Source organism: Arachis stenosperma, chromosome 3 (assembly GCF_014773155.1).
Source record: "Arachis stenosperma cultivar V10309 chromosome 3, arast.V10309.gnm1.PFL2, whole genome shotgun sequence".
NCBI classification, from domain to species: domain Eukaryota; kingdom Viridiplantae; phylum Streptophyta; class Magnoliopsida; order Fabales; family Fabaceae; genus Arachis; species Arachis stenosperma.
Genome location: NC_080379.1, coordinates 157,055,907 through 157,127,995, shown reverse-complemented (window position 1 = coordinate 157,127,995; position 72,089 = coordinate 157,055,907). Strand labels below are relative to the sequence as shown.

Here is a 72,089-nt window from a genome sequence, read left to right as displayed (position 1 = left end):
AAATCCTTGCAAGTAACTTGCTAAGACAGATAATCAAAGAGTTTTCACACCACCAGCTTGACCACCTGTCCTGAAGGTAAGAAAATTTAACAACTATTAAGTCTCTTAATATTTCAATCGCTAAGTTACACCAACAAAGTGAATGAGTATTGTGAGTTTTTTTATTTTTAATTTTTGTTCTATATATTGTTTTAATTCATTAGTGTTAATTTTCTATGATCTCTTTAAACTTCTACTGAACCATCTAAGTCTAGTTTGCTTATACTTTATTACTTCTAATATGTACAATCTTTACATTTTAATAAGAAAATTTTACTTCCCACTCCCTTGAGCATATTATTTACTTTTAGAGGAGTTATATTTTCTAAACAATTATTATTATTATTAGTGAAATTAAAGTTGGTTGAGTAGGTTGATTGTCCCTTTTTGTCCTTAAGTGAGTACTAGTGTACTCCAGCATAAGAAAATAATTCAATTTTATATTTCATAAATGGTATACACACACTAAAAACATTGATAGAGCTGTATGTATAGCCTGCAGCATCTATAGGGATAAAAGGCCGCCAGATAGTTTTCAACTGCTAAATGCCTCAAATTGGCATCAACAATCGGAAACAAAAATTAAAAAAACATTGTATGCTTACAATTCTATTATTATTAGCTTCTCCACTTTGGCAAGGCAACTTTTCTAAATATAGAAGTTTGTATGTGTGGTAATGACAAGTGAAAACAAAGGAGAAAAGACAAACATATAAGGCATTACATTATATTACATTAAATATTTTAAATTAAATGACGATTTTCTTTTAAAATAAGTGGCAAAAAAAGAAATTACAGCACATGTGAAGTAGTGAATGGAAGCCATGCGGTGGAACTTCATTGATAGTCATCAATGTCGTGCTCTAGCAACAAACACACTTATTGAAACTATTTTATATGATTAAAGCATAATGCTAAGTTTTTACGAAGAAAGGAGCTTTGTTGTTGCGGTGGACTTAGCAACCGGAACACACACAAGGTTGTGGGCCCGTGGGACAGTAAGTCCGGGCCTCTCCTCCATGCTGGCCCTGTTATCTTTACCCTCGAGGGGCTTTCCGGTAGGACCCACAACCTGCAAGTCGAAGTTTTGAATGAGCGAAGCAAGCAGCGTTGCCATTCCAGCAGTGGCCAAGTTGACACCCGGGCACATTCTCCTCCCTGATCCAAACGGCAACAGCGTAAAGTGTTGGCCCCTGAGGTCAACGGCCCCGGCCTCCCCTGCTTCTGCGGGGTTCTCCAAGAACCTCTCGGGCTTGAACTCCAGCGGGCTTTCCCAGTACTTAGGATCTCTTTGCACGGCCCAGACATTGAAGAGTATGAGAGCTCCCTCTGGGATGACGTAACCGTCCACCTCGCACTCCGCTACGCACTTCCTCTTCACGACGGGGAGTGGCGGGTGCATGCGGAACGTCTCTTTCACGATGGCTCTGATGTATGGAAGGTTCTGTAGGTCTGTTTCTTCTACAAGCCTTTCTTTTCCAACCACGTTGTACACTTCTTCACGGGCCTTTGCAAGAACCCTTGGGTTATTTATCAGCTCTGCCAGCGCCCAGTCTGTTGCAACTGCGGTCGAATCTGTTCCTGCAGAGAAGAAATCCTGCACACGCAAATTAAATTAAAGTCAATAACATTATTGTTCATTGAAATTAAAGGAGCATGCATGATACTTACGACGACGAGAGCCTTGATTTGTTCCTTGGTGATCTTAATCTCCATGGTTTCATCCTCTGCGAAATCGAGCAAGGTGTCGAGGAAGACCACGCTCTGTTCGCCTTCCTCGAGCTCGCCATTCCTCTCCTTCCTCCTCCTTCTTATCTCCTGACGTTTCTCGATGACTCTCTCAACTACGGGGTCATACATGCCCAAGATGTTGTCGATCCTCTTTTCGTACTGGCCAACTTTGAGTTTTTTCAAGGGCCAGATGAAGTCGGAGAGGCTGTACTCGCCGAAAATCTTGAGAAGTTCCCGGGCAATGTGTCTGATCTCCTCTGCCTCCCCAAGCATCATCTTGGAGATGGTGCTGTTGGTCCATTTCAGAAGCTCCTCGGTGACGTCGATGGGTGTTTGAGCCTCCGCATTCTGTGCAAGAACCTTGAGAACTTTTTTGATCTCTTGGCTCCTGAGAGGTCTGAGCTTGGCAACTGTGGTGGCGTTGAGGAGGTCGTTCATGATGAGTTTTCTTATGAACTTCCAGTAAGGACCGAAAGGTACCATGGCGACGGAGTTGTCGTAGGTTAGACGGCGGATGGCAGAAGTTTGGAACCTGGTGTTGAAAGAGGTGGCCTCGTGCGTTTGAAGGAAGAGCTTGAAGAGTTCAGGAGAAGAGGCCACTACGGTGGGCATAGAACCAAAGTACAGTGAGAAAATAGGACCATAACGCTTGGAGAGATAGATGAGGGAGTGGTGGATGAGAGGGTCCAAGAGATGGAGGTGTCCCACTAAAGGGAGGCGGGGCTTTGGGCTCGGAGGATTTGGGAGGTGGCGGAGGGCTTTGGATTTTGCTGTTGGAGTAGGACGAAAATATATAAAGAGTGTTATCACTAAGAAAGTAATTGCAAGTTGAAAAAACATGGTTGCTTTTTTCTCTCTATTACACTCAAGAAGTTGGATGAGTCTGAGGGTAAATTAAAGGAGGATTTGCTTTCCTTTTATAAGCATATAGCTGGGTCATGTTGGTAAATGAAATTATTGAGTTGATTTAGATTAATACTTATAAACTGATGTTTGTATAAAATTAATTTTGATAAAAAATAAGTTGGTATGAATGTGATTTATGTTTGATAACTTTTATTTAAAATGAATTATAATAAATTAAATATTGCTTAGATTATATTATTTAAAATTATTTTTAGATAAAAAATTGTAAAAAATATATAAATTTAAATAATTATTTTATTTTATTTTATAATTTTATTTTAAATATTTAAATAAATTTTAATATTTTTTTAGTATTATCAGTATTCTTTAGTACTCTAATAAAATTAATAATATCATAATACAAAGCAAAAAAATTGTTCCATATAAAAAAAATAACAATAACAGCAAAAAAATTCATATAAATAAAAAATAATAAAAATTTTATAAAAAATAATAATATACATGAGAGAGTATTTAAAAAAATATTATAAAAAAATTAAATTTATTATATAAATAACAAAAGATACAATTGATATATAAAAAATGAATTTCAGTATAACGTGAAAAAATAAATGCACAAACTAAAATTTGTAGCTTTTGATAAATGTGGAGAAAAGACAGAATCAGGTTTGTGCTTAAAAAAAGAAAAAATAGCCAAACAAAAGAAATGATGAAAACTGTATAATTGTTTAATACTTCAAACGATAAATCAAACACATCCTAAATATTTAGATTAGTATCTTAAAATCATCTATCTCTAAGTATTTTAAAAAATATTTTTAATTAAATTTATTCTTCAAAAATTTAAAGTTATGATGTCATTTTTTTTTTACTTTTATTACTAATAAAATTAGAATTTGTTAATGTAACATATTAAATGATATCAAAATTAAATTAAATTAATTTTAAATTGAAAAATCAGAATATCTCAAAAATTTTTTATTTAAATTTTAATTTGATCTAATTTTATAAATTTATTATATTAGCAATTAGTTAAAATTTTTAAGTATATGCTGTGACTTAACATATAATATCAATAAATTTTGATGATATAAATAAAAAATAACAAAAAGATCAATATAATTAATTTAAAAATAAATAATATTTTAAAAATAAATTTAATTATTTATTCAATAATAATAATAATAATTTTAGTTTATTATTTATTATTCATTAGTATTATGTGTTACGTTTGATAGTTTGTCTTTTCTCATTAGTCAATACTCAATAGGTTGGCCTTGCAAAATCCGTTCGGAACATAACAGTAAGATGCAAAGATGACTATTATTCTAGTCCAACACCTCGTGCTTAGACTTTAGTCCTTTCCATTTTAAAGTTTGGCTCATTGTATTTTTTTATTTTTATTATAAAATTGCTTTTTCAATTTTCATTTTGAAGAGATTTTAGAATTTAGGATAATAATTTAAAATTTAATATTTAAAATTATAATTTAAAAATTAATATAAAAAACTTGATTATTTTAAATAAAAAATAATTAATTTTTTCTTAAATTTTTATATTATTCATACATGCTCTAGTATATATTAAGAAGGCCATGACCCATGACTTAAATGAAGTCGTCTTTTCAGTAGGAGCGGTGAAAGAGGTAAACTCACCATGCCCACCACCAAAAGAGGTGCTAGCTTGAATTCCTGAGCTTGCTAAACCTTAAAAAAAAAAAAAAAAATCTAAACTCATACCCGCAAAGTAATTCTTATATGAAGAATTAGTGTCTGAATTTTTATTTAAATTATTTAAAAATAAAAATAAAAAAAGATAGAATCTATTTTTTTATTTTTAAATTTTATGTCTAAAATTTAAGTATCATAAAAGAGAACTTTTTATATTGGCCAAACTTGAATGTAATACATACACATAAAGATAAGAAGGTATAATATTTTATTTCGTATTGGTAATTGGAAGAGAGAAACAAATTAGACGCAACCATTTTTAAAGTTGAAACAAATAGGATGTATCGAACTTTGAATTTAATCAAATCGGACTAACTGATTATTTATTTTTAAAAAATAAAAAAATTAAAAACACGTAATTAGACCCAACAATTTTTCTTTCAAAAGACTAAAAAATATCGTAAACGAAAATCGGACTCAGGAATTTCTTGGCTTGTTAAACCGTCTCTATGTTTTAGTCTTTTAGATAAAAAAGTAAAAAACAGAAAAATGCCAACATACATGAAATTCACACCTAGCTTCTAGTTCCATATTAAAATTTTTGGGGGCATCTAGTGTACAGATGTAATTGTAAAGATTTTTGTCTTTTATGGTTATTTGTTGATTTTGAAAGCGTATCACTAAAAGTGTTACTTAAAGAGAAAGTGTTACCCTTAATCGTTAATTTGGCTCTGATACCAATTTTTAGTTGTAATTTCTTTTTCAAAATTTCCATTAACTCTTCATATTTTGCTTCGAATAAGTTTATAATTTGTATAGATTTGGTTGGTGGTACTTTATAATTTACAATTTCATAATCAAAAGTATTGACCATTTCTACTATTACTAATTCTGATTTCATTTTTATAGTTTTTCAATCTTGTTTTAGTTTATAATATTCTTTTTTGCATGGATTATTGTATATAAAATCTTTTATCTGTTTATCTTTTTCTTTAATATAATTTTTCAAATCCTCAAAAACTTTTTTTATTTCTACACTTTCTGTTGTTTCTAAATATCTTTTTAATTTTTCAATTTCATTCTCCATTTTTTCTTTCAACAGCTTTAATTCTTTTAAGTCATAATATGGTTTTTCAGGCATTTATAAATTTTTTAAGTTTAGCTCCAACTTGTTTATATTTGTTCTTATTTCTATCCTTTTTATTATAAGGTCATTAATTTCGAACTGAAGATTATTTAATTCCCTTTTATACTCCTTTATTTTACTTTTTAATTTTTTCGCCATTTTTCTTTTTATTTTGTTTTCTAGTCTTTCAATCTTTGTATACTTCATTATTTATCTTAGAATTTCTGTAAATTCTATCATCGATTCATCACTATTTTCTAGAGATTCTATTAATTTTTCTAACTCTTCAACTTCTCCTTTCAATTTGTCATAGATTATTTTTAGAGCTTTAAATGCTCTTTGATTTATTTTAGAAAACTGTAAATAATTCAACCGAGTTTCTCTTTCAAAGAGCTCTTGTTTCTTATCTTGATAGGTTACATATATTTTTTCTTTATTTATTGTCATAACTTAGTGTTTAGGGTTTCATTTAATTTTTCGACCTTTTTTGTTAATTCTTTTATTTCAGAATTTTTTTCTTTAATCTTTAACTTAGATAAACTTAACGGGCTATTAATTTTGGATTCTCTTATTTGAAAATTCGATGAAACTAATTTTCCTGATGGTTCTTTTAGTAAAAGAATTGGATTTTCAATAGCTTTATATTTTGGTATTTCTGTCTTTACAATTTTCTGAAATAATTCATCGACATAAATTCTTTCTCTGTTTTTAAATATTATACTATGATGGCTATTTGTTAAAGCATAATTTATTGCATATGTAATTGAAAAGGGTTCATCGTCTTATTCCATTAGATTCTTTCTGTGAAATTTATAAGCCAAACTTATAGATCTTCCAAGATTTTCAGTTGATAAAGGTATAGCATATCCAAGATGGGCATTGAATTTAACATTTACGTTTGCCAAGTTTCCATGAACAATTCCAATTATTTGATCTATTGGGTCATCAGTAATTCTTTTGTCACAGATTGCTAAGCTTATTGGTGAATTAATTCCTTTCATATATGTAGATTTGATTAAGACTTGTATAGTACTAATATGAATCCATCCAATTTTAGATCTTTTTTGTTGATCCTTAATTTTCTCAATCTGTTTACTCAATTCTTCATCATTTATCAAAGCTATTTCAAGTTCTCCATTGGCGGATTTTATCTTTATAGGGGCTTCAAGTTGAATTTTTCCATAGTATATTATATTTTTTCTATTAAAAACTTCTTTCAAAAGATTTTGTTTATTAAAATTTTCATTTGATTTGAGATTTAATTCTGTTTTTAGAACAACCTGTTTTTCATTATCTAATAAGGCATATAATCTATAATAATCAGATTCTTCCGTTAATTCTAAACTTTCTAAATAATTCATAACTATGAGATTAGGATAAAGGCGTACCTTTCTGGAGAAAAACTTCCTTTATTTAGAATATTTACATAAGATGTTTTTATCTCCAGAGGGGAGATTGTAGATACTAACTCCAGAGGGGAGTTTAGAATTGGTTTTTCCTAAGGGAATTCTTCTTCAGACTATAGAATCGCCTCGGCAGCTTCCTCCTTACTCTCCTAGCATATGAGTACTCTTAGCCTCCTACTTTCTATTGTCTGATGCTTCTGCAATTGCCTAAGCAACCTATTTATAATAGTTGGGTTTGATGGACAATTCCCATCCTTACCCTTCTTATGACGTCATTGCTTACGTCATTGTTTGCTATCTTGCACCAGCTACATTGTTGGTGCTCTATGACCTAAGTGCTTATGTCACTATGCAATAATGTTGAGAGATGCTTCAGATGTGCTGTCCTTCTCTTTCATCATGTGACCTTCAGATGCGTTGTCTTCTTCCTTTATCATGTGGGTTGATTCCGTTTCATTATTGCTTTCCTCAGATAACTCTGAGACACATAGCTGGCACTTGTGGTCTTTTCTGTCTTTTATCAAATAGCAGAGATTCCTTTTTATCCCTTCGGAGAGCTTTTCTAAGAGTCCAGATAAGTTGTAGAATGCTGATTCAAATTCCACTAAGAGTCTCATCTCTCTTTCTTCAATTTCATTCCTTTTACTGGACACAAGCAGAGTATTTCTACTTTTATAATTAATCCTTGTGTGAGATTCCTTTGTTATTTTTTGAGTTCTTTCAAAAACCCTTGCTAATGTACTGGCTAGCCTTCCTTCATGACTGTAAATTGTTAAATCTTGTATCTGATCAATTGGTTGAAAATTTCCTGGGAAGACGGACATGAATATTACTTGGTGTGCTGGAACCAAGCATTCTTCTTCTTCATTAAAAATAGGTTGACTGTTTGTAAATTTTAGGGATATATCCCTTGGATTTACGTTGTCAATCATATTTTTAAATCTCTTTACTGCATCAACGAATCCTACAGGAAACTCACTAATAATTTTTAAATCATTAAAAATTAAAATTGTATCAATTAATCCATATTGGAAAAACTAATAGGTGTCAGATGGGGAAGCATCTGGAAATATAACCAACTTTGTTAGCTGTTCTTTGGCAATAGGATAATATCCCAAGATTGCTCTTTTTTCTTCAGTCCAATTAAGGACTATGTTAAGGGTTTCTCTGAGATTTGATCTACAGACCATTTTCTTTTCCTTGATTTCAGCCCTTGTAGGAATGTTTCTTATTATCCCTGTTCTCTGGGTTTGAATTGGAGCTTTATCTGCTCTTTTTAGGGTTTGCTCTGGATGAAGAGCTTCATATTCCCTGAAGGATTCTTTTGCTTCTTTCAGTGTTAAAAACCCTCCTTTATGAATTATCCTTGATTGATGTGTAAATGGTGCTGGCCATTATAAATTACATAATATTTTTTATCTTGGGTGAATTTTTTGATAATTTCAGCAATTGTTTTATTTTCTGGAATTTTTTCTTCACCTGATTTGTCCACCACGCTTAGCTGGCTGAACTCTGATGGTTTTGGTTGTTGTGTTGATTTCATTGCTTCGATGGCCTTCTTGAGGGATTGGATCTGTGTCCTTATTTGCTGACAATGCTTGCATTTTTCGAGTTCTTGTTCGTATTTTTGAATTTCTTGATCTAATGCGTTGTAGACAAACTCCATTCTCTTGTTAATGTATCTGCAATAACATTTTTGTCACCCTTAATATATTCAATTTTTATTGGATATTGTAACAAAAATAATTGCCATCTTACCAATTGTCCATGATTATAATCAACTTTTAAGTTATATCGTATGAAACCTGTTAGGTAACTTGAATCTGTCCTTAATGTAAATTCTCTGGGTAGTAAATCAATTTTCCATTTCTTAAGAGATTTAATTGCTACTAGAGTTTCCTTTTCATGAGTGGTATATCTCTGTTCTGTTGGAGTAAAAGTCCCTGAAATATACTTGCAAAGTAATTCCTTTGGGGGATATTTAGAATCTAGTGATTCTTTTTCTTGTTCCAAACTTTTTATAGCTTTTTTAGCTTTTAGACATCCTAACCAGGTTATGTCTGAAGCATCTGTTTCTACTATTAAGTAATCATTTTTTTCTGGAATATAAAGTTCTGGAAGTTTTTCACATAATTCTTTAATTCTTTGAATTTGTATACTATCTTTTTCATCCCATTTTCATTCTTTTTTAGTACTTATTTTTGGAAATAAGCTTTTAGTGTATTCTGTTATATTCTTTAAAAATCCTTGATCCGAAATATAATTTATACACCCTAAAAATCTTTGTAATTGTTTTCTATCTTATATTCTGTTAGGAAATAAATTTACCTTTTCTAGAACAATTGGTTGAAGTTTTAGCTTTCCTTGAGTGGATAGAATTAATCCAAGAAACTCTATTTCTTGTTTTGCTATTCTTGCTTTCTTTTTGCTAAGAACTAATCCTTTCTGTTTACATATTTCTAAAACTATTAATAATTTTTGAAGATGATCTTCTTTATCCTGTTTTGTAAAAATTAGTATATCATCAGTGTATACTAAAACAAATTCATTTAACTCTTTTAGATTTTCTTCCATAAATCTTTGATAAATACCTGGGGCTTGCTTTAATCCGAATGGTAATACATTCCATTCATAAAGCAACACACTTGTTGATTCTTTTGTTGGGCAAGTAAAAGCGGTTAATTTCTTTGTTTCTTCGTCTAAACGAAGTTGCCAATATCCTGATTTTGCATCAAGAGATGAAAACCAAGTTGCTCCTTTGATTTTTTCTAAAATAAAATCTTTTCTTGGAAGTTTATGAGCATCACCAATAGTTGCTTCATTCATTTTCTTATAGTTTATTACCATTCTTCGTTTTCCCCTTTTAATTTCATTATTGTTTTCAACGTAAAAAGCTGGAGCCGCATGAGGACTTTTACTTAATCTTATAATTCCTTTTTCCAAAAGATCTTTACATTCTAATGAGAACTCTTCTCTATCTCTTGCGGAATAAGGAATTTTATTTGGAACATTTATCTCTTTTGTGGGATCTTTTAATTTAATGCTTACTAATTCGTTATTTGTATTTTTAATATCTAAAGGATTTTCAGCACAAATTTCATCCAAGAGTTCTTCTATCTTTATTTCAAGATTATTTTTTGGAATATTTATCTGAAAGTATAGATTTAAATAACATGTTTCTAATATAGAGAATATTTTAAATTTTAAGATCTTATCTATAGTAGTAGTTGGTATTTTTATACGTTTTGATTTTTGATTTATTGAAGAATCGTGTGGAGCTTTTTAAACTATATATGTTAATTCTTGAATGAATGGATGATATAGCTTTAAAAAGTTATTTCCTATGATAAAATCCATTCCAGAATCTAACATATATATAGATGGAACAATGAACCTATAATTTTGAATAAAAATTTCAACCATCTCTGCTTTTTGGTCAATTTTATGTATTGATTTGTCAGCTATTCTAACTCTTAATGGTTTCTTTAATTTTTTCCAATCAAGTTTTATATTTGAACTAGCAAAACATTGTGTTGCCCCAGAATCTATGAAAGTATTTATAAACTTTTCTGTTATTTTTATAGTAATAAATGTAGCATTATTACTCAGTATCTGAGTCTGTTTTCGAGACATATTCAAAAATATAGTCTAAGTTATCATCAGATTCTTCTAATGGTTCTATGAAACAAGACTTAGCAATTTCTATTTGTTTAATAAGATCCTGTTTATCCTTCTTTTTCGGGCATTCGTTTGCGTAGTGTCTTTCTTCTTAGCAATACCAACATTTACAATTTTCTTTTTTATTCGGGCAATAGTTATTTCTTTGTCTTTTGTTTTTATTGTTATTTTCTTTTCTAAAATATCTCTTTTTTCTCCAGTTTGGATAGTATTTTCTTTTTCTAAATTGATATTTTCTTTTTCTTTGAAAATTTTTATTAAGACCATATTTTTGAGGTATCTCCTCATTATCCTAACAGCAAATTCTTATTATATTTGCAAATCTTTTTTGAGTTGCTTCTTGCATACAACGTTCTTTTATTTCCTCTCTTATTGCAGAGGTTGCTCCACCAAAATTATTTTCAATTGTTCCTCTATTTATTTCTCTTATAAATCTTCCCATTATAAATTCATTAGCAGGATATGGAAGTTTTGTTATGTACATACTAAGATAATGATTTTTATCTTCTTCTTTTAATTTGTAATAATGTATTCTATATTCACATATATAAGACTCCACATTACATAAATCATATATCTGAATATTAGCTAAATGGTTTTTTGCTTCTTGATATTCTTTATTATAGACTTCTTGTCTATGATCTATAATATTTTTTCCAAAAAATTCTTTATATAGAATCATCATTATATATAATATCTTATCATAAGCTGTTGTTTTTGTTTCTAATTCTTCTATTATTTGGTTTTCTATTGATGTCATATAATCTCTTATAGTTCCTTTAGTATGAAACCCTATGTAATTCCAAATGTCCCTTCCAGACAATTCACTAAGTTTTGGATTAGTAAAGGCTTATAATAAGAAGGAATTCAACCAGTTTTCAAAAATTTCTTTTTCGTTCTTTTTGCAGTCTAAATCGAGCATTCTTTCTCCTTCCATTTAGGAACGTATTTTGATGGTATTTTTGTATATTTTGAATCTTTATTTATAAACCCTTTTTTAAAAGCATAATTATCAAAACCTGTTTCCCATTTAAATTGAGATTGATTATCCTTAGATGTTCCAGCTTCATTTTTTACTTGTATTGGAATAGCTGGTTCTTCGTCACTTGAATAATCTAGAATGTGTTCTTCATTTTCTATATTTTCAGAATTTACTAATTCTTCTTCTATTTGAAAACCATGTTCCATAATATTATTTTCTTGAGCCATTTTTAATTGTTTAAAAAGCATTGTAACTTCTTCTAATTTTTCTTCAATATTCATAATTTCAATGGTGGTTTTACTTTTAAGTCTGTTATGTTGATTATATTTTGAAATTTTTTTTTCTTTGGGATTCTCTTTTTCCTTATTTCTTTGAAATTTTATAGATACTAATATTTCTTCAAGCATATCTACTATAGAATTTAATTGTGGGTTAAAAGTATGATAAAGATGTGGGGAATCATTTCCATGGTAGCATTTTTTAGAAATTCCGTGTGAAAAATAAGTTTTTTCAGGTTTTTGAAGTCCTTCAATAAAACTTATAGTAAAATAAAGATTTTGAGAAAAATCATTTTGTATTGATTTTAAGAATTCAGTGTCATTACAATTAACATTGGTTAAAATCATTAATTTTTGATCTATTAATTTTGATAACTTAATTATTTCTTCTCTTAAATCTTCTAATTTACTTTTTTCCATTAGGTGACGCTTTTCTTTGTAAAGAATTACGGTTTTAAGTGAAAAGTATGATTTTAGAATCTGTGGTTTGGGTTTTGCCACGTAAGCACATCTTTAAAACAACATCTGTACCCTATATTTCACTAAAATTTTTTAGCCAACTCATACTATGCACTAAATTTGCAAAATTTGGCGAAATGATACGGAGCAGGCCAGGCCAACTCTTTCTTTTTTTAAAAAAAAAAAAAGTCGTGAAAACTATAAAAATATATATACAAAAAATTAAAAATAAATATTTTTAAATATTTTCTTTAAATATATGTTTTTATTTTATCTTGTCCTTTCATATATATTTTAAATTTGTGACTTCACTTTTTTTTTCTTTTATAAAATTCTATTTCTATTTTTTATTATACAAGATATTGATTTAATTTATAAATTTCATATTTTATGATTATTTTTAATGATAACAAAGAAAATGATCTCCTGTTATTTGAAGAAATAAAGAAATTTTTATTTAATATAAATTTTTTCCATATATAAATAATTAAAAATATTTGTACAAATATTTATGAAGACAACACTTTATTAAAATTTGCATGCAATACAAATGAAACCAAACTAAGTCCATTTATGAAGTCAAATATGTAAATTTTGATTAACCACAAAATTAATATAGATAATTTAAAAAATTTTAATGTAAAACTTTTAATAATTTGTAATACTTTAAAAAAAATATCTTAATAAATCTAAACGTTGTGTTCATATTTCTTAAAAAATATTGGAATTCAATTGTTATAATATTGGGTGGAATCAGGATAAAATTTAGGAAGAAGCTAAAGTTTTATTTTTTAATATGAAGAGACTAAAATTAAAATTTTAAAGAGAATTAAATTAAAATTTACACATAATTTATATGAAAAGTTAAAATTTAGGAGAGCTACTGTCCCGTTTATATATGAGTGGTTCCGTCCCTGTATAATATATTGCATAAAATTATAAAATAGGTTTACAGTTAAAATTTTTTGTGCTACTACAGTTATTAATTATACCAAAAAAGATTTTTTTTCACTTAAACATATTTTTTTAAGTTTATTTGGGTTCAATATTTTAAGAGTTTAAGTATATACATAATAATTTTTATAATTCAATAACCTTTTAGATTTAGTTATTATTATTATAGTTTTCACATTACTTCAATTCGATGATATCATATATTAATAATTAAATAATATTTTAATATTTTAGTATTAATAAATAAAATTATTTTTTAGTATATATTTTGTTATTTTTTATATTTTTTAATAATATTTTATTTTTTTTATTAACAAAAATATTATAAAACGTTGATTTTTAAAAAAATAAAAATATATATGAAGGGACTGTATTAAAATTTTAAAATTTTTGAAAATTGTTTGAGATTTTTAAAATTTTTTAAAGATTATTTTATACTTTATTTTAAAGGTTGATTTGTTCAATTTATATATATATATATATATATATATATATATAGTTAATAACAACTATGTGTATAAATTAATATTTTATATTAATAATTATTATTAATAACTAAAAAAAAGCTATAATGTTTAACAGAAATAAATATTAAAAATCGTTTTGTATATTTTAAAACATAAGAATAAAGTAGTGGGGAGTGGATCCTCTCCAGTAGAAAAAAAACTGGATGGTGTCCAGTGGAGGATCTCACCTTTTATTGTTCTTTCTCTCCTATTTAATTTTGGTCTCACTTATAGAATTAAAGGTGAGAGATCACACTTTATTCTCTCAAGTATTAGAAAAAATGGAGAGGATCCATTTCCATAAAGTAGCTGATTTTAAAATCTTGACGGAGTGATACTCCTAAGATAATCTACATGTACAGTTACTTGTATAATATTCAAATGTTACACTTTACTATTTATATACAAAGCTTTGGACTTTGAAGGAGCAAGATATTATATGGTTAACATTATCTATGTTTAATAATTCATATAATTAACATTCAACGCTCGTGTCGTTGAAATTAAATTCTTTTAACAAGAAAGCGTGATTATATCAGATGTTACCTTAATCCTAATTCTTATACATTTAATGAATGATAATACTAAAAAAATAAAAAATTAAATTTATTTTATTTGATATTTATTAATTTTTATTAAAATTAATAAATATCAAATAAGATAAATTTTAATTATTTTTATTTATTATCAAATATTTTCGTTTAATTAATTAACACAGTTAACAAAAGCCAATTTTCTTAGGGGATTTGGATAATTGATTCAAAGTGATGAGATGACTTGGAACTACACCACAACCAGAAGCAAATATAGTTAAATAGCATCGCTTGTAACATCAAAACGCCGGTCTTCATATTTGGATGCAATAAATTAAAAATTAAGAATATCTATCTACAGGACTACAATGAAAGAGATCAGGTGTAGCTATTCCATGAATCTTGTTTATATCAATAAGCACTTCACACACTTTTATCTATGAAATATATATAAAAAATAGTAAAGATTAAATTAATTGAGATGATAAATAATTTTTAGTTTAATAAAAGATTTTGAGTTCAAATTTAAAAAAAAAATATTTTTGCTGAACTATATATTCTGATGTACGGATACTAATATAAACACGAAATACGCGGATACACGATTTTAAAATTTTTATAAAATACAGGAACACAACATATATATAATATAAAATATTTTTTAGATAAATTATAATGATATTTGATATTTTATTGATATTAAAATATAAATTAATTTTTTATTATTTTTAATATATTTTTTAATTATATAAAATATTTAAAATATTTTTTATTTTAATAATTAATAATATATTATTTCTAAATTCATTTCAAGAATATATGTTAAAAATAAGGCTGAAAATATAGACACATAATGATATTTAGGTGTGTCCAAGTGTGTCAGCAAATTTTTTTTATTTTTTATTAGGACACGGTTGGACACAAAAATGCATGTCGAACGAGTGTCGATAAATGTCATGTCCAAAACGCATCCGACATGCGAACACGGCAAATCGGAGAAGTGTCCATGCTTCATAGATTATATATAACAAAATATATTATTAAACGAAGGGATAATCACGATTTTGGTCCCTAAGATATAGGCCAAAAATTTTTTTGTCCCCAACCTTTTTTTGCATATAAATTAAAATCGTCCATAAAATTTAACTTGGTTTTAAAATTGTCATTCTTCACCAAAATACCTCTCTCCCCTCTTCACCAAAATACTCATTTTCTATTCTTCTTTTTCTTCTCCCCTATCACAACAACATCTATTATTCTTTTTCTTTTTTTTCAACTAGAATCACTACAACAAAAAGTGGTATTTAGCGGCAGTTGCTGGAGCCATTTAGAGGCGGTTTTGAACCGCCGCAAAATATTTCGCAGCGGTTTAATGAAATATCGGAAGATAAGGCGCGGCTAAACGGACAGCGGCGGTTTTAGTTAACCGCTGGAATAACCGCCGCTAAGCGTCTATCAATTTTGCAAACCGCCGCTAAATAGCAAATAAACGAAAACAGCATTTGTTTTGTGGCGGTTCTAAACCGCCACCAAAATTTAGTATTTCCGTTCATAGTTATTAGAATCGGACCGGATCGTCCGGTGGTCCAACTGACTCATTCGTTAAACCCGCGCTTTCACCATTAGACCCGAACCTGGAAGAAGGAAAAGCTTTAACAATGTCATGTTACCACCAAGTAAAATATCTCTTCGATGTATATAGCGCTAATAATTATATATATCATATGAACACATTTGATTGCCACACAGGTTTTTGTTGTATACTTTATATATCTGATCATAGTTATCATAGGCACCTTATATATTGGGTAAAATGCACAATTAAATTAAATAGATGACCAAATTACACAATTCTACCAAATTGAAAAACATTACTATGATCACCCAAAAGCACATTCTTATGTAATTCGAATCAGTCTCATTCGAATTAGAGAAACCAACACTAATTCGAATTTGTCCAATTTGAATTATGCTTGCATGTAGTCTTAGGATAGTTCGAATCATGCTAGGGAGGTCAATGGGGTGGGGCGGGGGATGCCTCCCTGCTCCCCATCCCCGCCCTCAGAATTAATCTCCGTCCCCGCCCCGTTTTCTGCCATGAGAGAATAATTGTTTCCATCCCTGTTCTCCGCATTCCCCGCATTTCCCGCGGGACCCATTCCCAATCTCTCTATGTTTAACATTCATATGGAAATTATAATAAGAAATATAAAAAAACCAAAAAACAAACTACAAAATATTATTACAAAAACACAAACATATCTTATCCAAAATTATAAGTCCAAAAATATAAAATAGCAAATAATAGTCCATAAAATAAAATCTTGAACAATAGGATTAAGGTTTTTCAATGAGTGAAATTACTAAAAAAACCCTATATTAGAAATAAAGTAAGGGTTATTAAGTAAGTTCAAGAATTCGGGGAATTATCGGAGATGGGGCGGGTCCCCGCGCCTGTCTCAGGGGGAATTTCGCTCCCCATTCCCATCCCCACGGAAAAAGTTTTCTACCATTGGGGCCCCATTCGGGGTGGTTCCTGCGGGGATCCCCGCCTCTTGGGAATTTTTGACACCCCCTAGAATCGAATTATGCATGCTAGGACGTCCCTAGTATTTCGAATGGGTCTGCTTCGAATTAATTTTGGACCATAATAGATCGAATTAATTTACGTCTATTTATATATGATTCAAGCGTATATAAAGAGTATATTTAATAATATCCATAATGAATTCAATAAAGAGTATCTTCAATCATAAATAAAAAAATAATTATAAATATTTTTTATAAATTATTAAAAATCAAATATTTTCTAAAAATATTTATTAAGATTTAGAATTTAGTCTTTAATATTTAAAATTAGTGAAATAATTGTCAAAAAAAATTATATTTTGTTGGTCACTTAGCATTATTGAATCTATTAACCACGATAATATGCATATAATTGATTGGTTTTCATATAAAAATATTTTTATTCTATTTTATATTTAATTTTGATAAAATATTAATTAATTTTGAATTTAGTTATTATGCATTCTTATATCTAAGAATACAAGTTAAGATTGTTATTAAAAACAATTTAAATTTTTTATTTGAATAAATGCACAACAAATCATTAAAATAAAAAAATTATAATTTAAAGTTATAATTTTGGTAAAATTATAATGTTTTGAATTTTTAATGACTTGTAGAAAATATTTTTAATTATTATTTTTAATATTTTATAGAAAATATTTATAATTATTATTTTTAGAAAATATTTGATTTTTAATTAGTCTAGAGTATGATTTTATTTTCTTCTTTTACATCCATGCTTGAATACAAATTTAAATGCCAATAAAGTGAACAAGAAAATCTTATTGGTAAATTTGTTTACATGAGTTAACATATATAGCTTATTTAACTTGTGAATTTTTTTTACGTAAAACGAATGTAGAAAAAGTGTTACGAGTTTAAGAAACAATGATTTAAACATATGTAGCTTAAGATAGTAGTGTTTACTTAGCTAGATTATACCCAGATGGTTATTACTAAAGAAAACATTGTAATGTGTGGTAATACGCATTTTGCATAAACCGCCGCAAAATGTAAAACAATAACTCACCTGATAGTACATATAGCGGCAGTTTTCGAAAAGATGCAGCTAAATGTAAGCCTGATTGAAATATAGCGATGGTTCGTGAAAAATCGCCACTAAATGTGGTTCTGATTGCAGCCCCAACCAATAACTGCCGCTATATGTGCTGCAGGTTTCCGTTTTGCGGCGGTTTTATAAAATCGCCGTAAAATTTCTGCCGCTATCTGCCATAATTGTTGTAGTGAATTTTAACAATAACAACAGAAAATTAACTAGCAAATATCAAAAGCAGAAGAATAAAATCAGAAGAACAATAGAATCAGAGTAAAAAACAACAATATGATTAACAAGATTATCATGATCACCATGAGAATCACAATAATAGTCTTTGGCGGTTGTGAACGACTCTGAATCAGCCCAAGCTCAAACGCCCGAGTTCCTCAAACTACAATTGCCGAATCTGCCTCTCTCACGTGATATATCGCGCTTCTGCTTCTTTCTCTTATTCTTACTCCTTTTCCCCTTCTTATCTCTTCCCTCAGACTCGGAAGATTCTAGAATCTTGTAGGAAGAATAAGGAACGACCTTCTCCTGAGCTCGATTTTCGCCAACTTCTTAATTCGTCTTCTTCGTCGTCGTCGGAGCGGTGGTGCTACTGTGACAATAATAGGGTGGTTTCGCTGCAGAGTTGGGAGGCAACGACGTCATTTATGAGAGACACATCGTCACCACTTTCTCTTTTTCCTTCTTCTTCTTCTTCCTTGTGCATGAATTTTCTTTTTGGCTTTTTTCCTGTCATCTGTTTTCTTTTTTTTCCTTTTTTATTTTATAATTTTTTTAGTAGAGATAATTTGATAATAAAATTTAATATTTAAGTAAAAAGAACGATTTTAAAATAAAGTTAAATCTTAGAGATGATTTTATATGTAAAAAAAAATTTGAAAACAAAAAAATTTTCGGTCTATTTCTTAAAAATTAAAATCGTATTTAACCCTTAAATAAATTTAAAACACAAATTTTTCGTATATACTCATTATATATAATATAAATTTATTCTATTGATTTAGAATAATGTTATGTATATTATAATATATATATATATATATATATATATATATATATATATATATCTTATACGCTAAAAAATTAATTAATAAGAACTTAAGAAGTGAGAGATAATAAAAATTTATTTTTTATTTAATAAATTAAGGATTAATTCATTATGAATTTGAACTATATTTAAGGATTTGTTATCGACCAATAAATTACTGTATACACAAAAATAGAATTCAAATTCTCGACACTTATTTAAACACACGAGTGAGCTAATCACTCGATTAACCCAAATTAATTTGGAAGCCTTAGCTTCTAAGTACGCTTTAATACTCGATCAAGTAGAATTCGATACCACTTAAAAATCTTGAAAACATTATATTTTAACTGAAATATATTAATGCAAATAAGACTGCTATAAAATCTTTTATTTATATTATACCTTTTTAATTAATCCATTTTTAATAAATGTGAATATTATTTTTTGGGTGTGTCTAAAATAAGCACAATAATTTTGTATTTATTGAATGTGTTGCACCTTTCCGGCCCCTAAACATTTTAAAGAGGGACATATCGCACCTTTATCATCTAGAAACCTCAACCCGATCCTCAACCAACGACATAAGTGAACGAATCGACCCCTGTGACCGATTGCTAACAGGTTGCCTGGATGACGTATTAGGTGGAGGCTGAGGTGTCAACTGAATGTGCCACGTGTAAGTAGAAGTTGTTACAGGGACTCAAAACCCCTTCCCTGCAACTCAAACGGCGTCGTTGCATTGGGTTAATATTCTCCCATTCTTGAATGATTGAAAAGGTTTAGGGTTTGCATCTTCTGGCTTTGTGAGAGGACCTGCAACGGTGGGCATGGCAACTGCAAATTCTGGTGCTTCATTTAATCACGAGAAAAGATGCGGTGGGAGTGACGAGAGTTGGGGCAGTGGAATGAGTGCCGATGGAAGCATTCTGGAAGGAGCGTCGAGAAGGATGAAGAAGAAATTTGTTTCTTCAGTGTGCAATTGCGGATCATACGCCATTTTGTTCGAATCTGGAACTTCAAAAAACCCTGGGAGGCTTTTCTTTAGTTGTTCCTATTTTAAGGTAAATTTTTTGGAAATCGTTTTTGTTTGGGTTGCTGCGTTATTTTGGTAACTTGTTGGAGCTGAACAGTAGGCATGTTTGATGTAGAACAACACAGGACATTGCAAATACTTTGCCTGGCTAGATGAGTATGTTGCCTCTTTTTGTATTGATGAGGTGGTACAAGATGGAGTATCGGACCCAACAAAAAGGATGGAAGAAAGAATTGCAAAAATAGAGAAGAAGATGGATGAGGTCAAAAGCGACGAGAAGAATAGTGGTGCTCTTAGCAGATGGAAAGTGTTTGGGTTGTTTTTGCTGGGCATTGTAATAGGAAAGGGATGTAGTATAGTAACAGTTGCATAATGTTAATATGCCTTTGACATTGTAAATTCAGTGTTTTGTAATGGAGGCAATGTCTGGATATAGTGAAAGAAAAGAATGTGAAATTGTAATGAACTATGTTTCTGGATTAATAGAGTTTGTTTAGTCAGTTATGAGTATTTTCTACATTTCATTATTTGTGTGTAGTTGATTGACAGAATCATGGTAAACCAAACTGAAAACATAGTAAAAATGCACATTTACACAAGGAGTAAACATTGTCATTTCACAAATCCAAGCCATGTGAGGCAAAGTTTCCATAAGGTAACACAGAAGGTACAGCAGACAAAGTTTACAAAATAAAACTCACACACTATGTGAGTCTAAGTAGTTTTCCAAAAAAACATGTCCTTAAACATATGCAGTTTTCAAAATTCTGGTGCAGCAGCCAAAAAACATAAACAGGAAGACAAACAGATAAGTCTTATAGTCTAAAATTCCTAGTTAACTAAGTCTGTTTTGGTGGCCTGAAATTTGGTGTTGGAATGAACTTCAATAAGTCTGAAGAAGTTCCTCCACTTGATGCAGCAACTGTTTCCATGGTGATGGCCTCAAGATTTTCTGGTGTAGATGCTGGTTGGTGGCCTATTTGTGGAGACAGAGGACCTGGTGGCCTAAAGGTCTTCAGCTTGGGCCTGAGTCTGGCACTTGGCTGGGTTGGTGGTGCAGGAGTTGGTTGGGCTGTTGGTGCAGGCCTTGTCTGGGTTGGTGGTGCAGGACTTGGCTAGGCTGGTTCACCTTGAGATTGCTATGCAACAACATCCAAAATAAGTCAGTTAGTAAGAAAAAAATGAGTAAATAAGTTAGACTGCATAGTATACTATAACATTTACCATTGGAGGGGCAGATTGAGAAATTGGCAATTCCTCTTGTGGAGCATGTGGCCTCTTAGGCATTTTTTTTCTCATGCTTCTTTAGCTTAGCCTATTCCAGGAGTAAAACAATAATATGGCAAACCATTCAGTTCTAAACAGACACACAACCAAAGACACCAGTAAACCTAAAGAACAAAAAGCATAGCAAAGTAAAATTCAGATATCTAACCCTAATTTCCTCTAAAGTAGGGTTCGGCCTCTGATGCATGGGTTTGTTCTGAGCTTGGCCAGAAGTACCACCCTGAACAATGAGTTAAGAGTTCAATTAACTTTGGTAGTATTCCATGGCTGCTGAAAGAAAACCAAATTATGGATAAATTTATTCCATACCTTGTTAGTTCTCCTCCTTTTTGGTTGCCAGTTAGGGTTTTTAGGTGCTCCCTTACATGTTTTGAAGTAGTGGCCAGCCTCTCCGCATTTGATACAGGTAACCTGGAAGGTCCTTCTAACCTTGCTGCCATCAGTTGGAGCTGGAGGGGTAGCTGATTTCTTTCTCCTCTTAATTGGTCTACCAACAGGTCTCACAATTTTTTGTGGATCTGCCTTCAGTTGTTCAGTGGGTTCCCAAAATTTCTCACTGGGTACAGGGTTGATACAGATGTCATATGTCTTCCTTATTGCCTCCATAGTGAGAAATGGAGACACAAAGTCTTCAGCTGCTTTTACTCTCACTCTAGATATAGCTGCAACAGCATGAACACAAGGTACACCTACAGAATAGAATTTAGCAATTATAACATTTGTCATATCTCAACAACATTGCCAAAAAAATTGAAACTGATTTGACATGCATACACCTAACCTGTGAACTGCTATAAGTTACATGTGCAGGTTTGATTTTTCAGGTTAACCTCCAGTTTTTGTGTATTCCTGGATACCTCAAACACAATCCTGTCATTGTCACCACACCTTTGAGCATTCCACTTGTGACTTTCTGGCTTAATCCATTTGTCCAATTTCATTTGTTGTACTGGAGCCAGCTTTCCTTTATATGCCCCTAAGATCCTCTTGTGTCTAGCCATTTTGTTCATAACATGAACCCGTAGCTCCTCACACAGTGTCAGGATTGGTTTCTCCCTAGCCTCCACAATGACTGCATTCCAAGACTCACACATGTTGTTTGTCACAACAACGTTCTTAGGATAGTGACTGAAAAATGCCCTACACCATACCTTAGGATCAAACTTACTCATGTATTCCCAAGCTCCATTACTCACAGTTTTCAACCTATCCATAGCAGCCTTGAACTAAACTGGAGTTGTGCTCCTAGCTGCTTCCCAAACACAACCCTTAACCAGTTTGTCCCTAAACCTCTTTTCACAGCTTTTCCACATATGCAGCACACAGTTCCTATGAAATGCATTTGGCATCACCTCTTGAACTGTCCTTACAAGACCATGCAGTATATGATATCACACATTTAATTTAGAAGAAAACTCAACAATACATGATACTAGCTAGTAATTATGAAACTTACTTTCTGTTAATCAGACATTAAATGCCATCCAAAGAGCATGCTTGCCCCGAAATCCTCCTGAAGGCAGGTCAGAAACTATTTCCAATTATCAGTGTTCTCAACCCTGATTACACCAAATGCGATCACAAAGACATGATTATTTGCATCTTGGGTCACTGCAGAAAGCAGTTGGCCTCTATAGCAACCCTTCAGAAAACACCCATCCAACCCGATGAGTGGCCTGCATCCATTCTTGAAGCCTCTTTTGCAAGCATCAAAACTGATATACAATCTCTGAAACAAGTTTGGCCCTTGTGGCTGGGGTAAGGTGTTCATATGTGCTGTGCTCCTGGGATTGCTTTTGTGTATCTCATTCAGATAGTCCCTAAGCTTCCCAAATTGAGCCCTTTTACTGCCCAACACAGTCTCCCTAGCTTGCTTTATTGCTCGTGTAATCATCTTCCGATTCAGTTGAACATTATAGTCTTCTTTCATATGTTGCATTGCCTCCCTAGGTGTTAACTTTGGTTTCATTTTTAGTCTCAGCCCCAATTTCTCAGCCACCCATTTTTTATCAGCAAGGTTGCTTCCATAATCCCGGCCACATGTGTGCTCACTGTGAAATGTCTTGATCTCAAAAGACTTGGTAACCGAGTTCTTCGACACAAAAATCAGCCAAGGACAATCTTCCTCAGCATAGGCTGCTCTAACTCTCCCCGGCTTATTTTTTAGGTACATGCAATCCCTTCCATATTTCACAAAGACATCCTTAAGTGCCCTTTTAAATTGCTCCATAGTTGCAAACTGCATCCCTAGTCTAAACTGCACCTCTCCAAATTTTTTGCCCTCATTAAAATCTGGACCAGAAGGGCCCCTCTCATCATCAGATGAAACTGGAGTCACAAAACCCTCAGACTCATACTCATAAATAATATCATCACCATCAACGAATTCTTCACCAGCCTGAGTTACAACTCCCTTCTACCCCATATTTTTCTCACTAGCTGGGCCTTCCATATTACCCAGATCCGGCCTAACACAGTCTCCACTACCTGGGCCTTGGCCCAACCATGAATCTCCACTGCTAGGCCCACTTTTCATTTCTGTATTCAGAACATGTTTCATCCTCCTCTTACCAGTATATCTCCTAGAGGCCCTTCTCTTTGCCTTGGTGTTAGGTGAGCAAGACTTCCAATTTTTCTTCTTTTTACTTTGTACATCAACAGCCTCCTCAGAACTATCAGTTTCATACCCAGGAGGAGGGGGCTTGTAAGCTTCATCTTCAGCACTCTCGTATGAATCGTAGGAGGAGGAAGAAGATTTTGAAGAATCTGTCACCGCCAAGACATCCTCATCTTCAGATACCCATTCCTCCTCCACAGGCTCATCGTCAGTTACATCGAGGATATCCACTCCAGGCTCAAAGTAAAGGTGGAACTCCTTCAAATTATGCCTCATAGTGAAGTCGCACATGTTGTTGATCTCCTTATCTCCATAGAGCACATGCAGACCATCTTCGAACTCAATAACAGTTGGGTCGTGCCAGTAGATTTGTTTGTATGTCAAGTATCCCAAACCCTTGAAAAGTTCCTCCAAGTCCTTCTTGTTTACGAAATCAATATCCATTGGAGAAAACTTCTCTACCTTCCCGTCTAAGTAATGTAGCTTACCATTAGCTCTAACAAGCTTTTCGCCATAGTTAAATACAGGGATCACAAACACAGACATCTGCAACATTTAAAAACAGTTTTACCGTAATGCACAACAATGCCACCAACATTATCATCACTAAAACAACTACATACAAATTTCATTACCCGGATTACTAACTACGTTTATCAACCCCTAACATGATCAAACCCTAATTAAAAACAATGTTTTTTCTTAACCACTTTATCCATTAATCATACTAATCATCTCGACCGTAAAGTTTCTCACATCACACCCCGCATAGACATGCATGGAAAATAACTACATTCTTAACTAACACAATGTGAAAATCGAAAAACTGAACTAACCTTTCACTGTTGTCTCACACAGTGAACGTCTATGTCCTGCACACGTTCATCGCAGATTCGATTATACCAGACTTCCGTTCTAGCGTCGTGCAAAGATTCTGGAGGGAAACAATGGTGGAAGATGAAGTGTTAGGGCTTTTTAGTGAATGAATGAAAAGAAGAAGGAGAATACAGTAAATGTACTTCGAAACTGAGGGGGAATATTAACCCAATGCAACGACACCATTTGAGTTGTAGGGAGGGGGTTTTGAGTCCCTGCAACAACTTCTACTTACACGTGGCACATTCAGTTGACACCTCAGCCTCCACCTGACACGTCATCCAGGCAACTTGTTAGCAACCGGTCACAGAGATCGATTCGTTCACTTATGTCGTTGGTTGAGGATCGGGTTGAGGTTTTTGGATGATAAATGTGCGATATGTCCCTCTTTAAAATGTTCAGGGGCCGGAAAAGGTATTTACTCTTTTATTAAATATAAATAAAAAATTAATATAAAAGAAGAATATTTAAAGATAACAATAAATATAGAAGGCACTAAACATCACTAATATATAAATAAATAAGTAATTAAGTATCTTTTAATATATAATATTTTAAACAAAAAATATAATCTTTTATTTTTAAATAATAAATAAAAATATATAATACAAAAATATTTTATTTATTAGGATCAATTGTCATGCAATAAAATTTTTATAATGTTAAAATAATATTTTAAACAGTAAAATAAAAATATTTGTAAATTAAATTTTTTTATTTTTCATGATTAATGGTTCTCCGTGTTAAATTTTTATTACATTTTTATAGCTAAAAATTTCTAATTAAGTTATTATAGTATAAAATTTACTAATCCTTAATTTCATCGCTGGATATAAAAACATCAAAATAAATATAAAAAATAAAAATCGAGAATTAATATTTTTTAATTAATAATTAATTAACATTAGTTTTTAATTTTTTATTAATTCACTATTTTATGGGCTAATTATTGACTAAGAATAAAATTAATTTTCCAACAAAATGGAATAAAATACTCCGCTATTATCTAATATATTGCTAATATTATTCATTTGTTTTTAATCTATTATTTTAATATTTTATTTTTTTTTCTACAATATACACTGGAGGAACTCAGTAGTATTTGTGTTTTATTTATTTTTTAATAACTTAAGAAATAATATTTGTACCTACTTTATGCGGCAATTTTTTTATACATGGGAGACTTTTTTTTGTAAAATACAAAAATATTAAACTTTTTGAAGCTTTTTCAAAATATAAGGGACAAATTATAAAATAAGAATTATTGGGTGAGATTTTTGTTTTTTTTAAATGAAATTAAAATTAAAATTTGTTGGGTATTTGTTTTAAAAAATAAAATATAAATCGGAATGAGATTTCTGTTATTTTAAATTAAAACAATAATTTGTATTAAAATAAAAATTGGTTGGTTATTCATTTTAATAATAATTTGTATTATATAATAATATTTTTAACAAATTCATCAGTTAAAAAATTTTAATATAATAATTTAATTATTTGTCATAATATTTAAATAAAATTTAATTTTTTTACTTTTATGTTGTAGTAGTTTAAAATATTATTTTAATATAATCTTTTTAATATTATAAAAATTTTATTGCATGATAATTGATTCTAATAAATAAAATATTTTTTGTATTTATATATTTATTATTTAAAAATAAAAAATTATGTTTATTATTTAACGTATTATATATTAAAAGATACTTAATTACTTATTTATTTATATATTGATAATATCTAGTGTATTTTATATTTATTATAGTATATCAATATTCTTTTTTTATAATATTTTTTATTTATATTTAATAAAATCCAATAATTTATAAAAATGCGACAAATTCAATAAGCACAAAATGTGCTTATTTTAAACATACATTTACTTCTCACCTTCCATATCTTAACATAAAAAAATTATAAGTTAAATCGAATTAAAAATATTAAATAACTAACATTATTTTTATGTTATATTTAAACTAATACTAATCAACTCTTCACATTTTTGACTAAAAATATTAGCCCTAATATTTCTCAATTAAATTTTCCAACCCATACCACATACGGCATACATACGTAGCTACCATATATAAACATTTGAGTTTGACTGCTTATACTGGCTGAAGATTATGTTTATTATTAATAACTTAGTGCAGCGTTGAATCAATATTGTTTACGTAATATTTTATGTGCAGTAATTCTAGAGAGACGAAAGCAATTAGTTTAAGGTAAAAATTCAGGTGAAGTCGATTTCACGTGAAGTTGATATCTAAAAGTTGTTAAATGAAAATGTAGTTATATATATCAGTTAAATCATCTAACAACTCTCAGGTATCAACTTTACATGAAGTCGACTGCACTTGAGTTTTTATCTTAGTTTAAATAATGTAAATTTATTTTATTTAATATTTATTTATTATAAAATATATTAAATAAAATTAAAAATAATAAATTTTAATAATTTTTTACTAATGTTTTTTTATGCCAAACATTTTCTTTTCAAGTAGTAGGTGAAATCTAGTGTGTTTATTCTAAGCGTTACCAAACACTTATTGCATTGACTGTTCTGATCGTCTTTCAAAATTGAATGATTTGAATCAGAGGTGGCCTATGACTGACATGGAACTCTTATTAATTAATTATTAAGTAATTATTAGTGGTGGATAATATTCTTGTATTTATGGATTTAACTTTCATATATTTGCGGTATAAGATAATATTTTATCAATATTTATTTATATATTATATATTATTTCAGCATCAATAATTAATTTCATAAGCATTATCCTATGATTTTACGAATGAATATACTGAATAATCCAACTGAATAAGAAAAAATACTATTGACATTTGGGGGGAATTAAACTAAAAGAAATAAAGAATATTTAGGTCTGAATATTTTGCAACATAAAAGAAGAAGGTAGTAGTGGGACACACGAAGTTGTTGGCTAAATCTTCCCAGCTACCCTCTCATTTGGATCACTCAAATTAATGTTTCTATGTTTTAATAATTCACGTACAATTATCCTTTATCTAAAATTAATGGTTAAAAATTATTAAATAATTTAACATATTTATAATTATTTAACAGTTCTTAATTGAGTATTCACTATTAAATATTCTAATACGCTATATATGTCTTTCTCAATGATTTTAAATTTTCACCTTTATAATTGTTGTAGTTTGTTACTATAATAAAATTTTAATTATATTATATATAAAAAAATAAATTAACTGTATATAATATATATTAAAATAAAAATATATTAAAAATAAATAAATAATATATAATAATTAATTTAATAATTGATATTTTTAATGTACATCTCATATTTTTATAAAAATTAGCCCAGAAAGACAACGTAATTTAAAGCAAGGGCACTCTATTTTCCTTAATTAAAAATAGAAAAAATAAATAAATAAATAGATCTTTAATTTTTTAATTCGAAGACATATAAATTTTTTTATTAATTAAAAGGATAAAAACGTGTCTGAACTTTTTAAAATATAAGACATTTAAGTTTATCTGTTTAAAATATATAAAGATAAATCAATTCCCAAAAAAATTAGATATCTCATATTTTAAAAAATAAAAAATATATTTATATTTTTAATTAATAAAAAATTTATTTTTTTAAATAAAAAATTAAAAACTTATTTATCGTTTACTCAAATAAAAATGGACATATTGATCGTACAAATTGCAGGATCCATTCATTTGGACTTGACTTTACTCACTAAATCCAAATTATAAACCTTATTAGGCCTTAACTTGCATTGTACATCTATTTCATGCCATTCTTTAATCATGTTGCACTATGTCGTATAGGGGTAAAACTTCATGAGAAATACCTTTTTTAATTTCCTGACATAATTAAATTCATAAATTAAAGATACGGCACATAAAAAAAAATGGAAATGGAGCTTAAATAACTCATTATTATACGTACTAATGAATTATCATTCAATAAGTTTATCAAAATATAAAATGTAGAAATATCATTAGATTCTGGTTATATGTTTCTGTTGAGTACTCGAATGTAGTAAATGCCAAATGTCATCTTTAGAGTGATCTGATAATTATGAGCCTGCTCTGGCTGCAACGAATTGCAGGCTAATGTTATGCAATCTCGCTAGTAACATATTTTCATATTAATAAAAGAAATATGTAATAAAAGATGTTTTTACTCAATTCTTTATTATTACTTTAAAAATCTCTTAATAAAAATATATGTATAATTTAAAAAAATATATATTAAAATGAGGTATCTTTTTACATACCAAATTTTTTAATTATTTAATATAAATATAAATGTTAGAATTGACTCTTTTTATTTTTTACTTTTAATAAAATTTAAATCTTCTGAAATAAAAGTTGATAAAATAGTAAAATAAATAAATAATTATTATTGATTTTATAATTTTTATAAAATATATATTTTTTATTATTTTAATTTAAGAATAATTAATTATTTTATTAATTTTTTCTTTTTAAAAGATCTTAATTTTCTTTAATTTTAAGCAAATTAGGCATAAATTTTATAAACATTACTGTAGAGTTTTCCTTAAAATAAATCTATTTAATTACGTATTATAATAATAGAATATATATATTGTATGGAGAGACTTGATATACACGAATATGTTTTAATACTCTGTCATTATCACTCTGAAGGGGATATAATAAGGAAAATGTCTATAAAATAAAGTTTGGAAAGAATAAGCTTATGTTGTAGATCACAGAAAAAAGACGACAAATATGATGATGCATGTATGCTTGTACAATATATATATATATATATTATTAATTAATACTGAATCACTGACCGAGGTCACCTATTTTGACTTACTTTATGATTATTCAGATTTCAGTCGCAACAAATATGATATAGTTATTATTAATGGTAAATAAATGTGCATGTATATAATAATACAAATCAAAATAGAAAATTGTCCCCAAAAGAAAAATCAAAATAAAAAAAATACAGCTACCTGGCCACCCGGCCACCCTCGTCAAACCAAAAAATGTTAAAAAATATATAAATTTATTATATATTATTAATTTTATAATCAATATGTATTGAGGTATATTATTTTTTATTATAATTAAAATTAATTTTTTAAATTATTTTTTTATTTTTCTCAATTTTTTTTAATTTTATTTTTTATATATATTATTAATAATAATTAATTATAAATTTAATAATTAAAATATGTAATATAATATTCTCTGATTATAATTAAAATTAAATTAAAATTAAAATTAAAATTAAAATATATAATTATATTATATTTATTTATTTGATAATTAAAATATATCACATGATATTTTTTTATTAAAATTGAGATTAAATATATTTTTTTAAAACTAATAAATTTTTTTTATTTTTTTTATCTATTTCTCTTTCCTTTTCTATTTCTCTTTATTCTTTTTTATTTTATATATAACTTATAATTTATATTTTATATTATTAATTTGACAAACTAAAATATGTGATAAAATATTCTTTTATTACGATTAAAATAAAATTTTTTCTTCTAAAATTAATAAATTACTTCCCTCCTTTTTCTTCATCTTTCTCTCTTTTTTCTCTCTCAATTATCTATCTCTCACTACCTTTCTATTCTAAAAAATAAATAAATTAATAAAATAATATAATTCAAATAAATTCATAAAATTATAAAAAATACTTTAAATTTATAATTAATACGGTTAAAAAAAAAATTCGTAATATTATTCACATGAAAATATATTATTGTTATTATAGTATGTATATTCTTTTAGTTTTTTATTTAATTTCAAATTTTTATCGTTTATTTTTTAATTCATATTTTATCTTTTTTTTTAAATATTTATTACATATAATTTGAAGAGAATATTAATGTTGTGATTAATAATTAAAATTAATATTTAATTATTTTAAAAATATTAGTTTTGAGTTAATTTTATAACTATCAATATAATTTTTTTATATTAATATCTAATTGTATTATTTTTATATATAGAAAGAGATAATTCACGCAAACAAATTAAATAGAGAATAATATTCTACCAATGTCCTAAAACGAAAAAGCTTATATGTATGTCTATTTTTCACACTAATTCTATGTAAATTATAACTATTAAACTCGATTTACATTAACTCTAAGTAAACTGATTTATATGTATATGCTGCAAAAATAATATTGATTCGATTTATTATTGACATAGCATATATTGTAAATCGAATCAAATTGATTCAATTTACCATGTTCTTCCATTATAGTATAAATTAAATTCAATTGATTCGATTTACATTGAAAATGTGTAAATTAAATTTAATTGTTTCTAGGACATGCATATAAGCTAATTCACTTTAGATATAGGGGTAATTTTGATTCTCAAATAATTTTGTTTGTGTGAATTATCCTATATAGAGAAAACAAAAAATAGGATAAAGTATATTTTTTATTCTTAAAATTTGGTAAAAATTTTAAAAATATCTCTAAATTTTATTTTGTTTTAATTTTGTCCCTCAAATTTTTGATTTGCATCAAAGATATTCCTAATGGCTAATTTTTCAAAAAATTTAAGATTAATTTAACTACAATTTCATAAAAATAACCTTCAACACAAGCAAATCAAACATAATCGTCATCCATTATTGTTAAATTGGTCTTAAATTTTTTGAAAATTTAACTGTCAGAGATATATTTAATGCAAATAAAAAACTTTTAGCACAAAATTAAAACAAGATAAAACTTAGAGATATTTTTAAAACTTTTGTCAAATTTTAGGGATAAAAAGTATATTTTATTATTTTTAAATAATAAACATAAAAACTAATTATTTTATTTGTACAACAGACTTAATACTTAATCAAATATAAAAGTATATACATTAAATTTTTTTAAGTTTTAGATAATAATAATTAAACTTAATTATTAGTAAAAAATTAAATTATTTTACATAAAAATAATAGCTAAAAAGTTTATTATTTAATATTTTTTAATCTATAAAAATTCTAGTATTTTTAGTTGACAAAAATTATTGTCTTGTATAATTTTTTATAAAAGTAGTTTAATTCTATAACAAACAGAGATTTTGAATGTTTTTTTCAATAATTTTAATTTTTTTGTTATTGAATGTTTGGAAGTGGTGGGTATGTTGTCCTGGGTTATGGGATGAGGAGGAGCTAAACCAATACGTGGGACAGCTTTTTTGGTCGGAGTTGTTGATAAGAAATCGGACCCAACGATTCCCTTTTTTAGCTTTCCTTGAGCAAATCGGAGGGTCCGTTTTGCATGGAGAGGAGAGACGAAATTAACATGAAGGAAATCGGACCCTATGACTTGTACATGCAGAAAGTTTATTTTTATATTCCTTGAAGGTAATCGCATGGTCTGTTTTCTTTGTTAACGAAAACTTGGAGTTGGGGTGAGCAACTCGCTGGGTCCGAATTTTGGAGGAATAAAAAATTTTTTATTTTCACTTAACGGGTTGTGGAGAACTCTTGCACAAATTGGACGGTCCGCATGGTTACCACAAGTCCCTCGGTTCGATTTGCTTATGGCAAGTCCCTCGATTCGATTTGTATGTGAACTGACACCATACGCATGTAAAGCTCTCCTCCCTTCCATAACGCCGTCCAGCATCTACTTTGGCTCCATAACTAAATTAATTTCCACAAAAACTATCCTCGTCAACGAATACAATATTCTTGCCTCCAGTCATAACTTATTGCAAATTTAGATTTTTTTAATAATTTAAAATATTTTTTTTAAGTTTTAGATATTTTTTAATAAATTTATAAATTTTTTTGTTATATTTTAAATTTTTTGTTAAATTTTAAATTTTTTTTCAATTATTAATGTTTATTTTTTTATTAAATTTTAAAATTTTTTGTTATAAAATCGACTAATTTATTAAAAAATTTACTGAAATGAGAATTAATTATCTAGACTTTTTCATTTAATTAAATCCAACTTAAAAAAAATATATATCCATTCAATTCATTCATTCATTCTATTCAAATGAAATAAATGTATGTTGTCATTATTGTGTATTCCATTCCTTTGACTTAGTGGATTTTGTTGAATAATAATGCCACAATTCACTAATTAAGTCATTGAGCGATTGAGGCCTGCTATTGACTTGACTGCTGCGTGCACCTCATGTCAGATTGTCACCCATTTGGCCATTTTCTCTTCTCATTAAAGTAACTCCAATGGAAGAGTCTTTCAAGTTTAAATAAGTTTTATATCTAGTCAAATATATAATTAAAATAATTTGATAAATTAGTTTAAATAAAAATATTTTATTATAAAAAAATTATAATTTTAAAATAAAAAATTTTAAAATACAAAAAATAAAATAACATTATAATAATTTAATTATTTTTATTATTTTATTTAAAGAAAATTTTGTTTATTAAAATTTAAAAAATAATATTAAAATTAATACTATTAAAAAATATTTTAAATTTAATATCATAAAGAAAAAATTAAAAAATTTATATAAAGACAAATTTGATTAACTTTTAAAATTTTAAGAATAAAAATAATTTATGTCTGGATTTTTAGGGACTATTTTGATTATGAATAGCTTATTTACATGTCAAGTAACACGTGGCGTACCAGGTGTCGCTGACCTAATACGTCAATCAATTATTTTATGACACGTGGCATTAACCTACCACGTCATCATTTAACTAATGGAAGGATCAATTTGACATATTTTTATCTTTTAAGGACTAATATGACTAAAAAATTATTTGAGGACTAATTTGAAGAATGAACTATCTTTGAGGAACGAATTTAGCTATTAATTCAAAAATAATCGGTTCAAAAGTTTAAAAAAAAGAATAAAAAGTACATAATAATCGGTTCAAAAGTTTAAAAGAAAGAATAGAAAGTACATTAAGTACAAGAAGAAGAAAAATTTTTAATCACCGGTCACAATAAAAAATATATAAAAAAGTACACAAAAAATTAAAAAAAAATAACAAAAAAAAACTCACATTACACACAATACTTACTCTTTTTCTTTGTTATTGTTTTCTATTAATCAGTAGCTCTTTACAATTGTGTATCTCTTCTCATTATGACCTCTTCTTCATCTGTTTTACCTCTTTTACTTATATAATCGAATAAGAGATAGTTGAATAATTGTTTAAAATTATATGTAAAAAGAATTATATTTAATTATACTAAAAATAAATAAAATAATTTTGAAAATGAACCTTTTATTATTTTATATTAATATATATTTTAGTCACTAAAAAAATATTAATATATATTTTTAATTGTAAAATATATTCATGCAAGAAAAAAAATTAACGAATATATTTATGGGGAGTGTTAGGTAAATAATGAATATCTTGAACAATATGAACAACCATCAATCAAATATATACACTACATCCACGGACGGATCCAGAAATATTATTATGGGGGCCAATGATATATATAATATTAAAAAATTATGCAAAAAATTATATAATGCAAGATGTATTACAAAAATATACCAATAGAGAATATATTTTAAAGTGAAAAAATACGTGTGCACTTTTTACTAATGAAATAGTCGATTCTTGACATTATAAAATTTATCGAAAATAGAATCTGTGTCAAATTTTTCAACAATTTTTTTCAATATATAAGTAAAAGATAATTAACAAAAAATTTATCTTTCATTTTGTTTCTGATTCATTCTTCACAATATTCATAGCTAAAAAAGATCTTTCATTTGTAGTAGTTGAAATAGAGAGAATTAATATCAAATGAATCAAAAAAAGACAATCACAAGAAAAAAAAGAATCTACTTTATGGGATTTAAAAAATTTTATTTAATTAAAAAATATTAATAATAATAATATCTTTTTCATATTTTTTTGATATTGTTACTTATTTTTTAGATATTAGAAATCAATCAAATCATTAATATTTAGGTTGGATTAGACTATTATTTATAGGACAAAGTATACTTTTTGTTCCTGAAGTTTGACAAAAGTTTCAAAAATATCCGTAAGTTTTATTTTGTTTCAATTTTGTCCCAAAAGTTTTCAATTTGCATCAAATATATTTTCGACGGCTAAATTTTCAAAAAATTTAAAACCAATCTAACAATAATATATGAAAATTATGATTGATTTGCTTGTGTTGAGAAGTTGTTCTTATGAAATTGTTGTTGAATCGGTCTTAAATTTTTTGAAAAATTAGCCGTCAAAGAGATATTTTTTATGCAAATTTTTTAAAATTTTTGTCAAACTATAGAGACAAAAAGTATACTTTACCCTTATTTATACTAGACTAAATATTAAATAATTTTTTTTAAAAAATTAAATCATACTTAATAACTTACTACTATTAATTTTTTTCAAAAAAAAATTGGAGGACGAGGCCTCCACTCGCCTCTCATATGTCCGTCCTTGACTACACCCTAATTTAATGCTACTAATTAAATTTAAGATTAATTTATTCTTTTAACTTTATTAATTCACATTGTTCACAAATATTGTTGGATATCTATATTTTTTCGAAACTTAATTATTAACTATGATTCTATGAATCAAAAGTAAGGTTTTGAAGATGGCAAATATATATATATATATATATATATATATATATATATATATATATATATATATATATATATATATATATATATATATATATATATATAGCTTTGTTTGTAATACTCGTCAAATTAAACAGAAAATGACAAGAAATAAAATTCGGTTAACCTGCCTGAACATAAACAAGTAAAACAGCCTCACCTACCCCTGTCCTCGCCCAGCTCCACCCACCCACTTTACCCTGCACTGCCTCACACTTGAGACGAGGACAACAACAACAACCGTCTTTCTTAAATAAAAAGCTTTCTTATATAACACTTTATTCTTCACACTCCATACTCCATACATACATAGCTAACAAACAATTATGGATTTGAGTGCTAACTCCAACGGCACTAGCAGCAGTGAAGAGAGTGAATTGTACCACGCACAGATCCACTTGTACAAGCATGTCTACAACTGGGTTAGCTCCATGGCGCTCAAGGCTGTTATGGAGTTAGGCGTTGCTGACGTCATCCACAACCACGGTAAACCCCTCACTCTCTCTCACTTAGCCTCTCAGCTCAACCTCCACCCTTCCAAAGTCGGCGCCCTCCACCGTTTCCTCCGCCTCCTAACACACAATGGTTTCTTCGCCAAGACCAAGCTTCGAGAAGGACAAGAAGAAGAAGACGCTTACGCTCTCACCCCTCCCTCCAAGCTTCTCATCAAGAGCAAACCAACGAATCTTTCGCCCATCGTGAAGGGATCACTCCATTGGAGCTCCCTTAACATGTGGCACTCTTCCGAGAAGTGGTTCACTGAGGACAAGGAACAAACCATGCATGAGACCTCCTCTGGAGGACAGAGCTTCTGGGATTTTCTCAACAACAACCCTGATTGCATCGCCATGTTCCAGGACGCCATGGCTGCTGATTCATACATGTTCAAGATTGCGCTCAAGGAGTGCAGGCACGTGTTTGAGAATCTCGGCTCCATTGTTGATGTTGGTGGTGGTACTGGTGGTGTCTCCAAGCTTATTCATCAAGAGTTTCCGCAGTTGAAGTGCACCGTTTTCGACCAGCCGGAGGTTGTTGGTAACCTCAAAGGAGATGGGAATTTGAACTTTGTTGCCGGTGACATGTTCAAATCGATCCCTTCTGCTGATGCAGTCTTACTCAAGGTATCTTCATGATTCTGTCGCCATTAATTGGTAACTAGCTAATTAATTGATGGTGTAGTCTTATCTAATGGTTTTTGATTTGGTTTGGTTTTCAGTGGATTTTACATGACTGGAATGATGAGCAGGCCTTGAAGATATTGAAGAACAGCAAGGAAGCTATTTCGGAAAGAGGGAAAGAAGGGAAGGTGATAATCATAGACATATCCATCGATGAAACCAGCGATGATAAGGAATTGATTGAGCTGAAACTGGATTATGATTTGGTGATGTTGGCAATGTTCAATGGAAAAGAAAGAGAGAAAAAGGAATGGGACAAGCTCATCCATGAAGCAGGCTACAGTAGATACACCATTACCCCAATTTGTGGCTTCAAATCTCTTATTGAAGTTTACCCTTGATTTTATTTTAAGGTGTTTGTTAAGTGTCTAAAAATTATTGTCTAATTATTAAAAAAATTAAATAATTAATTTTAAATTAATTATTATAAAAAATAAATTAGACAAAAATTAGACACCAAATAAAAATACCATAAAATTGGCCTTATTTTGATATGAGTAATCAACTCTATATCTTATGCTACTTATGTTTCAACAAAGGATTAGTTGTGATTCAACGCATCATGAAGTGCTATTTAATTTTTAACTTCTTAATGATATTGCAAGTTAATTATATTTCTTGTGCCTCCCAAATTGTGTGGGAATTCAAGCATGAAGCTGTTGCAAAATGGCTTCCCAATAGGATTTAATAATATACCTTAATCATTAATACAGCGGGATTAATAATTTAATATAGAGAGAACTTGGTTAGTGGACATTTGCACTAGGCCCGTAACAGTCGGTTTTCTTAAAACAATCTTAAAATTTCTACTGGCCACGCTTTATTACATTACGAACTAGGCAGCCCCTCAAATAAAAAACAGCGTTAGAAAAAGACGAGCGCTCTCCTTGACTCCTATAATTTATATTAGAAGTGTGTTAAATATCAACAATGGTTAATGGTTAAATTTATCATGCAACTACCTTAATTTGATAATAGTTTAACTTTATTTTTTATAAGAAAAAATATAGGTAAACAATCGAAGATATTAAATAATGTGAACAATGAATATATTGTTGGGCCAACCGTAGAGAGCTCTCGATCATCGGAGAGACTTCGGAGAGGAATCAAGCGAGAGAACATAAGATGAGAAAATATTACATCCAACTCAAAACCTTAAGGTAGTAAGTTAATGGGTCTCTCATCTTATAAACGCCGCCTGGACCACATTTGCCAGAAAGACTTTCCATGCTTCACCTTAAATACTCCTTAAAATCACCAGACTGATTAACCATCGGCTCTGATACCAGTACGAAAGAATCTAGCAGCGTAAACAACACAAATATCCAACACAAGAACAATATGAAAGCACTCAACACAATATGACAGCAACTATAACAAGCAAATCTAGCAAATAAAGTAATAACAAGAACACACCGAGATTTTAACGTGAAAAATTCCTCAATGTGAGAGGTAAAAATCATGGGTCATCCAAACCAATGAAATAGCTCCACTATAATCAAATGAGATATAAGAGAGTCTCAAACAAATCACAAAAATATACATATAACAAGCCAAAAGATCAAAGCACCAAAGCTTATAAATGAGAAGCAAGAAGATGAAAAATACCCAAAAATAGAGCTGCAGTTCGAAGCCTATTTCTCTCTCTGCAGACCTTCAACTAAAATCTTTACCATTCAGAATAAAGAAGAATATGTTAAAAATGTGCAGTCTAAATTTCACATTGATCCAATGGTGAAATAATGAGAAACTGCCGTTCATATTGCTGTTCTATGTAAAAACGGAAAACATATTTTCTCTCTTAGGAAGACAATTTATCTCACTGTAGACTTCTAATTAACATCTCCACCATCCAAAATAAAGAACAAGATGAGAGAAACACGCAGTTTAAATTTTAAGCTAATCCAACGGTGAATGAATGAGAAACTGGCATTTGAAATTTACTGCTTTGCATAAAAATGAAAATTCTATTTTCCTTCTTCTCTCTCACTTGGTGGCTAATCTCTTTACATCTCAATGATCCCAAAAATCTTATTAAAGTTGTTACACTAGGGTGCAAGAATACATCCCCTAAAAAAAGTTGGGTTTGGGCCTCACAAATGAGAGAAGATGTTCATTTCATTAGGTGTGTGAGTGATTATCCTAATATTCAGATTTAGGAGGATAATTTGGAAGTGTAGTGTGTTTTTACTTTATTTGACCAATTTTAGAGCCTATTATTTATATTGTTCACAAAAGTCATTGTCAACTTAACAAAAATTTTTTTATAATGATTAAAATTTCACATTAAATTATATTTTTATTTTAAACTTGTTCTTAATTAAAAATATTAATAAAAATATATTAGAAAAGTCACGAGGCAAAATGTTGTCCTACCATGCATATATTATCCTTGAAAAAGTATATTCTAAAATTCTAAATTGGTAAGCATAACTTAGTTATTTATACAGTGTTCGAGATAATATATATAGAAATAGAACACACGACAATTATATTTATAGTTGCAGCATTTTTGTGGCTCCCAGAATCAGATATGGTATTAGACATAGCATTATGTTATATAACAGCAGATCTTATTGCTTCAGGCTGAATTACGACGTATATGAAACAATTATATTATGATAATGGTATCCTTCATAAAGAGATAAACCAGTGAAGCTTAATGCAGCGTCTGTTATTGGAAACTAATCAAACTATAGTTGCTAATATATTAGAAAAGTCACAGAAATATCTAGCTTTGGAATAAAGGGAGAAAAGAATGCATTGTCAAGAATGGCAACTACATGGACATATTCACATTTGGAGAGAGTACGTGTAGGAAATCAAAGAATCTAATTCTATGACTACGTAGTAGTGCAGTATGTAGCATCATTGGTGGGGTCATCTGACTAAGGTAGGGAGACTGGTCAATTCCAAATTTCTAAAGGAGTCTTAGAGTGTAGTATCAAAATAAATAAAGCTATCTGTATTAAATGTAGAATTAGATGATCCACACTCTAGAAGGAAGAAGAATAAGTAACTGAACAAATCAACTAGTAAGTCAAATAAAGCAATGGTCCCATCAGATTGTGTAAGCCATGTGGAGATTGAATAAGCGGCTTTGTTGCTTGTTTGAGATCAACGTAACTACCCCGAAGTAGATGACAAATTATTGAGTGACTAGATGCATAAACCATCTGGAGATCTTTTATTTTCTTATAAGGGTATTATATGGATTACCTTGTGTATACTTTTATTGTACATGTTCTTCTTCTATTATAAAAAAATTGATGTGTAATTTTTTTTCCCCTATACTATTACAAAATATAGTTCCTAAAAAGGCAATGAGATTATGACCTGGTCAAGAAGTTTGTATGTCATTCATATATATCAAACCAAAGTTTTCTACGGTTTTATGGTCCACTATTATTTTTTGATAATGTTTGGTAAACAATAAAAAATCAGTCTAAACTTATTTGAATGAATGTTAAATAAAATAAATTTGGATTGGTTTAATATTTTATTGTCTCCATAACACGATTATTTTTCTACTTCGATATCATTAGCCTCTTTGAAATTTGAACTTAACTATTGTACAGTTCCAATTCTTTGCAATTATAGCTTCAAGACTTCATACCAGGAACATCATCAATAATACATCGTTACTGAAGTGTCTTCAAACAAAAAAGACAATCGGTTACCACACTCATCGATTTTAAGTTTAGTTTGGTAAAACTTTTTAAAAAAATATTTATATGTTTGAAAGTATTTTATTTTGTATTTAGTAAATTAAAGTTCATCTATTTATGTTTGGGTTTTAAAAATTAGAGGTATTTTTGAAAGCACCTAAAGGTCAATTTTTAAAAAGTGACTTTTATTTATTAAAATTAAAAAATCTAATATAACTTTATTTATTAATTAATATCTAAATTTAATTCTTACATTAATATTTTTTATAGTATTTTTAAATTTTAAAAATTATTTTACCAAATATATTTATTATTATTTATATTTATTAAAAATTATTTTTAATTTAATTTATTAAACATAAATACTACAATTTTTAAAAAAAAATTATTACTTTTAAAAAATAAAAAATTTATCAAATTTTAGAAAAAGCTTATATCTTGTTTTTTTATTTTTGAGTCTTAGATAATTGGATGCAGTCTTTTTTTTTTTCTCTCTCAATACATTACACATTCGTTGAATGCTCTCTTTTTCACTATGCATTTTAGGAGACATATTTGTCATTAGGACAAGCCTATGCAGTCTCCTATTTCTCTCGTAGGCTAGCTTTTGCTTATGGGCCTAGTTTACATTTTCAGGCCTTAGTTTTTGGGTCAACACTCTCTTCAGCTCTTATGAACAAAACGTCCAATACCGTATAAAGTTCAAGTTCACCCTCATAATTGATCAAGAAAAAAGAATTTGAATTATTTAAATTTTAGAGTAAAGGACATTTTCGTCCTTGACCTTTTTTTTTACGAACATTTTCGTCCTCAAGCAATTGAAAATACATTAAAGCCCCTGACTTTTGAAAAACGTGGACATTTATGTCCTTCCGTCGTTTGCACTGAACGGAAAAGGCTGAGCTGGCAGAGGTGGCGCTGAGGTGGCACGTAACGGAGGACAGGTGGCATAGAGCATTTCGTAACAGGACGTATAAGTCCTTGGAGACAGAACATTTCGTAACAGGACGTATAAGTCCCTGGAGACGAAAACGACGCCGTTTCGTCTCCTCCCCCATCTGCCACTTTCTTCTTCCTTCGTCCCTTTTCCTTCCATTATTCTTCCTCAGCCCTGCCTCCATCACCGCCGCACAGCCGCGCCTCCGTCAGCCACCATCAACGCCGGCGACTTCCTCCGTCCTTCTTCTTCTTCCTCTTGCGATTCACTCAACCTCTCCGCCCAATTTGGCCATGTCCGCATCGCCGTGGAAATCATAGACTCACTTTCTGCTCTCCAATTCTACTAAGCAATTCTTCTACAAATGGCTGAAACTCCAAACGCCTCAACGTCCTTACCTAAACCCTCTACCATGGACCCTCAATCCCAGCCTTCCTAAAGTCCAAACCCAAACCCAATCCCTAATTCAAATCCCAACCCTTCAACGCCAGTGCAATCGCCTTCGATCTCAAACTTCTCTCAACAACAATCCCCTTCAATTCACAATATCTCTTCCCCTTCTCTCCCCCCTCTCCCCTAATACCCTCAGCAATCACATCAACAACAACCATAACAGTAGCAGCAGCAACAGCTTCAGCAACAATCACAGCAACAACAACAAACGCAACAGAATTGACAAAGTGGGTGTTGTGGGGGAGTAAATGAAGAAAGGAAATTCTTCCTTCCATGGCATCTGAAGAAGTATCACAAAAGAAAGCCAAGAAAAAATTCAAACTTGTCACGATAATCACTTACCCAAAAGAGCAAAAAATCAATAACATTACAAAAAATCAAAACTTGTGTTGAAGGTGTGAGTGAAAAAAAAGGAACTAAAATTATGGAAAATAAAAATTACTTATCGAAAACGACAGCGAGGGAATCGAAGTTGATCGGGTCTTCAAGGAACCCCTATTTGTGCTTGCAACCAAACAGCCCTCGGTGGTACCCATTGGCACCGTGTGCTCTACCCCATCGAGCAACAATGGACCCACAACACCCACTGAAATCTGAACAAACCCTATCGCCGGACACCACCTGCTGTACGAGCTCCTCGTCGTTGGAAGAGAGAGGAGGAATCTGAGGCGGAACGTGTAGTGGAAGTTGAGGTTTCTGCGATGGCGGAGCAGGAGAAATAGCGGCGACGGCGGAGCAGTCGATTATTCCGGCGGGGCAGGGGTCGGGGTTTCTTGCGTCGTCTTTAATGATTTTTTCTTCTTCTTCTTCTGCTTCGTCATCGGAGGAAGCTCGAGACGAAGCTGCAATAATGGGTTGAACAAGGCCAATGCCGAAAAATCGAGGTAGACGAGGGAGAAGAAGTGGAGGTCAGTAACGAAACGGCGTCGTTTTTGTCTCCAGGGACTTATATGTCCTGTTTCGAAATGCTCCTTGCTACGTGGCTTCTGTAACGGCCAGGTCAGCACCATCTCTGCCAGGTCAGACTTTTCCGTCCCGTCCAAACGCCTGAATTCGACGGAAGGATTGAAATGTCCACGTTTTTCGGAGGTGAGGGACTTAAATGTATTTTCCATTCTTTGAGGACAAAAATGTCCGCGAAAAAAAAGGTCAGGGACGAAAATGTCCTTTACTCTAAATTTTAAATTTTTATTTGAGAGGATAAAATGTTATCTTTCATTCTTAAATATTTTTTTTTTTCATAAATGATAAAAAATAATATTTTATTTTTTAAAATAAAATTCAAAATTTAGGAGATAAAAAAACATTTTATTATAACTGGACCCAAGCTGACCAGATTGTTGACCCAAATGTTTTTGTAAAAAATAACAAAACATTTAAGTGCTTCCCACAAGGGCTAACTGAAGAACTGTTTCATTTTCAATTTGAAAAACGTCAAACACTTCTAACCAAAAAAAAAATGAAGAGCCGAACACAAATGAGGTAAATATAAGAAAAAAATATTGGTCACACGTATTTTTAAATAAGCAATTTGTAACAAGAGGAGGGTAAGAGAATCAATACTTTTTTAGTGTAAAAAAAAGAATTGATTAATATTGACTTAAATACAAAAAAAAAATTGTTAACCAATTTCCTTGTGGAGACAGATTTAAAAAAAAAAAAACTCAGAAAACATGTGTAACAGTTCCTAACTTGCGAAATATCTCTCGTATAAGATAATATAAAATAGTTACTTTTTGCAATTTGCGAAAAAAACATGATCCATCATCCATATCTATGTCTTGTAAACCCGTTTATATGGAATTCACCAATTTTAAATTCATATTCAAATCTTTTATTTGCTCTTCTATTCCTTTTCACTAAAAAAAAACTAGGGTGAATAATAATAGGATTCCATGAGAGAGAGAGAGAGAGAGAGAAGAGGTGGGTCTGGGGAGTGGGATGCTTTTAATTTCAGTTTTGGCCGTTCCTGGGCGTACGATCAAAAGACCCACCGTCGGTGATGATAACCGACAACCTCTGATGAGGAACAAAGACCGGTCTTGTTCCTTTTGGCAACTCTATAGACGGGCCCACACCTACCACCACAAGCAGCTTGCCACGTTTCGTAACAGCCTCAAATCATACCAATTTTTGGTTTTGATTGTGTCGTTCATTAGTGGTATTAGTAGTCCATAAGATTGAGTGTATACTATATAAAAAATAAAATAGCGTGTAAATTAATATTTAATAGTATAGTGAATGTGTTGGAAGCAAGAAATGGGTTTGAGGCTTTGAGCTGAGTTACCTATGTAGAAATGTAGCATAGAATAGGAGAGCCAAGTCGATTGATTTAGATAATGTAGATATTGAGACGACCAAAGTACGATGAAAGCCTGACACACACCCACGAATCACCCGCGTAAAACTCGAGGGTTTTCTTTTCTCCATCCCTCATCTTATTTTTTCTTTTCTTTTCTTTTCTTTCCTAATAATAAGATGGTGAAAATTTAGGTGTAGTCGATTTTATGTAAAGTTGATAGTTAAAAATTATTAGATAAAAATTTAGTCAAATCAGCCAAATCATTTAACGACTTTCAGATATTAATTTTACGTGAAGTGGACTGCACCTGAATTTTCACTTAATAAGACAATTCTTTTTTTTTTACAATTAAATTGATAAAAAAAACTGTGGTAAGTGGTAAGTGCCAACTTCTCATCATTATTCCCGTTCACTTTCGACCTCACATCTTTAATTCCTTATCTATCCTTGCCACCGCAACATCAGGAGCGTGCATTACACGGACGATAGGTTAGCCCAATGGGCCCTCCTATCCGTATGGGTTGTGGTGTCATGGCCCCCCGTTGGTGGGCCTGTATTCTTTTATTTATATATTTTGCAGGACTTGCAGATGGAGGCGGTGGAGTGTGATGAAAGGTGCAGGTTCTTGTTTGGGCAATAAAATGAAAAGTGTTTAGAATATTTAAGTGTATTCATCAACACAAGGGACTGAAAATTGAACTGAAAACTGAAGAGAGAATGGTAGTGGGGGGGCTGGGTTGGTTCAGTAGTAGTGAATAGTGATGTATGTATTGTATGGTAGTACAAATTCATGCAGCCTTGCATTCATTGTATTGGTGGGCCATCTATTATTCATATGGAATGTATAAGTCACTTTGGTTAAGGCAGCATTCAAAATTTATAGTGATTCTCAGAAATTTGGTATCTACATATGGATTTGGTGTCATATATACATATTCACATGCTGCCACAGGACTAATGTTTTTATTGTTTTATACCCAAAATTATTTATTTCACAGGATTATAGTAAAAAAAAGAGTTACAAGTACTAATAACCAATGTAACTAATAAATGGGGTTGATGTTGATGCTTCAATTAATTGAAGATGGCTTCATTTAATTTATATATATGTACAGGAAACCATTTTTCACTTTCTTTTAAAAGATGAGTAATGTCCAATCCAAAAAAATGTTAGCTATTTATAGGTGTTGATACTATTTTGAGTATGATATAATCCATAGGGAGAAAAGTACGCTCTGCTAGCTAAGAGTGTGTGTGACATTATTGATATTAAGTATAATCATGTGTCCATACTGATAAATGGCAAGGAAGCCAAATATGTGCTACGCTCACAAAAGAGAAACACTTCTTGTACTGCACTTAACTTCCTTCTTCATCTCTATATCTATATATTTATATTTATATTTAGTTATTAATTCTCATTCAAGATTTTTTTTTATGTCCTCACGCTATTGGAAGTGTAACGTCATTAAGCACAACCAAGTGAAGCCATGCATCATACTTTGATTATTCCTATGTGAAACAATAATGATCAAGTTAGAGAACTTTGGTTAAACCCATTTTTTATTTTTACTAAGTACTAACTATGTTTAAAGAATTTGTGTTTTTCTATCCACGGGTATTTAAAGGGGATGCTCTTTTCTACTTTATGGTGAGTATGAGAATTTTTATGCAGATGTTAATAATATATGGATTAGCAGAGAAATAAGGGTTAAGTATGTTTTTTCATCCCTAACGTCTTGGGTCAAAATAAAAATTGTTTTCGACCTTTTTTTTGTTATTAAAATAATTCTTAACGTTTAAAAACGCTTTAAAATCATTATTTTTTTAATTTTTGGACTAAAATACCCTTTATCACCATCATCCTTCTCTTCACCTTCCTCACTCCCACTACTTCCACCATATCCACTGCCACCATAACAAAGGAAGGGATTGCTGTTGAGTTGCCGCTGCCACTGGATTGCCATTGCCGCTACAAGGTCATCGTTGGATCACTGTTGTCGCCGGGACGGATTCCTACTGCCGCTGGATCGCTGGTTCAGAGAGAGAAGCGATGCGAAAAGAGGGACGGATGGGTTGGGTCGCTGGTTCATTGGAGGAGAGAGAGAGAAAAGCGATGCGAAGGAGGTGTTGCCACCACTGGTTCATGGGAGAAGAAAGAGAGAAAAGCGATGCGAAGGAGGGAGGGGTTGCGGGTTGTCACTGCTGTCGCTGCGTTGGTTTTCGCCGACGAAGCCTTCTTTTTCTTCTTCTCGCCGGCAATTAATGTTGGTGCTAGTGGAGGTAGTGGGGTGAGGAAGGTAAAGAGAAGGAGGATGATGATGAGGGTATTTTGGTCCAATAATTAAAAAAAAAAGATAATTTTAAAGCATTTTTAAACGTGGAAGATAATATTATTAATAAAAAAAAAGGTTAGAGACGATTTTGATTTTTAAGAATGAAAAAAATATTTAACCCGAGAAATAATTATTCCAAAATCAGACCATTGTAGTATAAGATTTTTTTTCGGGACACCAAATTCCATGAACTAGACAACGCAAGCATAGTTAATTGATGTATAAAAAGATGCTTTAAAGGAGATCGAATGTTTATCATTAATATTGTCTGTTTTATATTAATTATGATTCAAATCATATTTAAATTGGGTCTTACTAGCACATTTTAAAAGCAACATTAAAAAAAATAAATTTTTAAAGGTTATTATTGAAAAGAGCTTTTTTGTTTTATATTTTTAATGTATTGAAATATTAGAATTAAAAAATTCTATTAGTATACTATTAAAAGTTGTCTTATTAAAATTCTTAAATTTAATTCAAAAATAAAAAACATAATTAGATTTAAACAGAATAATAAAACTAGCTAGGCATTCAAATATTTTTTAAATTAAAACTCCAATCAAATTTGACCGCGTTTCTTCTTTCCATTCTATGTATGTATTGTTGGTGCTTCTTCTTCCTTCTCCTCTTCTTTTTTTTTGTTATCTTCTTCTTTTGTGCACTTATTTTTTTGATGTCATCTTTGTCTTTGTCACTGCCATCGTCGTCGCTGCAGCTGCTGCTTCATTCTCTTTCATTATCATTATCATTATCATAATTATCGTCATGTTTTTCTTTTTCTTTTTTCTTCTTCATTTTTTTCTTCTTTTCTTATATATGTCCAGTAAAAATATTGAGCACAAAAATTTTAATACTCTGTACATAAATTTTAGTGTACAATAAAAATGATTAATAGCATAAAAAAAGTCACCAAAAAAAATAGCATAAAAAAATATGTGCTATATCAAATAATTTTTTTTATTATGTACAAAAATTTGTGTGCTATATCTATAAATTTATATACTGTTATAACTTTTTTTGTGTTGTTTGTAAAAAATTGTGTTCCATAACAAAAATTATCTGCGTGGTAATGAAATTTCTAATTTTCTATGTTGAAAAGCACTGAGACAAAAAATTAGATGATGGACGTGCGTATTTTTGTTGTTAGATTTATATCAATTTAATTAGACTTGGTTATAAAAAATGTTTGTATATTAAATACCATCGTAAATAGAAATATTCAATCTTTTACAAAGAAATACTATGTTTTTTTAATTATTTATTTTTAAAATTTTAAAGACAACTAACGAAATAAAAATGGAGTAGTAATTTTTAATAATTAAAAAAATTAATTAAAACAAATGAATTCAAAGAAGTAGTACTTTTTTATAATTAAAATAAATTAATTAAAACAAATCAATTAAAAAAAAATAACTTAAAAAAAGGTATTTATCTTTCCAAGTCCTAACTGATCATTTAAACATCTTCTTAGTTATTAAATAAATAAAGCGTTCATTTATCTTTTAAAAGTTTTATGATATTTATTTATTTTTAATGAAATAGTTTTGAAAGTCAACTATAATATAAGTCAAGTAAATCAATCTTCTTTTAACTTTGATTTTGAAATTCGAAAAATTAAGGTAACAAAAATTTGTTTTTTATAACAAATTTATTTTTTAACTAGTTGGCTGAAGTTGATTTCACTCCTACTTAGTTTTTTAGCGAAACCGACTTTTAATTCATTTAGTATTTAACTAACAATTTTTTTTAAGAAAGATATGGCATTGTTATCCTAACCTGAACAAAAGTAGGCTATAGCTTTGAATCTCATGTATTGAGCTCGAACATGACTTCCTCTGGATCCCTCTGCACTTTTTCACTTGGCTTTTGCCTCATCACATGCATGGTAGGTAAGAGAGTTAGAATTATTCAGGGTTAATCATGAAAGTAAAAGCCTGAAACCCATTTGCCAAATTTCACAATGTATGCTAAACAATCAGCTTTAATTTTTATAATTATATAAAAATAAGAGATGCGTGTATTATAATCTATAAGGCTGCGTTTGTTTCTAAGAACATGATAGGATAAAACACTGAGAATATGATAGAATAAGGCACTGATCGACAGAGATACAAAATTTTGTGTTCTTGTATTCTGTTTAGTGATAAATTAGAACAAATTATGAAAATTTAATTTATTCTCATTTTTTTTTTCATTCAAAAAAATTGAGATGAAAATATAACAATAAAAAATATAATTATGAAAAATTAACAAGAATAATGAAAAAAATAAAAAATAAGTTGTATCATTATTAGTGTTTTGTGTCCTTTCTGAGTATCTCTAGACATATTATCTCTGTCTATATCTCCTCTGTCAAACACAATTTTGTGTTTCAGTATTTCTGTGTCAGTATTATGTCTCTAATTCTCTATAGACAAACGCAGCCTAACGTTACAAAATCAAATAAGTACATATTTTTTTATTCTTTTTATAATATTAATATATTATCCATCGTATAATCATGAAAATCAATTGTTTATCCAGTATGTTTCGAATTCTAAACATATGTAATATTGTACACATTAAAATCCAATTACTAAAATAGATCGCACAAGAAAGAAAGAAAGAAAGCGAAAACTAATAATCGAATTGTTGTTGAAACTTGAAATAGTAAGAAAAGCATGATCAGATAGGAAGTGATAATGGTATGAACTTTAGTGATTTGTTGAAAGCGATGATATCTTTAACATAAAAATGAAGACCTCTTAAGATACTTTGAACGAAAGGTTTCATCATGTTGCCTATATCTCTGCAATAATAATTGAATCTAACGCATTGGTCGCATCCCTTTTGATGAGAATCCATCATGGAAAACATAACCAATAACATGCCTCAGTAACTTTTATTTTCTTCATTCCCATCCATTCTTTACATACACCAACCAAGGATAATAATGATTAAAAGCTTGATATAACCAATATTTTTACCAGCGAAGAAAAAAATTCACGATAGCTTTATATAACCGTTACAGTAGTGGAGAAGGAGCTACCAAAGGCTATGGTTGTGGGGTTAGAAAGGGAAAATTATAATTATACAACTTAAAAGCCACAAACAACCAATACCTATACTTTTTACTGATTTAGTGTATCAATATATACTAGGAGAAATGCTAGGGCTATTAAAAATTATTATTTTTTAGAATTTATATTTAAATAGATTTTTAAAAAATTTTGTATCAAATATTTTTGTTTTTAATTTTTTTTATTATATTGAGGTCTGAACTTTATAAAAATAAGATATAAAACTCGCTATTTTAACCAAATTTATTATTTTTTTTACTTAGATAAATAGATATTTAAAAGTGTGACGAAAGGACTTATATATCTTATTTTTATAAAATTAAAAGACCTCAACGTATTAAAATTTTTTTAGAAACGAAAACGTCCGACCGAAATTTTTTTAGAGACCTATTTAGCTATATATTTTTTTTTTGTATCATTATTTCGTTATTAACTCAATTTTTTTAGTTTAATTTTTTTAATATATTAATCCAACAATATATTTTATCCCATATTTTTAAATATTAATAATTAACTGATAGTTAAAAATAATAAATTTTGATAGTCATCTAATACTCTTCGTATACTAATATATTTATTAGTTTATTTTTTATTTATTAAATATATATAAAAATAATAAAAATAAAATTAATTGAATGACACGCACGTTGCTTTATAACTTAACTAACCCACAGCTTTTAAATACAATATTTAAAAAATACAAAAAAAAATTCTGATTATTAAAATATAAGTTAAATTCTACTAATTTTTTTTAAAATAATATATAATTTATTTTATATGATGTGTTAACTTCTGATTAGTTAATATTTTAATTTAAGGATAAATTATATTTTTTGTTTTTAAAGTTTATTAAAAATTTTAAAAATATCCCTAAATTTTGATTTGTTTCAATTTTGTTCCTTAAGTTTTCGATTTGCATCAATTTTACTCTTATTACTAATTTTTTGATAATTAATATTTTTCTTTCCAAATATACCCCTCTCTTATATCTATCATCATCATCATCATCATCATCATCACAATCCTCTGTCTCTCTTTATTTCTCTCTTTTCATCCTCACCGTCTTCTCCACCACCATCATCATTATTGAGCAACCACTATTAACCTCCTCCATTGTCGTCGGCCAAACCCATCATTCTCCTTCTTTCTCCTTTCTTCTCTGATTCCATTTTCATCACCACCATCTCTATTGAGCCCCAATCTTCGATGACCACCACCCTTTTTCTTCTTCTACGCGCAAACTCAGCACCGTTGAAGCCATCGCTCTTCCTCCTTCTCTGTTAGCAAACAGAGAATAAGATGTGGGATAGGTTCTATGGAACCAGTTTTTGGAGGAGCTCTTCTCGCAGGGATCTCTCTAGCAATGTTCTTACTACTTTTCACTCTCAATATGTTCGTTGAAATTTCAAAAAGCATGCATCTTTGCCTAACAATGGAATTTAAAAAAAAAACATACTTTTGATGATGTAGCTATGTGTTTAAAGACGTGGTCTTTTTTCTCATCTTCCTCTTCTTTTTCTTCTTATTCTTTTTTTTTAATTTTTTTATTTTTTTTTTTCGGAAAAGGGAAGAGGTTGGGGTATGATCATGGTCATGATAATAAATTTGTTTGTTTTGGATGTTGGCATTTCGAGAAATAAAAAGAAGTGTGTTGAAATGGATCATGTTTTGTTCTTTATCACTTATTTTTTGCGTGTTATTAATTTTTCAATGAGGTATAATATGAGTAATATTGAAAGGAAGAAACTTTGTTGTTGGGGTCAGGGTTTTAGGTTTGTGTGGCAGCAAAAGAATTTTGCTTTGTTTTGTGTGAAATCTGAAAACAAAAAAAAAGTATTGACCCAACTAGCACTAATAATTAATGAGACTGGATTTGCAAATAGAGAAGGAGGAAGAGCGATGGCTTCAACGGTGCTGGGTTTGCGCAAAAAAAAAGAAAAAGGTTGGTGGTCATCAAAGATTGGGGACTCAACAGAAATGGTGGTGATGGAGATGGAGAGTCAGAAAAGAAAGGAGAAAGAAGGAGAATGAGGGATTTGGCCGGTGACGATGAAGGAGGAGGTTGACAATAGTTGCTCAATAATAATGATAGCGGTAAAGACGATGATGAGGATGAAAAGAGAGAAAGATGATTGTGATGATGATGATGATAGGTATAAGAAATGGGTATATTTGAAAAAAAAATTATCAAAAAATTAATAATAAAGGTAAAATTTATGCAAATCGAAAACTTGAGAAACAAGATTGAAATAAATTAAAATTTAGAAATATTTTAAAAATTTTTAGCAAATTTCTCGGACAAAAAGTATAGTTTACTCTTAATTTAATTATTGACTATATCAATCATCTGAGTTGCTTAAATTGAACTATAATTAATATTTTAATTTTAATAGAATTAGTTACAATTAATTTATTATAATAGATTATTGTATATTTTTAAAAATATTAATAAATAAATATCTCTTTCAAATCTTTTTTCTGTCAAACAAAACAAAAAGCATAATCATGATAGATATTCAATTAATTACCGTGGTAAAAAAGATTGAATCCAAAATTAGGATTCAAACATAAAGCTCAACAGTTAAAAAAATAAAAAAAATAACGGACTCTTTTATGATTTACATTATAATATTTTTTGTATTGACTTTTTTTAAAAAATTAAATAGATTATTGGTGAAACCAAAAAGAATGAAAATTGATGGAAGACCTTTTGATTTTAATGTTAAGAAAGTAATGAACATAAAAACATTGGAAGGTTTAAAGTGTAAAAGATACATGTATGGGGTGAACAATGGTTTACTTCAATAAAAATGAAAAATTTAATGTACATAGAGTGGTAACCGTTATGTTGAAAGAGAAAAGAACATTATGAGTTCTCTTCCCTTTTTTTTTGTTTGAAATTTGAACGGAAAAAATTTGGGGGATGTTGTTAAAATATTAGAGTCCTTTTATACATTTAAATAATTTTACGTATTTGTTTGAGTGTTATTATTTTGATAAAATAATTTTTTTATAATGTAAAAAGATTTTTTTATTGGAAAAGTATAGGGAGCCAATGGCTTAAGCGTACAATGCGTACAATGGAGGTTTAGGAAGTATTAGAGATATAATCATTAGTGTTACATTGTTCTATTAGGTTACGCTTTTGGAATGAGTGGTTTCATGATATGACATTAGAGTTCTAGATCCGAAAGGTTAGGGGTTTGATCCTTGGTGAACCCCAAAATTAGCTTAAATTTTTGGGATGAGTGGTTTAATGACATGAGATGTTTATTTATTCTGGTATCCGGATGGTTATTCTGGATAGTATGAGTGATGTTCATTCTATCCATGGATCAAAGATTTAGCCCATTGTACACATTGTACACTTAAGTCATTGGCTCCCTAGCACTATTCTTTTTTATTTTTTAAGTATGTTTGGCAAATTTTTAATAGTAAAAATAAAAATACTAAAAAAATAAAAAATATCTTTTTTGAGAAACTGTAATTTATATTTTTTTTAAAAGATCTTTTTTTTAAGAAAAGATATTTTTTATGTAATAAATAAACAAAAAAATACTTTTATATTGTTATACCCAAACATAATTGATAGATAAAAATATTTTTTGCGTTAGATACCCAAATATAAAATTACTTTTACTTTTTCATGAGATCTTTTAAAAAAAATATAACTCGAAAAAAGATCTTTTTCTAGAAACTCACACAAACAAGTCCATAAATATCTAAGTTCATCCAACTTATTTAATTTACACTTGGGGCTTCCTCCTCCTCCTCCTTCTTCTTCTTCTTCTTTATTATCGTCACCGTCACCACCACCATACCATCATATCTATCTCCTCCTCCTCATTCTCCTCCTCCTCCTATTTCTTTTTTATTTGAATTTTTTTTTATCTTCTCCTTTCTTTTCTTCTTTCTCCTCCATCATCATTATCGTCATCACCAATAATACTAATATTTTGCTAACATATTTATTGATTCTAATTCTCTGCGGTGATTGAATGAACCAAAAATATTATCAAAACGAAATCATTGTATAATGGCAAATGAACCGAAAATTGTCCATTATATAAACTTGAATTTAGAAACATCTGCGTCTCGAATGAACCGAAAATATTATCAAAATGAAACAATTATATAATACTAAATGAACGAAAAATTGTCCAATTTATAAATTCAAATTCAGAAACGCTTGCGTCTCGAATGAACAAAAAAATAGCTCAAAACGAAATCATTGTATAATACCAAATGAACCGAAAATTGTCCCTTATATAAATTCGAATTCGATGATAACGATAAGATGATATGTATTAGAAGAAGACAATGACGATAACGATGATTATGATGATGATAATGATGATGGAGGAGAAGGATAAGAAGGAATGAGGAGATGAAATTTTAAGAGGAGGAAGAGGAAGAGGTGTTGGTAACGACGGTAACGAAATTGAAAAATAATAAAACAAAGGAGGAAAAAAAAAAAGACGTAGCATCCGGATTGAAGAAGAGAAGAAGCGCAATGGAGAAAGAAAAATAGAAAAAAAATACGCGTAACTTAAATCACTTGGACGAACTTGAATGTAAACTTACTTATATATATGAAGAATTACTCAAAATATTAACCAATTAAAAATTAAAATATATCATAGACATATTATTTTAAAAAAGATTTAATAGAATTTATCAAAATATAAATGTGGAAAGAGCATGACGGAGCCAGGTGGTAGGAAAGGGGGCGATGACCCCCTAATTTTAATTTTTTACATGTAATTATATGTAAATTTCAGTTTAGCTCCCCTTTAAAATTTTATTTTAGTCTTAGTTTATTCTATAAATATTTTTAGCCTCCTCTAATATTTTATCTAGCTCTGCCCCTTAAAAAAGAGAGTGTAATAGAAAAAAAACTTATAATTTCAATACAAATAGAAACAAAAATCCACAATTAATTTCTTTAAGCTTGACGAGAGAAATATAGAAACTTAATTTCTTTATAAAATATATTAAAATTTAATTAGAATAGTAGGTAAAATTAGTAGGACTTTAATTCGTTTAGAAATTAAATCTAAATATTATTGGATGAGATCTAGGTAAATTCATCACACAAATACCAAATAAACTCATCTTTCCAGTAATTAATAAAGTAATCTTTAAAAATAAAATATTATTTTAATTCACAACGTTTTGATTAAATATTTAAATTTTAATTTTACTCTTAATTTTTGAAACATCAATTTTTTATTTTAAATATCTTATTTTATTATATTTTAATCTTTTGGTCAAAATTATTTTTTTTAATGTGCTTTCTTTCATTACCATATCCTTTTAGGCGGCGGAAAAAATCATAAATATAGTAGTGGTCGTCGCATAGTAATATTGTAGTGATTTAAGAATTAAAATAATAGAATAATAAAAAGAAAAAAGACAATAATATAAAAAATAATATTTTTAAAAGAATTAGTTTTGACTAAAAAATTAAAATATGATAAAATAAAATTTTTGAGATAAAAAAATATAATATTTCGAACGTTAAAAATAAAAATAAAATTTAGTTTAAATAGTAAAGACTAAAACATTATTTTATTAAAAAAAATATTTTACCACAAAAAAAAGAAAAAAAAGAAGGGAATTGTGTTGTATGTTTATGCAGGTATAAAGAGTAATTATGTTAGGTGTATATTAAAATTAATTATAAATTTAATTGTTAGTATAAAATATATATTAAAATTAAATTAAATTATATATAGTTATTTTTTGTGATTAATTTTAATATAAATTTAGGTTGCATTTATTTATATGTATATGTATGGAATATTAAAATAAAAATACAGAGATATAAAGTCATATTTTATAAATAAGATATTGATAGTATTTATAGATATTAAAAATAAATTATTTTTTATAATTTATTTTAATTAATTATTAAATAAAATATAAAAATATTCATCTTTATATTTTATATTTTATATTTTATATTTTGTTATTAATATTTTATTTTATTTTATTTTCAAAATCAAAACTCAAGCATTAATATTATTGGGTGTAGAGAGTTGAAATACACACACGAAAAAGGGCGTGGAGTGAGAAGTGAGAAGTGAGAAGTGTTTCCAGAAAAGGATAAAAAGCATGGGTCATGGCTTTAACCAATTATGCACTAAGGTCTAAGTGGTGTGGTGTGACCCACATCTAGGTAGCTAGGCTAGGGCCATAAACTAGGAGGGTCTCTGTGTGTTTTGGGTCCTCGGCCATTCATAGTCTCTGATAAAGACCTCACCCTTTTCATTACTAACGGGATTGGTTACTATGGTCATGTTTTTGCACTTAAAATAATTAAAAGTGATGGAATTCACAAATGTGACCTTTTTGCCCTCTCAAAAGTGTGTAGTTTATGGCTTTTCCAATAGTAATGTGTGCAACTGCGCAACCAAAGCACTGTACCCAATTTGCCATTCCATGCAGGTCAATACATGCCATCCCTTTTCATCTTTCTGTACAAACATTGTCAAATAATGTTATTTTTACTATATCACTATTTTAGGGTAACTTACCTAAATAAAATAATTAGGCTTTAAATTTATTAAATTATAACTTTTAAAAACACGTATTTATAATTTTTTAAATTTTACTAAATTACTACAAGGTATAGCAATTTTTAACTTGTACATTATTTATTCCATGAGAATGTAAAATAAATTTTATGAGAAAATAATGAATAGCATAATTCCTACATTTTGTAGCGAATTATATATTTGTAAAGATTATTTCTATTTTTGTAACAATTATGCATGAAATGAGGTGAATAATAGGATGAAATTGAGTTTGAAATAAGCATGTCATAGAAAGCCAGCAAAACAAAGCTTTACTTTAATTTTACATACTTTTTAATAAATACAAATTTAAGATTTTTACTATCATTCAATCAAATTTATCCATTTTTTATACATGATTATTTACGATTGATTATAGTTGTAAACTTCTTTTATATTCTCAGAACATAAAAAATTAAATTCTTTCCTTAAATACTTTCAAAGGGTAATAAAAATAATTTAATATTTTTAAAAAATAATTTTAAATATATTTTTTATACATATTTATTGTTGCTTCTAGAATAAAAATAAAATTTTTAAATTTTACCATAATAATTTTTTGTAAGAATAAATAATTTGAATAAATTAAATTTTAAAATAACATATTTTTAAAGACAATTTTTTAAAAATGGATTAATTTTTTTAAAAAGCAAACAGTTGAATATTATACTCTTATCATTGTCTAGAATAAAAGAGTATTGTTCTCTCTATTTTTCAAATAAATGGTGATTGTTATCGACTTATTGTACTTAAAAAGTGATGTCTAATAATTAAAAATTAATATTTAATTTAAGAGTATAAAAGTAAAAAAAAAAATTAAAATTTACTACAAAAAATAAGTTAGACAAAACTTAGACACCAATTCATAAGTACTATATATAATTAGTCATAAATAAAAGATTAAAAGAAGGTCAAATAATGCAACGCCACCTTCGATTCTTAGTTTAATGATTTTTTTATTTGATAAATAATTATATTATTATTTCAGCGGTCAAATATTAATTATATTATAACTATCTTTAATCTTGCTAAAAAATATTAATACAGGTCTAATTATTAAATTTCACATTTTTTAGATTTTTTTAATAATAGATTAATTTAAGATCCTTCTATTCACTCTACCTTGACCTATCCATGAGATTTGAATAACAATAACGTACAAATAATCCACCTATACATAATCATTTCCTCATAAATTGCTATATCTAGCAGCGATTTATGCATGGTACTACTAAATTGATTCTGAAACCAATGAGTAATCATCGGGTACAACCAAACTGAACTGATGACACTCTGATAATTAGTCCGAGTAATGATTATGAAGTGTGGAACCCGAACCAACCTGTAGACCCGAAGCTTTATTAATTAAATTAACAAAATATAAATTTAAAATATATAAATGCCTTTTACTAATTCTAACCTAGTAACCCTAACCTAAACACATTACAGCGACAATCACCCATGGTATGAACCCTAGCACAGCTTCCTGACCACCTCACTATTACTCACCCAACCAAATCGGCAGCAGCTTTCTCACGACAGCTTTCTCTCTATCGGCGTCTCCATCAGTGTTGTCTCTGTCAGCATCATCGTCTCCGTGACCTTCAGCATCGTTTTCTTCATTGTCTTCTCCAGTAGCGGCAGCGTCGTCTTCTCCGTCAGCGTCTTTGTCTTTCATCAGTGTTGTCCTCTCCAGCAGCGTGCTTCGTCCAACGTGCGTCAATTATGTGGCGTCATCTACTCGTCAACAACGCCGTCACTTCCACATGTGTGGTGGTCGTCTTCTCCGGTCAGGTAAGCGTTAATTTTTCCGTTCAAATTTTATTTTTATTAATTTTTTTGTTCAATTTTTTTGGTTTGTTTAATTTTTTTGTTAAAATTCTAAATTCTTAGTTCTTGTTGATATTTTTTATCCAATTTTTACTGTCTATTTATTTTTTTGTTAAAATTCTAAATTCTTAGTTCTTTTTGATAATTTTGTTGCTCAATTTTTACTGTCTGTTTATGAGTTCTTGTGAAATACTAAAATGTATAAAAATTTTGTGTAGTTGATGGTTCTGTTATGTGTTTCGCTGCTTCAAAAATGAAAAAAACTAACCCTGTCAGCGACATTGTTGTTGGAAGCACTTCCTCTCCAAGTGCAGTCACTTCCACGGCAATTGACAATGGTATTTCTGGTGGAACATTGTAAAATCCAGCTCCCCCACAATTGCTTACCTTAAATCCTTCATCAGAATCTAATGCACAAATACAGACTGAAGCTGCTGGAGCTACTGATAAGCCTCTAAAAGAGATAAAACATAAACCCAATAGGACACTTAGTAGCGTTTAGTTTAGTGATCGTGTACTTGACTAATTTAAAAGTTCTTTAAGTCCTTCTATTGTTGAGTCTAATTTGTTCACAAAATTGGTTGAGGACTCAAGAGAAGATGCATGATTTAAAGAAAAAATTTGAGAAACAAAAAAAACTTGAATTAGGTAACTATTTTTAAATTATATTTATTTAAAAAATTATATAATTGTTGTTATTGTTGAGTTTTTAATTATAATTTAATTATTATTAATGTAGAGCTTTTAGCTTTAGTAATATTTAATTAAATCGTTGGAATTGATATTGTTTACAACAATTTGACTATTTGAGGTTAATATTTTTTCACTAATTATTTATTTGTTGAATTACTTTCAATTAATCTATTTCATGTATTGACATTGGCTAATTATATATTGATTTTTTGAAGGTCACAACTCCTCTTTTGAACATGTTTGATTGATAAAATGAAGGATTATGGAGTGAAGACTTTAAAGGATTATTTATATTGCACTTTTGTTTTTAGTTTTTAATGTGTTTGGAATTTGATGTGTTTGGTATTTAATATATTTGGATTTTAATGTGTTTAGTGTTTAATATGTTTGGATTTTAATGTGTTTGCTGTTTGGATACCTCTAGTTTAGATTTTAATGTGTTTAGACTTTCGATTATGATAATGACTTAAGTATTTAGCTATAATTGTGTATTGTTATGGGTTTTTGTTATTGTTAGCATATTATTGACTTGTTTATTAATTTTATATGTTTATTATATTTACAGAATTTTTAAGATAAATTTTTTTTTCTATGAATTTATGTTTTATTGGGTACCCAATTACTCAAATCAAACCAATATGTTTTTTTAATCGATTTGATTTGGTTCGAATATATACACAAAACCATGTAATCTGAACCAATTATAATTCAATTGGTTCGATTCTAATTTTACCCCAAACCTAAATCAATCCGACCCGTGAACACCCATAATGCACGATTTTGGAGGGGATTCTCATATTCAAAAGAAAGATGCTACTCATCCTTTTAAATTTTAGTCTTTGGTTAGTCTTTTATTTAAATAATATTATTTAATTATGTTTTAATTAAATTACATTTTTATTTTTTAGATAAATACATTATTAATTAGAATTATGTAGATATTATCAACTACAATTTTAAAATTGAGTAAACAACATAAATATATCCAAAATTTAGAATTTGTACATCCAAAACACATTAACATTACAAAATATATGAGAATTTCTTTAAGCCATTTTATTTCATTATTGTTCACAAGGGAAAAAAAAAGAATATTGTACAAAATAAAAAGAGGAGCAACAATGATAAAAAATGCGTAAAAAGAATTTGAACACAGACACATCTAAATACTTGAGACGCGTTTGAGGAAGTGGCGGCACAAAGAAACGATGACGAGGAGGACAGAGCAGCGACAAGGAGGAGTGCTGAAGAGGAAGGCGGCACGGATGAGGAGGGCAGCGGTGGCGCAGAGAAGGAGGATAGCGGTGTAGAGGAGGATGTAGCGGCAACGGAGGAGGAGGAAGGCGATGAACGATGTGCAGCTTTGTGATTTTATGGCATTAGCTATTTAGATGGTTGAAATCTGATATCTTTTTGGAGTTTTTATTTAGAATGTGTTAATACTTAATAATTAAAAGCTTTAAAATTAATTTGGAAATTTTAAAATTAAAATTTTAAAATTTAAATTTTAGTTTTACTTAATTTATTTTTTGGATGTGTATTTAAATTATGATGTGTTAGAAATTAAAAATTTTAAAATTAAAATGAAAATTTTAAATTTTAGTTTTATTTAATTTATTTTTTGGATGTATAATTAAATTTAAAAAAATGTTAAATCTATTTAGATATGTTTTTTTTTAAATTAATGTAATAAAAATCTGAATAAAAAACAATTTAAAAAGTACTTAGTTAAACTGAATTCAAAAGGGATGAAATTAGATTCCTTAGGATATTATTATATATAGATACTCTAAAGTGTAGAGGAATATATATATATATATATATATATATATATATATATATAGGTAGTGATTTTTATTTTCGATCAGTCAATTTTTAAAATTATTTTATTTATGTTAAATTAAAAATTTTTAATCTTAAAATATAAATTATAAATCATAAATATTAAATCTTTCAAAAATGAAAAATTTTAAGAATTATAAAGAATTAATTGATATTAATTAACTAAAAATTAGCTTCTTATACTTTATATTATTATTATTATTATTATTATTATTGAAATGTCATTTGGCTAATTTATCAGTTGATTGTAGGGCTATATTTTTGACGAATACTAAGAGTACTCTGTACTTTAGGAGAATCAAAAGTAATTAAAAATCAATTGTTTACTAAGCTTTGAGTGGTCTGAATTGACACACTTGTGGTCGTTTTGTGTTTGTCTTGTTTGCTTTTTCATATTCTTTGTCTGTCTCCATCATTTTTATATGTGGATGCTACTTTTATTGTTAACTTGATTCCTAGTTTTGCTTTGTTTTTTTGTTTTTTCATTTTATTTTCAGTAAAGTCTATCACACTGGAAAATAAAGGCGTGTCTTATTTGATTATTGCATGATATATATAGATTAATAATAAATTAATGTTTTCATCCAAACTTTTATTATTGTTCGTTATGCTCCATATCTAGTTAAAAAATTTGGTGGGATAGTAATAATGCATGGTTTTTTCAGGAATAACTTTGGTACACTGTGTATGCTGTGTGCTCCGAACAATTTTGTGCATTATTAGGATAGAGCTCGGGACATTGAAAACGAACTGAAAGTGAACATTTAACTGTGTTTCTCAATTCTGTTTGTTTCTTCTCTTCCACATTATTATTTAATTTAAGCCATGCATGTGACTGTCGGTTGTGAGTTACATTGTCACGAACAAACACATTATTATTATTATTATTATTATTAGGGAAAGTATGAGGAGCCAATGAGATATTTATACAATGTGTACAATGGAGGTTTATAGAGTATTAGAGATATAATTATTAGTGTTATATTTTCCCATCAGCTGAAGCTTTTGGGATGAGTGGTATCATGACATGGTATTAAAATACTAGATCCGAAAAGTCAAGAGTTCGATCTTTGGTGAACCCAAAAATTAAACAAATTTTTCGAGAAGATGTTTATTATCCCTTGTAGTCGGATGGTTATTCTAAATAGTATAGGGGATGTTCATTTCATAACTCAATAGCCATTGTACACATTGTACAAATAGTCCATTGTCTCCCTAGCCCTAGTGGGAACTTTGCTAGGTCATTTTTGTAAACAATATGAACAATGAGTTTTAAAATTGGTCAAATAAAGTAAAAATACACTACACTCCCAAATTACTCATCTAAATTTTAATATTAAGATAACTATCCGCACACCTAGTAAATTGATAACATCTGATATATCCATTGTTCATATTGTTTAGTATTTTTATTATCTACCTATACTTTTCTTTATTATTATTATTAGGTAAAAACTCACGTAAAGATCTACACGTGAATTTTTACATTATTATTATTATATAATGCAGCAGTATTATATAACTCATTCGATTTATATAGAAATGTAGTTATATATAGGAGATACACCTAACGTTTTAAACTTTGGGGATCTCCGTAATTTTTTTCTTCAGCTGGTTTATTAATTACGTTTTTTTACCCATTAGTTTAGGTAGTAAATATTTATATTATAACCATGATATTTTTTGTTCGAATTTTAAAAATAGAAAAAGTTTTTTTTTTACAGATATAAAACTAAAAGGTATATATATTCTAATTAATCTTCATTATATAATAGATATAACTATAGCAGCATGTCTTTATTTTGAATTTCGTGAATAAATTGTATGTAGAACGTGGATCATTACTTAATAAATAATGAAGCAAGCGCAAGTGCATCAGTAGTACGAAATAAATAACAAAACCATGCTAAGTAGTGTAGTAGAATATGAATATGTTTGAATTATATATGCCGCCAAATGAATTGCATGAAAAAAACGGATATGATAATAAGTTTTGTCTGTGAAGACTGAAGAGTAATACTACTAGAATGATTTGTTATGAGGTTCCAATAATTTAGGTGATGACACAACTTGAGTGATCAAATTAAGGTAGATTTCGAGTTTAGGGTGGATATGGCTATAACAGTGAAGTTTCAAATTCTTAAGGGAGTAAACAAGTAAGATATCAATTATATTAATGTTACCGACACCAAGGAAAAAAGTAGAATACAGCAGTATCATCTTCATGACTTAGCTTGTTATATAATAATGTTCATCTATTTAAGAATTCATAAAATTAATTTTAATTTTAACTATCAAAACTTAACAGTTTTATAATTTTTGCCTAATATATATCTTTACATCATTTTCTTTGTGTGTTATCTCTTTTTTTTTTCTTTGTAGGTTATTTAAAGTAATGTCTTATTATTCTAAAATTAGTTTGCTATTGTACACCGTAAGAAAGTTGTCAGATATTGTCATATTTATTAAAAAAATCTGTTGATAATCTATTTATTATTAGATTTAACAGAAATTAGATGGTATAAATTTTGTCAGTAATTATTTATTAGTAGATTTTTTCGTCCGTTGTTAATTACCAACGAATTTAACGGCAGATATAAACTTTTAATTGGTAAAATTCTTGGAGTTTGTTACTGTTAGATTTTTCTCCCGATAAATATGACGGTAATATATTATTTATTATTAATAATTAAATTAATAGTTACCAATGAGTTTAACCAATAACAAACTTAAATTTTAATTTTTTAAAAAATTTTATTTAAAAATTTAGCATATAATATTAAATATTTAAATTTAATAATTTTAAAACTAACAAAATTCAAAATTTTAATGGCATCATACATAAACTAACAAAATTCAATATAGATAACCAATATATAACAAAATTCAAAGTTTTAAACTAATAAAATTCAATATATATATATATACTATCAATGTTAAACTAGAGGCGTATAATAATATGCTAAAAGATTTATTTTGTGATCATGATATCATAAGAGATAGTAAAATATAGTATACAATATGTCCATTAAATATAGTTATTTTTGGCACGCCAATTTTTCTTTTTTTTTTTCAATTATTTCTAGCGAATTTATTTCGAAAAATTGAATTTGATGGTAATATTTTTACTCGATAAATTTATTGTCAAATTTGTCAACAAATCCGTCGCTAACTTTCGATGCTAAATCTAATCATAAATCTGACAATATTTAACGTTTTTTTTTATAATGGTATTTAACGCAACCACGTTCAATTCTTTTTCTGCATATAATGGAGAAATTCATAGAATACTAGTTAATTAAACAGTGTGAAAGTATAAGAGCAGGTAATTAAATAATTAATAATCCCAGCAGAAAGTATAGAAGTTTTCTTTGTAGGGAGGCACAAGCTAAAGAGGTAGCTAGGCATGGACACCTAATTCAAGGCAACAAAATTAACATATAATTGATTAAGTGATAAATACTCTTGTAATCTTGTTTATTAATTAGTCTCTCTGTGTGTGTGAGTATTAGCGAAATTGAGAATGCAACTCTTTTTAAAAAGTAATCTGTTATTAGACATGATAAATAGAATGACAGATTATATATTTTAAATGCTTTTTCAATTTCAACAAATGATTAAATTAATTATTTTTTTCATATAATGTATGACAAAATAAAATGTTAATATTTGTTTAGTAAAAAATACAATAGTCTTTATTTAATAAAAAACATTTAAAGAAAAATTTTATATATGAATTTTTTATTTTCCAAAATTGTAAAAAGGTTGGCCTAAAAAGAACTGATATATGGAATAGCTGCTCCACATTTGAAATGGTTAGGTCTATATATATAAAAATGAGGGTCTAAACTATGACAAGCATAAAGATATGTTGATCATCATTTTGCCAGTTCTCTAATTGGTTAGGTACAGGGACCAGGATTAGCCGTTACTTTCGTTCTAAGAAACTAGCTAATAATAATGGTTAGGACCCTAAAGGAAAAGTCAAAACTTGGGTAGGCAGAAATTCCAAAATAAAGGATGAATTTCCCAAAAACAGCATGCAACTTTCCACATCCAAACTCACTTATCTTGCACTTGTCTCTTATAGAAGTGGTAATGGAGTGCCTTAAAATTATTCAGGTTCAACTTAGATTTTCTAGAACAATATCCTCATTATGCTTGCATTACGTTTCTATATAGATATATGTTCATGATTTTGTTATTATTATGCAATTATAATATTATATAGGCTTAAATTTTAAAATAATTCTTGAAATTAGTTACATTAAGAAAGTATTTAAGATATCAATTGTATTAATTACATTATTGAGAATGATAAAAATACATTATATTAATCCCTTAACTCTTTAGATTGATTGATTCACAGTGTTATTAGATATTAGCGTGATATATTTTTGTCCATTTTTAAAATTTAGTTAATATAATTAAAATTTTGAAAATTATTTAAAATTATGTATACAATTATTCTCAGAAACTATTTTAAAAATGAACAAAGATATATAATTAGATGTGATTCTCGTATAAAATCAGATTTTACTTTATCAAAAACAATTATATTAGAATTCTAAAATAATGTCAGATATTATATTGGCGTGCATAAAATATTTTTGTAATATTTTTACTCAAACTAACAAAAATAAAAAATATTTTTATTTTTAATGATATTAAATATACACTAAAATTATTTATTAAAATAAAATATATATTAAAATATAAAATATATATTAAAAATAAATTAATTTTAGTGTATAAATAATAGTTTTTTTTTTCTATTTTTTACCTCCAAATACTGTAAAACAAACACTCTCCTAGTCTCCTGTGCTAAAAATGATGGGAAATCTATTCACAATCAAAGGCCATTGGCAAGAAGCATAATCATATGAGGGAGAACGAAATCGAAAACCAGAGCTAATGAGTGGTAATCTAAAGTAGTGCATTGATTTTACTAAGCAGTAAGTGAGTAAGGCAAAGGAAGAAGAAAGAAGAAGGGATAAGAGTGAGATTTGGTGAAATAGAAGGGGACAGAATAGACATCCCCCCCGGAAATACAGGGAGAAGGCCGTACATTCTTTTTATTTATTTAATTTTGTGATATTTTGTAATTGGCCCTTTCACCAATGAAAATTGAATAAAAGGCTCTCATAAAATGCATGAGCCACTACTACTACTACAGTCTACAGTACAGTCATTGTTCTTGCTTGTTTCTTTCTTTCTTTCTCTCTCTCTGTCTCTCTCTGCCACACATCACACCCAACAGTCTCAGCATTGCAGCAGCTGCAACCACTGCTACTCCTGCTGCTTCACCCTGCAAACCAACAAAATAAAACATTTAAGTAAAACAAAATATATTAAAAGAGAGTAAATAAAATAATGAAAAAAAAAGGATTTTGATGAGATAAATGGGAATGAAAGCATGATTTGATGGTACCCGAGAGAGAGAGAGAGAGAGACCCCATTTCACTCATTCATTCAAAGCCAGGAAACAAAAGTAAAAGGAAGAAAGAACCCAAAAAAGAAAGAAAGAAAAGGAAATTCATCAGAGAGAGAGAGAGGGTCTCTTTCTTTCTTTCTTTTTGGGAGTATTGGGTCAGCTTCTTTTTAGCAAATGCCAAAGTTTGCTCTCTGAAAAAATGCAGTACCCATCATGAGAACATGAAATGAAATGAAACCCTTCTTCTCTTTCAAATCCCTCTCTCCATTCCCCATTCCCTCTTCTTCTCCACGCCAACTCTTCAACTCCAAGTTGGTACCTTTTGCTACTCCATTATCATTGTTCACAAGTTCTTTTCTTTCTTCTTTTAAATTCTAATTCTCATGGCGGGTTTGATTGATCTGAACACCACGGAGGACGATGAAACGCCGTCGTATGGTTCCTACGCTGCTTCTCCATCTTCTTCCTCCTCGCACTCGGGAACAAGCACTGCTTCTGTTTCAGCTTCAGCTCCGGTTGTTCCTGGTTCTTCTTCTAACTCCGTGTGTTTGGAGCTGTGGCACGCGTGTGCAGGTTCAATGATCTCGTTGCCGAAGAAGGGAACTCTTGTTGTGTACTTCCCACAGGGACACTCTGAGCAGCAACTTCACGATTTTCCTCTCTCTAACAACAATAACAGCATCCCACCCCATGTGTTCTGTCGCGTTCTCGATGTTAAGCTCCATGTCAGTACTATCTTCTTCTGCTCTCTGTTCTTTTCTTTTGTTGTAAAGTTGATTTATTTTTCTGTATTTCTTATCTGGGTTTTGCTTGCTTGATGGGGGGTCAAAGTTTGTGTATCACAAAATTATACTTTTTCATTTAACAAACAAGGATTGAATTTTTATGAACGTGCTTTACTCAGTGGCCTCTCTGCTTCTTACTGCTTAGGGCGAGTCATGTAGAATAGAGAGCTTTCGGTTCGTCTTATTTGGAAATTCTTACGTGTAATGTGATGTTTGTGCGTTGTGATTCTTGTGTGCAGGCAGAGGAAGGGAGTGATGAAGTATATTGCCAGGTTTTGCTTGTTCCTGAAAATGAGGTGAGGCTCATTCATGGTTTTTCACCTTTGTTCAGCTCCTTTCCAGGGAAAGCGATACTGTACCTAAGTCTAAGGGGCTAAGTAAAATTGACAAGATTGTGATAATTGTAATTCTTATGAATTTGCTTAATTAAGGTAAAGCTCAAGTGTCTAGTCTTTGAAATCCAAAGGTGTCAAAAGTACACAACATAGCTATAGGTTTTGTTCTTGTGTCTCTTTCAATGGTATTAATAGTCATTTAAACACATTAACACACCCTTACAACTGAACTGAACAAGGGAATCACACATTCTATTGTTACATAATGATACAAGTTGAAAGAAAAGAGAGCTATGCTTTGGTACTAAATTGAGTTCCCTTCTTAAACTTTGATATTGCATGAACTTGGCTGTTGTTTATATGAAGTACAGCAAAAATTTCAGGAAGGGGATATTGAGGCTGATGGTGAAGAGGAGGACACGGATGCTGTGATGAAGGCAACAACACCCCACATGTTTTGCAAGACTCTGACAGCTTCTGATACCAGCACTCATGGTGGATTCTCGGTTCCCCGTCGTGCAGCTGAAGATTGCTTTCCTCCACTGGTAATTATAATGAGGATACGTTCACTTCAAAGTGACCTTGATCAAGTGTTTCCTTGATTCTACTTTTAGCATTTTGTTTATATCTACTGATGTTAAGCTAGCCCTTGTAAATGTATTGAAATTACACTGTTGTAGAATTTGGAAGTTTTCTTTCATATATCATAACAACTGGCATCAATTTTCCTAGGATTAGGTAAGATCCGTAGTTTGAATAATTATGAATATAAGTTATAACTCAGTGTTACTTCAGGATTATAGTCAACAGAGGCCATCACAAGAGCTTGTAGCAAAGGATCTGCATGGCCGGGAATGGAAGTTTCGACATATTTACAGGGGTATGTCATGGTGTCTCTTTTCTTTCTAAGGAAAACAATGAGATTGTGGGTATGGGGCTGTTTGTGTATTTCATTAGTATTTCCTGTTTCGTCTGAACAGGGCAGCCACGAAGGCATTTGCTTACCACCGGATGGAGTGCATTTGTGAACAAGAAGCAGCTGGTGTCTGGAGATGCTGTCCTGTTTCTTAGGTATTCAGATCTAAATTCTACCAAACATTGAATATTAACTAGTCTTTATAAGAAGGACATAACCAACATTTTATACTTCATGATAGGGGGGCAGATGGTGAACTGAGATTGGGAATTCGTAGGGCAGGTCAATTGAAAAGTGATGGTAAATTTTCAGTTCTCCCTCACCAGCAGTTGAATCATAGCACTCCTGTGGAAGTGATTAATGCTCTGTCTTCAAGATGTGCCTTCAGTGTTCACTATAACCCAAGGTATTTCTTCTGGTTTTTCTCTTCTGCTTTCCAGGTTGTTGAAATGGAAACTTTCAGTTTCCAGTTATATGATGTGATTCAGAAGGATGTTTAGTTGTATATCAAATAGAGAGATATTCATTCGACCACTATCTTCCCATATGGTCACAGTAAACGAACAACTGAATAGGAGATTTGGTTCTATAGACTAAAACAAGCTACAGTAAAGTTCTTGGCTACATCCCTCAGAAATTGTGAAGCCAATTTTCTAAGTTGTTTCTGCTTATACATTAAGCTTTTTCACCTGAAGATCTCCTTTTGAATGTCACTCAATTTGTAATTTTTAATTTGTCACTATAATTTTTATTTACCCTGTTTCAAATTCAATCATTATTCAAAATCTCTCATTTTCTTTTTGCCAATAGCATGGTTATTAGCCCTCTGGTTCTTCTGCAAAACATTATTACGCAACTAGTATTTTCTGATATATCTAGCCGAGCAACATAAGATTCCTGCTTTTTCTTCAGTCTCAGCTCATTAAGTTAATGGCCCCATATACTATTCTTTAAACATTAAAGATTTCTGCCTTGGTGTGCCTGGTGTCTGATTATTGTCTACTATAATTAATTGTTTCTTTGTAGGGTTAGTTCATCAGACTTCATCGTACCTGTCCACAAATTCTTGAAGAGCCTTGATTATTCATATTCAGTTGGAATGAGGTTCAGGATGCGTTTTGAAACCGAAGATGCTGCAGATCGAAGGTTTGTTTGTGGTTTGTTCCTGTGCTTTGATGAACTTAGATAACCCTGTCAATGGAAAATCTTATTTGGACTTCTTTTGGCAGAATCACAGGATTAATTATTGGGATTAATGATGTTGATCCTGTCAGATGGCCCGGATCAAAATGGAGATGCCTGCTGGTATGTTGTTTGGATTATTCTTACTTTGCTTAATATGGTTTATCATTCACAAAACTCTTTTGACAAATGAGCTTGCTTCTTGTTTACTGGATTTTAAGGACTAATCAAGGATGTGACATCATTTCTTCAGTGATTTAAATGATGGCAGCTATAAGTTCTCTTATCATTGTAGGTAAGGTGGGATGACTTAGAAACCACACGGCATAATAGGGTTTCTCCATGGGAGATTGAGCCATCAGGTTCTGCTTCCACTGCCAGTAGCCTGATGACAGCTGGTTTGAAGAGGAGCAAGATTGGATTGCCTTCAGCACAGCTAGAATTTCCAGTTCCCAGTATGCAGCAATCTTTTTTCTTTCTTTTGATCTGGTTTAGTTTTTAGCTTGTCCAACAATATTCAGCTACTTAAGTTGTTATTTACTTCTAACAGATGGGATCAGTACATCAGACTTTGGGGAATCACTAAGGTTCCAGAAGGTCTTGCAAGGTCAAGAAATTTTGGGTGTTAATAATCCTGTCAATGGTATTAATGCTCAGTGTCACCAATTATCGGAACTAAGAAGGTGCTATCCTGGATTTACCACAGCAGGACATGGTACAATCCCACAAGTGAGTTCCGATGCTTCCTGCAATGGCATAGGCTTTGGTGAATCTTTCCGATTCCAAAAGGTCTTGCAAGGTCAAGAAATACTTCCAAGCCAACCATATGGAAATGGTCGCCTCGGAGCTTTTGATGGTTACCAGATGCTAAGGTCCAGAAATGGATGGTCTGTGCATATGAATAGCAATTCTTCTCATTTGCATGCACCCTTTCCATCTGGTCAACTGTCATCTCCATCATCCGTGTTGATGTTCCAGCAAGCATTTAATCCAGTTTCAAACTCTGATTATAGCAACAAAGCTAATCAGGTGAAGGGTGGTAAAGCACTTCAACGAGGTTCATATGCTTCTGAAGTTGATGGTGGAACGAATGCTTCCTTCCCATCTTATGAGACAACTTTCCATGGGAAAGCTCAGGAAGGAAAAAATTCTTTCACTTTTTTAAATCTGCATGATCAGTTGGGTGGTAGTCCACGTTCACCTGATTCAAGATCAGAGCCGAGAGGAAGTCAAGAGCTGGTTTCTTCATGTAAAAGCAACTGCAGAGTCTTTGGTTTTTCACTAACCGAGGGTGCTCCCGTTGCAAATGAAGAGACTGACCCCTCTACAGTCACTTTTCAATTAAATTCTGGGCCTTCTTTTACAAGACATTGCCAATGAAGGGCATTCACGTAAGTGCAAGACATTCCGAAGTAACTCTTCAAAAGTAAGCAATCTTTTTCCTATGAGACTATGTATTTGATATGTCATTCTAGTGCACTTGTCTTAAGATAGAATCTGTAGGTAAACACTAAACAACTTAACTACCTGGAATTGTTAGCACACAGTATTTGACTTGTATGATTAGTGGATTCAGTAACAAGTATGAAAACATTATGAAACGGCCATTGATTAGATCACAATAAGCATGGATCGTTAACAATGTGAGTGCACCATATATTGAGGTTAACTTTACTGGGACTAATTTGAAAATGTCAGAAGGGTTTTTATGCATGTAGTTTATGTTATTAAATTATTCTTCCTTTCATATTGTGTGCAGGGTCAACTGCAGCATTGGTTTCAAAGTTAGAAGAAAGTACAATGCATGTTAGCGATGATCACTGGGATAAATGTAGCAAATGTGCAATGTCTTTGGCATAATAATTTAGGATTTTGGGTACCAAAATAAACGTTTATAGACATGTACCTGAATTTGGCCATTATCCTGTGACCGGATTCTTGTATTAATCTTTGTTTACTCTAACCTATATCATGAGATGCAACATGCAAGCACGTTGACTTAGATTCATATACTTTTGGTGCTTTCTTGTTTCTTCTTTGTACTTGTATGATTTGAGAGCATGTCCCCCTATAAACAAGTATGAAAACATTTTGACCACGTGAGTCGCTACTTTCCTGGTTTCACTCCTGGAAATCTTGTTAGACCCACAGGTTTATGTGATTATTAGAAAGTTGTGCTTGTGTTATGACATAATTTTTCCTTGTCGAATGGCATGAAAACATGACGCACTGCATGATCGAATAGCATTCATTTATGTCACGATCAATTTGTGTTAAACAGTCACTACGATGAGGTCGCAAAACAAGTTGGAGGCCTGAAGGGTCGCATGAGACTCTTTTTGTGCACCGTGAATTGATGTGATGCAAGCAAAAGTAGGCCACTGGATAAGGATATTTGTGTTGACGTCATTGTTCAAATTTAATTTTAGCTATAAATTCCAAACTTGTGGTTTATGATTTTTTTTTCCCGAAATTTATCTCTCTCATACTTGTCCTTCTCTCTGCATCCGAGTGATGATTTCAAAATGACACCTAGTGCATACAACAGCTTAGTAATCAGTTGAAGTATATTTATTTAATTTGCGGTTCTTCTACTGTGTCCAGATACCTACTACACTACTACACAAATTGTGAACCACCTTTGCATTTATTCAGTCATCTAATTATACAATTTTTTGTGGATCATAAAATTCATTAAATTATTCTTTCCCATTTTAATTTTAATTATTTAATTGTTGTTGTTATTACATGTAAGTATCATGTGTTTTTCCTCTTTACTCGCGATGATTTTTTAATGATTGTTATATATATATATATTGTTGAATTTATTTTCAAAGTATAATTTGTATTTTAATATTTATTCTATATAAATGACTTATTTAGTAACTAATTTTTAGTGTATAGGTACGTGACATTTAACAGTAATAGATTATATTTAATTATCATCATAGTAGACGAAATTTACTATTTCAAGATATGTTTTTAGTACTAACCCAATTTTCGGGTTCAAAACTATAGAGTGATTAAGGACTATTAAAGAAGAAGTGATTAGTCTTTATCGGATAAAACATTCTTATGCCAGGCCCTATAGTGTTACAAATGAGTCAAAATACGATAATATAGTATCTATTGTGTTAGCATTAGGTATTTTTGGAAATCTAAAAAAGAAGTGAGCTTGATGAATAGTTGAATCAACGTGCAAAACAATATATATATATAGAAAGAACGAAGAAAAATGGGTGTAATTTCGGTGTAATA

General features: G+C 29.6%; 4 protein-coding genes across 5 annotated transcripts; 2 read left to right on the top strand and 2 right to left on the bottom strand.

The window, feature by feature from the left end:
* Positions 1-737: 737 nt before the first annotated feature.
* LOC130968388 (2-hydroxyisoflavanone synthase-like) lies at positions 738-2,652 on the bottom strand. Its single transcript, XM_057893623.1, has 2 exons — positions 1,711-2,652; positions 738-1,636 (listed from the first exon to the last, which is right to left on the bottom strand). The coding sequence occupies exons 1-2, from the start codon at positions 2,608-2,610 to the stop codon at positions 962-964; spliced, it is 1,575 nt and encodes a 524-aa protein (XP_057749606.1). The 5' UTR covers positions 2,611-2,652; the 3' UTR covers positions 738-961.
* Positions 2,653-21,208: 18,556 nt separating this feature from the next.
* LOC130967013 (uncharacterized) lies at positions 21,209-22,430 on the bottom strand. Its single transcript, XM_057891837.1, has 4 exons — positions 22,019-22,430; positions 21,526-21,905; positions 21,365-21,436; positions 21,209-21,244 (listed from the first exon to the last, which is right to left on the bottom strand). Exons 1-4 carry the CDS (start codon positions 22,428-22,430, stop codon positions 21,209-21,211), a joined length of 900 nt encoding a protein of 299 aa, XP_057747820.1.
* Positions 22,431-35,401: 12,971 nt separating this feature from the next.
* LOC130969562 (isoflavone 4'-O-methyltransferase-like) lies at positions 35,402-37,093 on the top strand. The gene is made up of 2 exons (XM_057895340.1): positions 35,402-36,424; positions 36,520-37,093. The coding sequence occupies exons 1-2, from the start codon at positions 35,630-35,632 to the stop codon at positions 36,820-36,822; spliced, it is 1,098 nt and encodes a 365-aa protein (XP_057751323.1). The 5' UTR covers positions 35,402-35,629; the 3' UTR covers positions 36,823-37,093.
* Positions 37,094-65,366: 28,273 nt separating this feature from the next.
* On the top strand, positions 65,367-71,018 carry LOC130965832 (auxin response factor 3-like). 2 transcript variants are annotated; one of them, XM_057890596.1, is made up of 11 exons: positions 65,367-66,338; positions 66,638-66,694; positions 67,117-67,278; positions 67,529-67,613; positions 67,714-67,804; positions 67,891-68,055; positions 68,676-68,795; positions 68,879-68,954; positions 69,127-69,286; positions 69,382-70,257; positions 70,591-71,018. In XM_057890596.1, exons 1-10 carry the CDS (start codon positions 65,997-65,999, stop codon positions 70,209-70,211), a joined length of 2,088 nt encoding a protein of 695 aa, XP_057746579.1. In that variant the 5' UTR covers positions 65,367-65,996; the 3' UTR covers positions 70,212-70,257; positions 70,591-71,018. The 2 variants fall into 2 exon arrangements, with proteins under 2 accessions (XP_057746579.1, XP_057746578.1); XM_057890595.1 differs by having other exon boundaries at positions 67,105-67,278.
* The last annotated feature ends 1,071 nt before the right edge of the window (positions 71,019-72,089 follow it).

Coding starts and splice junctions, on each gene's coding strand:
- LOC130968388 (XM_057893623.1), bottom strand. CDS start 2,610: ATGTTTTTTCAACTTGCAATTACTTTCTTAGTGATAACACTCTTTATA. Junction 1,637..1,710: donor AAATCAAGGCTCTCGTCGTC/GTAAGTATCATG, acceptor TTGCGTGTGCAG/GATTTCTTCTCTGCAGGAAC.
- LOC130967013 (XM_057891837.1), bottom strand. CDS start 22,430: ATGGATAGGTTGAAAACTGTGAGTAATGGAGCTTGGGAATACATGAGT. Junction 21,906..22,018: donor GAAAAATCAAACCTGCACAT/GTAACTTATAGC, acceptor TCTATTCTGTAG/GTGTACCTTGTGTTCATGCT. Junction 21,437..21,525: donor AAAGGAGGAGAACTAACAAG/GTATGGAATAAA, acceptor CTCATTGTTCAG/GGTGGTACTTCTGGCCAAGC.
- LOC130969562 (XM_057895340.1), top strand. CDS start 35,630: ATGGATTTGAGTGCTAACTCCAACGGCACTAGCAGCAGTGAAGAGAGT. Junction 36,425..36,519: donor CTGATGCAGTCTTACTCAAG/GTATCTTCATGA, acceptor TTTGGTTTTCAG/TGGATTTTACATGACTGGAA.
- LOC130965832 (XM_057890595.1), top strand. CDS start 65,997: ATGGCGGGTTTGATTGATCTGAACACCACGGAGGACGATGAAACGCCG. Junction 68,955..69,126: donor CAAAATGGAGATGCCTGCTG/GTATGTTGTTTG, acceptor TTATCATTGTAG/GTAAGGTGGGATGACTTAGA. Junction 69,287..69,381: donor GCTAGAATTTCCAGTTCCCA/GTATGCAGCAAT, acceptor TACTTCTAACAG/ATGGGATCAGTACATCAGAC.